Consider the following 71,586-nt stretch of genomic DNA (forward strand, 5'->3'; position numbering starts at 1 on the left):
ACGAGAAAGAAGATTCAGCAAAACAGGCTTGAGAACACTGCTGAGTAGCATCGCTGTTACAGGGTTGGTTTGATTGTAATTTTCTTTGTTTTCACTTTTTAAAATATACGCTAATTTAGACAAGAACAGATACACTCAATTAGTATTCCCAAACATACTCAATAACTGGAATTAAAACACTGGTTTATCTTCAGCCTCAACATTCAGGATGAAGAATCAATGAGCAGTACTGCATTTATACTGCCTGAGAAGTCAAAATCGTGGCAAGTGTTCATATGCTGAGCAGTTACACAGAGCTTTACTCTTTATTTCCTAAGGCTTTTTAAAGATGTTTGTGGATACACACTTTTTCAACTCAAAATTAACATGTCTAATGTACTCTGACATTTTACATTGAACTAGATATATACATGTGTAAAAGGCAGTATTTCATAGTTTTGGGGTTTTTTTTTTCTTCAAAGTAGAGGAAAAAAAAGTTAAAGTACATAGATTGTCTTTAGCAATTATTCCCACTGAGAACAACTATAAATACGGATCTCTTCAATTCTTTCCCCCAAAAGCTTTTCTAGTTTACTAAAGGAAGAGTAATGACTTTGGCACACCTTTTCAGAGTTCTTACAATAGTAGGGAGCCAAAAATTGGAAAGCACCTGACAGTTATTTGAAAGAATTATTTTCTGCTACTATCAGAAGTCAAAATAATTTCCACTTAACCTGAAGTGTATAGAGAATTCTGTCAAGAAATGTTGTCAAATCTAATTCATCACCTTAAAGGGAAAGAAAGAAGCAAAACAGCGTTCCCAGGTTTCACCTCTCAGTATTTCATGTTTTACCCAAGAGTTCTAACATCTTTAGGTAGATAAGTCATATAGAAAACAAACAACAACAAAACCCAACAAGTAAGAACTGGGATTCTCCCAGTCTCTAGTCCTCAGCTGTAGGGAAGGACTGAATAATTGAACTCTAAGCAGCCAAAGTAAATAAAACCACCTGAATCAGATTCTGAGATCTCAGTACTTAAGTTTAAAGCATAAAATATGACATTAAACAGATACTAATGCAAGTCTTTTAAACCTAGAAGTTATATAGAAAGGAGATCACACTAGCACAATCCACCTTTTTCCAGTTATAAGCTTTTGCACCTATGTTAACTTACAGCACACTAAATGCAGACCACAAAAGTCATGAGTACCGATAGTGATTTTGGTACTATATTAGACCTTTCTAAATTAAGATGTACTTCCACTTGCCTTACTTAAGAGCCCTTCAACACAACTTTTATAGCAATAAGAAACAAAGATTCTACTACGAAACATGAACAAGCGAAATACTAAGCCCCAGTGACTTTTACACTTTGGTCACAATCAAAAGTGAAGGAAACTCAATTCACAGGAATATTGTTGAACACATCTTTAAATAAGGCATTTATGGATACATGTGTGTGGCAAAGCTTGGTTCTTCAGGAGCAAAAGGTACAAATGTTTTCAGAACTGAGATCATATTAGAAAGTAAACAGTAAGAACCAAGTTCTTTCTCAGCCTCACTAAACCAATTTGGCTCAAATCCAGAACAAAAAGAGGAAGGTCCAGTGAGATCCCACTCAAGCATAAAAAGATGGATAAACATCTTTGCTAGAGACAAAAACATCCAGGCAGAGATAAACATTGGGTACAAATAGTACATGGCACACAGACCAAAATGAGCCATACAGCTCTACCCCTCCTCAACCAACTCAGTATTCCACAGGTGCACGAACACTAAGCCCATATGGTTTAGGCATAAAGCATTTAGCTCTTAGTGACAGAAACCTCATTGCCAAATTCCTTTCTTCCTCCTGCCAAATGCTGCCACACTTTCTGTGTTTACTCATACACCAACTTCAAAAGAAAAGCCCTGCTTTTTAATAAAGGAAAAGTCAGCTTGTTTATGCAGAAAGTTTGGTTTGTTCATAAATAGTTACGCTTCATAGCTACAACTTCAATACCAATTAGTCAGGAACATCAGTAAACCCGAAACATTCATCACATAGAATTTACTTCTAATAACAAACCAGCAAAAGCTAATCTCCAAAATGCCTGTAATCCTTAAATACCCACATGAAACTAAGAGTCACAGAAAAACAGTCTTACCTTTTCTGTCAGAGGAAAATAATCTGATGCACGAAACAACTGCCACAGAAGTTCCTTGTTCCATAGGGTATGAAGGATCATCACTAGTAGTGAACTCTTAAATAAAACCTGAATCTAGCCTGTACAGCATAACTGCATGAGGCACCACAGGGTATGAACCATGTATCAGTAAGTACATTTATAAAGCTTAACTGCAACTGCCTGTAGCACCTTCTCCACAGAGAACACTGCAGCACGTGACTGGAGCTGTAAAAGCAGTAAATCAGTTTCCTGCTTCTTTAACTGATTGACTAATTAAGACTGTCATCAGTAAAACTACTTACACATGGAGACAAGAACAGCTGAATTTTCTGAGTTTTCACACTCATTTCATGAGCTAAATTTAAAGCAAATACAAACTGTATGGCACTTTGAATTTTAAGCAGTATTTTCAGTAACACCATGTAACAAACACATTCAAGAATTAGTTTTTTTCTCTTTTCAGAGAGGGAAGGCACACAGAAATTCATAAGTCATTCAATGAAGATTCCTTACACCATTGTCTAAGATTCTTTTTTCTCTTCTTCTGGATTCATATAAAAAACACCCCACATGGGCATATACCCTGCTATTTATTTATCTAGATTCTCATACTGATCTTGCAGAGTTGACATGCAAGTACAACAACGTAAGTAAAATTGAACTGTTCCTTTGCACCACATGGAATTTTATAAAATTCTAATATTAAAAAGCAGCTTTCCACACCAGTTTATCAGGCAGAACAGTCTTACCATTTGACAATCAGGAGGATCACCATTACCAGACAATCTGAACTTCTTCGAGAAAGTTAGTTAAAACTTTTTCTTCCTACTCCAACATACACAATGTTGTCAACTCTTCCAATACAAGTACACAAGAAAAATCATGAAAGACATTGGAAGCAATTTTCAAATGGACCACATTTTCTGGAAGGCTGAGCAGCTGACTTCAAGATATTTAAAAGATACCAAAATTGAGAACTCTTTTTTCCTTTCTAGATTTCTTCCATCTCCTCATTAGTAACATTCTCTCACTAAGAAGTAGAAATCAGTTTACAAATATTTAATTATAATTGGAAAAATATTACAAAATGCAAAGTTTTATTGCACTTGGGACTACAGAAATGCATTACTTTAGATTTTCCATTTCCTTCAGATTTGAGAAAAAGTAACAAGCAAAACAAATGACAATGAAAACCAACAGAGGTATGAACCAGTTTCACCAATTAAGCTCAAAAGTTCAGAAATGATTTTGCCAAATATTCAAATTTCAAAGGCTGAATCTGGCAAATGCCATTCCCCACATAAGTGCTGCATTCCTAGAATGAACTAATGCCCTCCAGTAATACAGAAAGTCGGTCACTCAGGCAAGGCGGGACTTATAAGAGACCAAGAATTAGCATCTCCGAACACTGGAGTAAGCTGAAGCATTTTGGATCCTCTGTCAATTCAGAGCTCATCGTGTTTTGCAGGGTCCATACTGGGTTTGATGAAGACGCCTTCCATTGCTTTCCAATAGTTGTGATGATTAGCAGTAGGCATGCCATGAACTTCCCGTTGGCCTCTAATGGGATGGCCATACTGTTCCCCAGTTATTGAAAGGAACACTTCAGTTCCTACGTGCTTGAAGCGCACCGCATCCTCCCGCTCCCAGTAAGTCCCACTGCATTGCACAATCCATATATCGAGGTCATCTCCTTCGCCATCATCACCAAAGGCACTTACTTCCTGTTAGAGACACAAACTTCCTGAAGTGAAAATGTAAGCAAACACCTCCAATACACACACAAAAATATCAACCACAGAGTCAGCAGAGTTTCAAGGCAAGAATGGAGGGAAAAGAAAAAGTGTTGTTGCGCTGCTTTACAACAGTTATCAAAGCCAGAAGCAGTGACTTTCTACCGCTACAGTCTGAATACAAAGTGCCAACAAACACTAACATGTAACCTGAGCCAACAAACCTCAACGCACATTACAAACAAAATAAAAGACGACTTGAGCACAGAGATCAGAACTATCCTTCTGAGAAAAAAATCGAAAGAAGCAATGCTAATGCTGAAGCAAACTTTCTCCACTCAAAAACATTTATAACTGTAGACATTTAATTTTGTAGTATGAACATCTTCACAGTTACCATTGCAGCACTTTTTTTTCAGCATGTGTTTTTATTACAATACCCGAATTTAGCTTATTAAGTCATCGTATTCCTTTTTCACTTAATTACACCAAGCTTTCAATTGGGTCAACAACTATCCTGGTTTATACTATTTCTTCGGATACACTGCTGAATAGCTCTTAAAAAAATAAGGAAGGCGATTAAAGCAAATAAATCCTGCTAAAACAAAACAGACGAGATTAGATTTCATTAGGCATTAAAAAAAAATAAAAAAAAAATCCAAGCATTTCCAGAAACTGGATAGGCCAAAACTCCAACTTTAGGACTCTTGACAGCCTTTAATTCTTAAAAATCTAATAACTAGAAGTGATGAACAACTTCAAAACTGAACTGCAATAGTTTGTACCTAGCAACCTAAAATTTTAGGGTCATGTTAATCCAAGTTTCCATAGTCCAAAAAGTGTGAAAGATACCATACTAACTGAAAATCCAACTTCTGTTAAGAATATGAAATTAAAGTTTGTGTTCATAGCTACATATTTCAACAATTCATTCAAGGCCTGTCAATCTCTGGGAAGTCATGCAAATTTTCCTTGCTCTTAGATACTGTGCAAACACATAGCGAAACCAAAGAAACATAATGACAGTTGCTGAACATTTTTGCATAAATGACAATGTTACTCAAATTGTCTAAACTGAGAAATGAACACTGGGAGAAGGTTTTAGAGTCAATCTGTTCTTTAAGTCATTTTTCTGAAATGCCATTTTCCACTCACTTCTTTTGTTTTCACAATCAGTCCACAAAACTGGACTTTATTGTTTCACCCACGTTACTCTTAGTAAAAGACAAACCTTTTTCACAAAGAGTCAAATCTTGCAACTTTGAATGCAATGGCCTATCTACATAGGCTGAAGGAAAACTAAAGTGACTATTACTGACAAACTTTCACCAAGTTCGCATTATCTATTTTAAGAGAGATTTTCAATGTTGGAGAAGCATTTGTTCTAGGGTAAAACTTGAACCTAATTACATTTAGAAATTATTCTCTCCTAGATATGTACAAAATGACAAATAATTACAATTGTCACAGCAGATTCATTTTTCCTGTAGAAGGACGACATATAAATAAGAATAATGAACTGAAACAGGAACAGCAAGAAGATGACTAATAGATTGGATCACCAAGAAACTTGGATCTACGAATGCCTAGTGCTGTAACCTGATTAGCTGCCTTGCTCTAGAGCCATCTTCATAACATCAAGAGAGGTGCTCAGTCTCCTACAACTTGAAAGTGCTGAACATTTCACAACAGTCTCCCCAGTAGCAATGGTGCATCATCATCATCATAATAATAGCAGATGTTAAAACTTCTGTGAAATACTGATACTGGTACATACTAAATTTTGCCTCTGTCAAGAACTTAAATACCGTATTCCAAGATGCAGAAAAACATATACTTGAACTCTGGATGTACATAGACCTATTGTTTCTGTCAGTTGGTATCCAAGCCTGACTCTTCAGACACATGAGAAACTGGAGAGACTATTGTCAACAGCATGCACCATTTATACAAAAGCTTAAAATTTAAAACAACTTACTTGGTTATTGGAGAGTGGTGATGGGAAGTGATGAGTGTGTAAATTTTTTCCTGTGTTAACATGGGTGAGCCGTATGGCTTGCCCACATTTCACCGGTGTCCCGCGCTGGCAATTGCTATCACTCTTCCCACGAATCCGCCAGTAACTGTTAGCATCATCTGAAGCTTCAACTCCTGTCACTGACTGTTGCCCACTTCCTATTTGAATAGAATTAAATAGCAGGAGACTTAACCGACTTCCCCAGTTCAAAAAGTCCCGAAAGAACTAAAGAAATTTGCTTTAATGTTCTCATGCCTTCATGTTTAAGAGATGTTTAATTCTCACAGTCTGTTTACTAACTGCAATGGGCATACAGGTACCAAATAATATTTCAGATTGAAGAAGTTAAACACAGCATGTGTTGGTGGATGCAAACTACATCCATTCACATTCGTTTCTCAAGAATACTACCAAGTCCTTTAGGTCCCCAAACAAACCAGCACCCTTGTTGCCACAACAGATGCTGGCAAGGTAACGTCAAGGCCCTAGAAACACAACAGGGATCACTTCAAGGATGAGGGCAAAGCATCCCTGCCACATCCCAGCTCCAGAACCTGCAGAGTACAGCTGCAACATCTTCCTGTACCCCAGGCCTCAGCATCTGCCTCTCCCCATTGGGCTGCCATGTCTCCAGTGCACCCCACAGCCCCATCCCTGGCCTGCTGCTCCCTCTGCACCAGGGACATAGACCTCAGTAACCTCAACCTCCTCCTTCTTCCCCACTCCCCTCACAGGCTGCCCCCCGTCCATTTTCCTGCCTCTTCACAGGCTGCCCCCCCCCGCCATTTTCCTGCCCCCTCACAGGCTGCCCCCCCGCCATTTCCTGCCTCCTCACAGCCTGCCCCCCCCCGCCATTTTCCTGCCCCCTCACAGCCTGTCCCCCCGCCATTTTCCTGCCCCTCTCACTGCCTGTCCTCCCAACTCTGCCCAGCTCCTGCCATTTCCCAGCCCGCCCCCCTCACGGCTCCCCGCCTTGCCCCTCAGCGCGGCGCGGTCCAACCCGGCCCTGCTCACCGGATCCGTACTTGACCTCATGCGAGTGGAGCCGCACGCTGTGGCGGGTGTTGAGCAGCTTCAGCACCGAGCCGCAGGTGACAGCGCTCGGCGCCGCTTCCCTGCCGTGACACAGCCCGCGCAGCAGCGCGAGGAGCAGCAGCGGGAAGAGGCGGCAGCCGGCCCGCATCGCTCCGCAGCCCGGCCGGCACCGCCGCCCTCAGCGGAGCGCGCTTCCGCACCCCTCTCTACGGGCACAACCAATCACCCCGCGCCAGCACCGTGGCCGGCCAACCCCCGCCCGTCTTCTGCTCAACCTCGCCTCCGCATTGGGCCACGGCTTAGTGACCTCACCGCCGCGAGCCCCATAGCAGTAGTAACTCATTGGGCCAAGGCAAAAAGGTGACCAATCAGAGCAAGCGGCGTGGCACCTCCCAGGGAAGGACGCAGAGGAGGACCGCGGTGCTTTCACCTCAGCGGTGCCTCAGGCCGACCGCAGGTTTCGGTAGGGCCCGCGGCGCCGGGGACGGGCCCTGTCGGCCGGGTCAGCGCCCAGGGGGGCCCGCGGCGCCTCCACCCGCGGGTGGCTTTGCAGTCATCCCTGCAGCGGTAGCGCTGAACACCCCGGGCTGCGCTGACAGGACTCCTCGCGCTTCTCTTGCTGAGAATTGGCGCATGTCGGAGCAGAGCAGGCCAGGTTAGTTACAGCAGCCTCTCGTCTGACAGGTAGTCCAGGCTGTGAGAAAAGTAGCAGCAGGGTCACTGGACTGATTGCTAAGGACCTTGGGAGAAAACGTGCTGCAAATAGGACTGGTCAGTGGATTGTCATCGGAGCAAGGAGAGAATAAATGTCTTCGCAGTGAAAGCACCGTCCAACACAAAGCAGCTCTATGGTTACTAGCTCAGGTACAAGTAATGGTCTAGATACAGCCTCAGGGAGTCAGAACTGGCACAGATGGGTCAGTCAACCTATGTTGCTACATTCAGGCCACTTCTAGCTGAGAGCCAAAACATTCAGATCTGCTCCTCCCTGCTGTTCTGGCTCGTACAGTTGTGTAGATGTGTACCCATCTGGAGATTTACAGACAAATGTGACATAATGCTGAAAACCAAAGGAAATTCATGGTAGTGAACTGTGTTGTATGATAATAGAGTAATAGAGTACTGGTCCAGTCATTTCTGGATTATATTAGAGCTTCTGATGATGAGGCATAAATACTACACAAAGAAGAGCGATTACTGTATCACTGTAATTAGTGATACATTAGCTGTAGTGATCACATCTTTGCTTTTGGATCTGGAAGTTTACCTTCTGTGATTCAGTCTCTTGTGAAGTTTTTCTAACAAAAAGATATTATTAAGCTCTATTCAGTATTAAAGACAGCTGCATAAATTTACATATCTACTGTCCTCATTGCATAGTTTTGCAGACTGAATCAATCTCGCCACCCAAAAAAGGTCTCCTTTATCTGTAGGCAGCAACCATGGACAAAAGACACAGGAACTCCTACATGGTCCATTAGCTTTTGCCTCTGCAACCGCTTGTTGGATTGACCCATGTATCGCATCACAGTCTGGTGTGAGTCTCATGTAACTCTCTGAGGAATACAAAGTAATTTAACAGAGCAAAAGCTTTTGACCTTCTGAGCAGCAAAGAAACAGGTAGAAGGGCACCTGCTTGGGACTTAAGGTTTTGTAACGATGGTATTCTGCATGTCCAACAGCAAAGAACTGCAACACTGCAGTCTCTATTATAGGATGATTTAGAAAGCACATTAATGTTGCTGGCTAGCAGAAACATCACACGATGCTCAGCTGACTCTCTCTTTTCCACCAGTCCTGGATCTGTGAGGTTTTTCTCCCGCCCATGTGATACCAGTCAATTGAATGGCTAGTTTCTTTATGCTGGTTTTGACTCATTTTATATAGTTATATCTGTAATCTAAGAAAAATCTCTGACTTAAATGTCAGGCCTGCATTAAAAACAAGCCCAAGTACTAAACTCAGTCATGTAAACACACAGAGCCTCATTTTTTCTGAGGACTAAAACCTCATTTCCTAGTGCCGGAAGTATAAATGTTTGCTCACAGAAAAGCAAAAGATCATCCATTGATAGTCAAATGCCATATTTCTGTGTCATTCTAAAAAGCCTTGCTGTTCTAAGACAACAGCTCACATTTGCTGCTCCTGTTATAAATGGGGCAAAACCAGATGTCTGTGGTTGCCATCCTAGCCGTGGAAAATCAATCATATGGGGCTTTAGCTGGCACCTGTCTATCTTTCTGGGAGGTCGCTCAGTCTCTGTGCATTTAGTGCCATTTACATGGTGCTTCCTACAATGCTTTTCAGTCCTACTTTAGAAACATAATTGGGTTTGAACGGTTGCCAACAAAGAACCTCCTCAATGCCAAACACCCGTAGCAATTAACAGCCACCTTATTGCTACAGGGCCCACTATTGTTTCTAGTAGATTGCTGTAAGCTACAGGTAAAATTGCCTCAGAAATTCAGTGACAGTGCACATTGGTAATGGCAACATCAGCTTTTTTGATAGGAATTATTATGATTCTTGTTTATGGATATGAAATAATTTAACAGTGCTGTAAAAGGGGAGAATGTAAAATGTAAGTAGAATGTTTTCTGCCTTCACTTAACTCTGCAGTCCTTCTGCATGCTCTATTTTCAAGGATTTTGAAAATACCTACCCTTTCCACGCAGATGCACCTGTAGTTATAACCTGGCCTTCCCTGAGAAACAGGTTTTAGTGGGATTTGGCAGTGCCAAATGCTTTTAGAATTCAGGAATGAGAAATCTGGGGCACAAGAAAACTTCAGAGGGTGTATCCTGACCCAAAGCAACATATTACAGAAAAGGGTTTTTCCTTCTTTTTATATTGGCCTTGTTAAACATGCTGTAAGCTTTCTGATTGCTTTGCATGACAAAGCAGTGACTGGCAACCAAGGCAGCATAGCAGGCATCTCGTGGTCTGGATCTACACCCCAAAAAGCACTGGTGCATCTTTTGGTATCAAATCTCTTTGATTGATGGAGAACACTATAGTAACGTCATCCAGGTTCTTTCTCAGACTATCACTAACCTTAGGCAAAACAGATCAGGCACGGTTCTGAATGTATTAGTACCTGATACAAAAACAAGTCCACATGAGCTCTTCCATAGACTTTTCTCTGCAGCTGGTCCTTTCTCCGATATCAATAAGGATGAACTATACTAAAATTAAGAGAGTAACAGTAGAGAATCAGGTGTGTAACCATTCTGTAATTTTTTTTTCTGTCACCTTCTTTCACCCCACACTGATGAACTGGTGGTTATAAACCTCACTTCGGATCAAACATTTGTATCCATTGGCATGCCTTACAACAGAGCTCTTCTGTGACTCCTAAGGATAATACAAAGAGTAAACAGTAGTAATAACAATAAAATGCTGAGAAATTAAAAGGACAAAAAAGATAGCTTGCAAAAAACTTACAGAATTACAGAGTTTCTTTTCACTCGGCCCAAGTTGTTTAAGGACTAAAGACCCAAAATCAGCTATTCAGATTTTGGCATTCAGTAGAGATAAACAGAGTAAGCAGAGTTAGTAAAGAAGACGACATTTGACAAAAAAGTATTGACATACACATATTTAAATTGAAGAATTTTTCACCTGGGAGAGAAGAGTTGATTAATTTTTTTATTGCTGTCTTCTGTTCTTAGTCTTTGAGGAAGAAAGGACTTCCTTGAAAGTGCCACAGAGTCCTGGTGATCTGTGTCCAGTAACATTGCCAGCATCTTTCAACTCTTCTCTGGGCTGATGCCAGTCCTTCAAGATGGGATCTCTCCTCAGAACTCCGAAAGAATTACCGTGCATTTCCACTCAACCAGCTGAGATTTTCCAGGTGCTTTCAGTGATACTGGAAGATGACAACAATCGCTGTAAGTGATCTGCCAGAGTAACTTACATGCATAGTAACATTGCTGAGGAATTCCTGATTTCTCGATGGTAACAGTAGCTTTTTTGTAGAAGGAACTCTTTTGAGATGGCATTGAATACTCATGGTTCCACAGCTGTCTCTTCTTCCATGTCTGATAAAATACGTAATCCTCCCTGACTATCATTTGTACTAGTAAATTTTTTAGATTGTTTCCCTTAAAGTCAAGTCCAGCAGTAGCCTGCTTTAGTGAGTCTTCCACCTCTTGTGGTAGACTTTCAGGGAATTTTGGAGGCAGTATTTCTGTCATATTTGGTAGAGGAGTGGTATTTTGGCTAATGGGTTTCTTGGTTAGTTCTACTTTGCTGACACTCATTTTCTGTTTATGCAAAATCTTTTTGTTTCCCTCTTCTGATGTAAGCTTTTGAGATTTACAAGAACTCTTCGGATTTCCTTGCTTCAGCCCTATCAATTTGTGCTGGCAGCCTTATGCCATTACCCTTCACTTTTTTTAAGCCAAACATTCTCTCAAGGTGTACCTTTGTAACAGGAACAAACATAAATCCAAGCTATTCTGGAAGTATTTTTCCACAGTTAGATAAAAGTGTATCTGACTGCATTTTCAATAGGACACTTGCCAATCTCCCTGTGCCTTCTGAAAAGCTTGTATCCTCCTAACTTTACTTTTTTTGCTTCCCCACTCCACCCCTTTAGGAAGTGACCTGCTCCTTGTATCTTTTATTAACTTTAATGGCTTCTAATCAACATTCATCAAAATCAGATTCAGGCTTAATTCTGTTCTTGTTTAGACAGAGTAAATTGAAACTGAGGAAGTTATTTTGAATTTGATTGGTATTGTAGTTTTGATCCATAACTTTCTATTTCAGTGTAAGAAAGTAAAAATGTTACATCATTTCAGGCAGCTTTTTAAGTAATTTTGTGCTTAATGGGATTTGAAAAACTTCTGGATTTTTTTATCTGATTCAATGGTAGATAAATATTCATGTAATTCTGAAAATTCCACTAAGGATCTATTTTATATAGGGGTCTTTTATAAAATCTTCAGCTTTCTGATCTCAATGAATGGGTTATTCTGCCTAGAGATAATTTCCTCTAGGTACTTATATCATAAATACAAAAAAATGAGCTTCAGATGCTATAATAACTTCCAGAGAGGGCAAACTTAAGTACTGAGTTTTGATGCAATCAAACAGTTAATGGAATCAGGTAGTCTAGGTTAAGCTATTAATCCCCGCAGTTAAACAGTACCCATTTCATTTAATTGTCTAGTTGAAGGATTCCCTGTTCCAACTCTTTTTTTTGACCAGGCATCTTGCATATTTAAAAGATCTCAACATTGGGAAAAGCAGCATCCGGAATAGGAATGGACAGGCTTTACATCACCTCAAACCCAGTCAGAAATCACAGATGCTGTAGCTTAAATTCAAATTTAAATACTAATCTTTACTCCATGAGACATTCTGAAGGAAATACAGTGGAGAGAAAGTAACCCTCTGAAAAATGAGAAGGTGGATTAAAATGAGCAATACATAATCTCTCTAAAGACCAGAGGAGGAGGAGGAGAATTTGAGTTTGGTACTTTAACAGTATGCCATAATGTAATGCAAGTGCCAAGTTAATAATAAGGTCACAATGGTAATTTTGCCTTTCATTTTAAGCCACCTTGATAGTGCCATGCACCTTGTCAGGTATTGACATTATTTTGTGCTGGTGTGAATTCAGATGGTTTCAGTAAGGGGAGAGGGAAGGTGACAGGTATACTGCCTAGCACATGGTGTGCGGGGAAGCCATTCAGCTCTTGACAGAGGTACCCTAGATTTTGTCAACTTCAGCCCTTTTGGATGCAAGAGGGAGGCAGCTGTTAAATGCAGCAGATTGCAAGTCACAAGTAAGGAGTCTAACCACAGGGCTTATCCAGCATTACAGTTAATTCTGAGTCAGCCTGGAGCAGCACTGTTTGCTGCTTCCGTCTGGAGTAGCAGCGCTTGTGCCCAGGATTTGCAAGAGCTACCTGTGGGCAGAACACACCCGCTGCGTCCCCTCCCTGCTGGGGATTTGGGCAACTAATCCAGCCGGCATGCCCTGCCATTGCGCACACCCAGATTTGCCCATGAACTCCTCCGCCCAGCCGCTAAGGTGGGTGCCACAGGAAGGGCTTGGCGCAGAAGTGCCCCTACTTCGTCCTACAGCTGCGCATCCTACTCTGAGCTCCAGCCCTGCAGAGGAGACCCTCCCAGGCACTGTCAAGCACAGCCGCGCAGGCAGGGAGGCCCGCACGGCTGGAGCACCGCTCAGCAGCTGGTGCAATGGGGATGCTTCTGTCCAGGCTTCGCTTCGCCGCTACCGACAGCTACACGAGCAAACACACCGCCCCCACTCGCCACAAAATGGCGCCCACGTGCCTGGCTGCGCAACCGCAACGGCCGCCTCCGCGCGCGGCATGCCGGGAGTTGTAGTGCGGGCGGGCACCCGCGGGAAGCTGTGCCCCGCAGCCAGCCTCGTACCCTCGCCCCAGGTCCGGTGCCCTCAGAGCACTGCCCCACACCCTCACCCCTGCCATGGCCCCACACAGCACCCGAATTGTCTGAAGTGCTGAGGAAACACTTTTCTGTCTCACCCTAGGCTGGGCAGGTCTGTGAATTTTGGGAAAACTGCAGTGCAGCTCTCCTCATGGTTACATTTCTTCACTTCTATTCAGGTTCACTCAGCTCAGATGCTGAAAAATTAACACATGCTAATGAACACATATCCCTACAGCATTCTTGCATGTCACCTACCTCAATCTCTGCAAAAGACCCCTTATTTTCTTCTCATTTCTGTGCTATGCCTTGCTACGGTGTCCTTCATCTCTTGCCCTGTTGCCTGACCAGACAGTTTTGTATCTGGGCTATAGATTATTCTGGGGACTGCAGCCTCAGAGACAGATACTGCACTAGCCTGTTGCATGATCTCCATCTCTTCTGCAAAGGAGATGATTGGAATGCAGCCCGCTACTAACTAAGAAGAGACTGAGACAGGTGCTGACAGCATGAGTATAAATGTCTTGTTTCCTCTGAAAACCAACCTTGCTAGAAGAATGAAAAGGCTTTAATTTAAGCATTTCTACAGAAGCCACTGAACTTCAAAGATTTGTAAATCTTTAAAGCTGGGGAAGAGAAGACAATGTTAACATCCTTTGATTTAATAAAAAATGGATTTTACTTTGTCTCATTCAAACATCTTTTAGAATTCACACTTTCAACAAAATTTCAAGCAAGGAAAATACAAACCAAGTCCTACTGTGCTACCATTGTAATCCCAAATGAACTAACTCACTGCGGCCAAAGGAACAATAAAAAGAAAATATATTCTTTATGTCAACATGTCAACAGACAGCTTGTTGGAAGCATTAACTGTTAGGAAATGCTTTTGTGAAATACAGGAAACCTCTAAATCTGCTACTGAATAACTCAAAGCGCAGGAAAAGAAATTCAAGCTCAAAACCAGTGAAGCACTTGAGGATGGAGAGAGCTCCTGCTGGTTTCTGCAACTAAAATAAGGTAGGGCTGTATTTTGTTTCAGTTAAGCTGGAAGATGCAGCCTGTGCTTAGTACATGTCCTGGCTTATGGGGCTTTGCCAGAAATGCTGGCCAATACTCTCATTCATGTCTTCATTGAAGAGGAGAGATTAGCCAGGGGAAGCCTGCCTTGCCATTCAGCTCCGGGCTGAATTTGTAAGAGACTTTCCTCTGGACTGTGCGGGGTTGGCTGCAAGGGCTATTTTGGCAGCCAGCTAGGGTATGTGGAGGAAACATTGTGCTGGGATCCAGGGGGTCGTGGCACAGTGGCAAGATTTGCTTGCTGGGGAGATTTTGCTTCCAGTCATGGGAAGAAAAGCTGGGTAAACAGGCAGGAAACTGGAAAAGAAAAGTCTCCAGGAACTGCATTCAGTATTTAAGAAGGATGTTACCATTAATAGCATTAAATGCATACTAAGGTTAAGAAGCCTGAGAAGCTTTGTCCAAGATTCTTAAGTAGTGCCTCTCACCTGTGCAGAGGCAAGCACCACTGGTAGTACTAGAAAGAGGCAGGGAGGTGCTTGGGTTTGGTTCATGACATTGCTTCAGAGTTGTGCTGACTTCATCTGCTACAGTACAAGCCCTCATCAGTAAGGGAAGCCTTGGGGGTAGGTGGGCTGGCTGAGAGGTTCATCTCCCAGAAGGGGAAGCAAGTACCAGTTGCAGAAATATCCAGTCTGAAATGGCAAGAGCACTGGAAACTCTTACAGAGCATCAAACACTTCTCTGTAACAGAGACATACAACTATTAAATGATGGAAATGCTCACAGGAATTGCTAGAATGAAGATTTAGCAACTCCTCTACAGCATTTTAGCAGAGTTTGTTGGAAATTTCATTCCATCTAAGTTTTCCATGAGAAAAGGAGTCACTTAAGGGCAGAAGGCTGTCTCCAGCGCTCACCATGATTTCTTGTAGTCAGTGTTCATTTCCTTGTCAGGGAAGAGTAAGCTCTAGAAGTGACAGACAGCTGATATCCACTCTAGATTCAGCAGAAGTCCCCACGCTGCCCATTTCAGTGCCTATGGGGAGAGCACAGCCTAGGAACCAAATTCTTCCAGGACTAACATTGCCACCCCCCATTCTACTTTTATTTTCCTTCCTCAAAATATCAAAATGTGCTTGCAAACAATCATCCAAATCTTAGCTGCCCCTCAAAGTGCCCTCAGACTATGGAAAAACACTTTTTCTGCTGCAGAGCCATCCAAGGTGGGAGGCAGAGGCTTTCCCCTTCCAGAGTCCTATAGCAATTTGCTACATGGGCTGCAATCGATGACAGCCTAAAGGTCAACAGGGCTCCAACGTACCCAATTCACTGATTCCAAATTCCTTGTGAGGAAACAGAAATGTAGAACTGCAGAGGTGCTCATGACCACACATATCTTATACCTCAGCTCTGGGTGTGAAAGCAGTGGGATTCCTTCCGCTGAACTGTTCTGCTTTGTCTCCACGAACTGATGGTTCTTCCTTTGCTGGGAAGGACAGTCAGTCTCTGGCTGTGCCTGCACATCATCTCCTTGACCTGGGGGCTTGAGTATGCTGTCTGTCTTTCAGGAATTGGATTCTGCAGAAACAGGGAACACCCGGAGGCTTTGGTTTCTTTAAGCAAGGAATGCCCAGACCTGAGAACAGGGTTGCAGTTGTAATGAAAGAGCCAAGTTAACCTAAATGACTTTGCCTTAGTCATGAATTAAGTAACAGGATGGTCTGCCCATTCCCACAGAAACAACCCTTGAAGCCTTTTCCAGCTGGTTCCACCCCAGCTGCTCTTCCAAGAAGCTTGTGCTTGGCCTGATGGCTGCTGCTTCTCTTCTTCAGCCCTCTTACCTGCACATTGGCACAGATCCAGATGTGGAAATCGTCATAACCCACGCAAGGGTCCCAGTCCCAGTGTGATCCCTGCTTCCTGGGACAGGTTAACAGGACATGCTACCCTAGTGCGTTCTGAACTGTCACTCTTCTCCCTGCCCCAAACAGCAGTTTGTTGTTCCCCCTGCAATAGCAGGAGTGGGTGAATATCTTGGGGTAACATTACAGATCAAGAAGGGGTGTGTTCTACTTTGATAGAACTTCAGGTGGAAAATGAGGCTAAGTAAAGTGCTTTCACTTTCGTTCTGGTAGGTGAAGAATAGCTTTCCTGGAGTACGAAAAAGCAGCAGTTCAATGCCAGGACAAACAGGATTTTACACGCAGCCTGATGCAGAGCTGGCTTACACCCTTCTTTGTTCTTCCAGCCCTTCTCCGGCATCAGCAGCCGCATGGACTTCCCGACCAGGGTTTACTGACCTGCAGCTCTGAGCTCACACCGAGTTCACGCTGCCCGCAAACCGAGGGGCTACTGGCGGGGGAGCAGCGTGCGGGGCCGGTCGGCGGTGCCAGCCGCGGCCGCCAGGGGCCGCCCCGGTGCTCGCAGCACTGCGGAGGCGCCGGGCTCTGCGGCGGGGCCGCCGCTCGCCGCCGGTGAGCTCCCAACTGGGGCTACGCGGCAGCACTGGGAGACGGGGGGGGGGATGCGCGGCGGGACGGCGCGGGCAGAGCTCCGCCGCCGGGGCCAGCATCCTCACCCACCCCGGGGCAGCAGCGACCGGGACCGTTGAGCGAGCGGCGGCGGCCCTGGGCACGGGAGCGGGCAGGAACGGAGGTACGCACCGCCCCGGGGAGGGGCCTGGCGGAGCCCCCTCTGTCCCCGCTGCGGCGGGAGGGGAGGGTCCGAGCCGCACCGCGGGACGCTGCTCCTTTCCGGTTCTCCCTGGGGGCACGCGTCTGCCGCGCCACGTCCCGCACCATCCCCCGGCCGCGCTGGATGCCGGGATCGGTGGCAGCGAGGTGTCGCGGCTGCGGGGCTGCCTCAGGTGCTTCGCACCGCTGCCATTTCCCCGGGCACCGAGGGCGAGGATGTGCAGCGGGGAAAAGAATTTGAAACCCCTCCCCCTGACGATTCAATCAATTCCCGAAGCCCCTGACCGTTTGCACATCCTCATCTACACCACCACAGAATGCAGGCAGGCCTGTGCTCCCGCAAAGAAAGGAAGACTCCGGTCCTCTCTCTGTGGGAGCAGGCAGGTACGGTGTGAGCCGGGCGGCCACGCCAAATCCGGCTACTGTGCAAGCTGTGAGACAGCGGCAGGCTGAGGTGGAGCAGGAGGAGTTAGGGGCTGAGTCACGCTTGGGTTCACCTCCGTTGAACCAGTCTTTTCCTGTTTGCCTGTGATCTGCAGACTGCCGATTGTTCAGATTTTCCCTCCTTTACTTTTTTGCTAGGGATGACCTCCAACGATGCTTCAGGTGAAGCTAATAGTCACTGGAGATGACTTTGGCTACTGTCCTAGGAGAAACCAAGGCATCGTGGACTGCTTCCTGGCAGGTGCGGTATCCAACGTGTCCCTTCTAGTCAACGGAAGCGCTGCAGCAGATGCAGCCGAGCTGGCAAGGAGGTAAGCTACTTTCTCTAGCTCCTTTGTGGACAGCCTCCAGAGGCTATCAAAAGCATAGTCTGTAAAATTTGGTCTTTTGTAACCCCAGTATAAACACTGTATCACAGCCCAGGGTGGTATAAGAAAACCATATTCCAGGCATATTTACTAAGACTCTTCATAGTAAAACCAGTTACCTGCCAACCATACCCATAATGGCTCTTTCTCTAGTATTAGCCACTACACCTTTTTTCCTCTGGATAGAAAGCCACTTACACGATTCGACTAGCAGACTTTGGGTGGACTTTGTTTTCCCACACTTCTAAAAGATGCACCATCAGAATGAAAGCCCACACTATATGCCCAGATCAAGCTGCTACCTCTAAAACTAGTAGAGCATAGAAGCACAAATCTTTAAATCTCACTTAAGTTAGTGCATTTCAGCAAGGCTGAACACGGGGTCACCCAGGTTCATTGCAGAATCAGGGAAAGGTGTGATTCTGCAAGGGCTTAGTTACAAATCTAGACAGTGGAAAACCAGATTTTTTCCACCCCAGAAGCCTTTTAAACAAGTACCCCAATATTTTTATTAATTCTAGGCTTGATAAATCCATCTGTAAAAACTGCATACACAAAAAGAGGAACAATACCTTGTACTTGGCACCTTTACTCCTTCATGAACTTCTCAGAGGCTGCTGGCATAGTTGGCTCTGTAGCAAGTCAAATGCTGTGTTGGTCTCATGGACTAGCTCAGCAAATCCTTTAATAGGAAGCATTACTTGTATTTAGAAGGTAAAACGCAGCTAATGCTTCAGCTCCAGTGTGGGCAGGCACTTGGAAGCAGGAATACATCCTGGAAGAGAGAGCAGCAGGATTGAGAAACAATTTAGAAAAGCAGAAGAGGAAAGGAGCTGTGCTGGTACTAAGAGAGCTAAGCCCTTATGCTTCAAATATAGCTGCTGCAGGGGACAGTTTAATGAGAGTCATGCTGTCCTTGTTCTCCTTGAGCATCTTTCTCCAATTTGTCTGTGATTTTAGGAGTACTTGGAAATTGCTTGCAGCTTGTAGCTTTGGTGTTGGGTGGTATAGGAAAACCAGGGTGTGGTGTTAGTGGCAAACTAGTCTTCTGTTAAAAAGGTTAGAAATTACACACAAACATTGAGAGAGGAACTGCCTCTGGGATGATAAGGGGAGACACTGTTGAGACGCCTAAAATCCTGCTAGTAAATGAAAAGAATGAAATGTAAAACATGAAGATAAAGCCAGCGCTTCTCTCAGACACAGAGGCACCATGGAAGGCTTTAAGCCTCAATGCTCTGGTAATGTTGTCAGCTATTTTAGCCATGGTCTTTAGCAGGCTTTTAAATATAGAATCCACCTGGCCTCATTTCCATAGCCAGAAAATAGGCCATGGAGGTTTAAAAACCATCTTTGACTCCAGCTCATGACACTTGTGCTGACAGCTGATACAGGTGTGAAAAGCCAGGTTGGAGGGGAGGGGACAGCAGAAGATGCAACCTGCTGCTGCTTCATTCTTTTGGGGGATAGTTTTGAATTGTAAGTGTGAATGTAAATGGATTTAAATCTATTTCTGAAGATATAAGCAGGGTGACTTTGGGGACACCTGTCAGCAGTGAAGATCAACAGCCCAGGTTCTTCAATTCCTCATTTGTGTAACTGTGCAGCTGTATTCAGCCCTACTCACCCACAGGTTTGGCAAAAAGGGTTGGTCATGTTCTAATTCAGGTGCTGGTAGTACACCTTGATTGGTACCTGTGCATGCAAACACCCCTAAGATAATTGTTCCTCTATTGCAGAGGTTCACACAAACTCTTTTTAGACACAGATGTCCAATAAGTCAGACTTACTGGAAATGTCATTGAATCCTACTCATCTTGTGGTGCAAAAATGGGAAGGTATCACTGTTGCTTGACTGCCTTGCCACTGTTGTTCCCTCTTCCCCCCTGCTTGGTGGTGTCTCCCATCCCACTGTGAATATTGAGGCTTTGCAGCATTTTATGTTTATGGGATGAAAGTCTGCCCTGGTTTTTTCTCCACTTTTATCCTTCTTCACAGCTTCACAGAGCCCAACTAAGCAAATATTATGTATATACACACATGCATATATGCTTGACTCCATAGCAGACGTTTCAGCCTTGACCAGTGGTATAAGCAGAGACTGGATCTATCACCTATCAGGACAGTAATTCTTAAGCAACTCATGCTGCCCTGCAATATTAGGGCTCGGTATCCTTCAGAAAGGAACACAGTTCCTCTGGAATTCCACTCCTCCCTTCATTTCACAATAGTTCGGTAGGCTTCTGGGTATATTAGAAGCCTTGGCAGAAATGTGATGGTAGTCCGCAGATCTTTATACCAGCTTTAACACAACCTAATTGCAAACCAGCAGAACCAAGCAGTAAATAATATACCTTCCCTAACATCTAGGTTCTGGATCTTGGGGACCCCACTTGAGGCAAAAGAAAAGTTTCAGCAGAGGCCTGATCCATCACCAAATGACAAACCTGTCGATAGCAACTGCTGGAGCAGTACATAACCAGAGCAGCAGGCAGGGAACAGACTGCCATTGTGGGGGTTTTACTTCAGTAACTCAGCATTTTTCTTCATGGGGCATAGACTGACTGCGACTTCCTGGTTATCCATATAATATAGTCTCAATTTTCTACTTATCAAGCCTCACCTTGAAGTCAGCCAGTCTTCCTAGTGATTATTCCCTAGCCTTTCCCAGAGATTGGAAGGGTTATTTTGTACCTGAAATTAATGGGTTCATTTTTCCTTAGAAACATGGAAAAAGCACAAATAGACCTAAGATTGTTTCCTGCCATATTTTCCCCTTTTTATAAACCAGCTCAGTCGTGACCGAGTATTAGGACCCTTTTCCATATGATTATATCAAAAAACCTTGATGAAGAGTGACATATTTTAGAACACAACTTCAGTCTTCCTGCCTCTTTTTTGCACTTTAAATGCTGAACATCAGCTACACAAAAGCTGAAGCCCCCACAACATCTGGGTACATTTAACAGAAGAATCTAACAAAACCACATTTAATTGCTGTCTATGTTTTCACTTCCTTTCCCATCAACACTAATTGCAAAATGTGTGTGTAAATTGTGACTTAATTCTGACCCTCCCAAGTCAACATCTGACTAATCCAGAAATCTCTCATGCTTTCTCATCACCCTTTTATCTGACTGTTTATCACCTGGCAGACAGTTCCACAGCTGAACTGTGTTTGATTTAGAGGTGGGATCCCAGCTGAGGCCTTAAACTAGAATGTGAGATCAGAATAACTTCACTGGCAACAGCACTTTCTGCTGATGTAAGGTCACGGACACAGGAGCTTCAGTTGATACAAAGATGTAATTAAAAAGAAAGTCACATCCTTAAGCTATGTTACAGTACCAGTTCTTAACACTACAGAGGCTTTGGAGTGTTTCTTCCAGCAGAAATCAGCCCTTAGCAGTAGTGGAGCAAGACAAGATGCTATTTGATGAAAGACAGTTAGATTTGCTGAAGAGTGAAAGTGGGGTGGGAGGGAAGCATGCAAATGCCAACATGGGGAAACTGAGAGGTGTACTTCTTCTGCACAAAGCACAGCCCGGCTTTGTCTGGCTTGAGATACTTGGATGTTTGCTGGAGCAGGATGTCTAGATACAGATATTTACATGAGGTTCTTCATTGCGTCACACTTGGGCTGAAACCCGATGAACCAGTAATTTCCTGGATAAGGATACAAACAGGACGTTGAAGGTGGATCTGTTTACCCATGAAGGAAAAGGGTAAGTGCCCTGCTTATGCCGCAGTCTTCAGCAAGACAATTGGGCCTGTGCTCAGCGAATTGCATGATTCCCACAGCCACTGCTCCCAGGAATGCAGGGGCTGCACAGAGTCCCTGCTGTGGCCAGGCAGGACCCAGGGCACTGTTACTCATCCACCAAGCTCAGGAACGTGCAAAGCCGGTGGGCACTTTAAAGAATGACTCAGTATAGTAACAGTTTCCAGAGACCCTTTCCTGCTAAGGGTATGAATGAATAGGGATTGCAACTGCACAAAAGCCCATTGCCTTAGCAGAGACATTTGTTCAGAGCACTCGTGTGGCAAAACAAGCAACTACTTGAAAAGGAAGCAGTTTAGCTGATTGCCATTTCCTCTCCACTTGATGACTGGGCTGGGTTTGCTGTCTCAGAAATCTTTCCAGACTGAACTCTGTTGCCCTTTGTAGCATTTGTTGTAAGAGACTATCCTTTCCAAGATATTCCCATATCTTGAGTTTTCTCCCTGCCTTTTTTTTACAATATAGCATACCTTGGCATTGCTGTTTGGTTGCAGAAGCTACATTTCAGCGGTGAGAGGCACTATGGAGCAAGAGTTAGTCCAAAGTGTGTAAACAGTCAGGGAAAAAAGACTGAACTGTTGGTTCAGTCTTAAAGCCCAAGCCTTTGTTCAGGACAGAGCATGACTGGAGCCCTGTCTCCCAAGGTACAGCCTGGCTAATTACTGTAATGCTTGAAGTTTTGCTCATGCTTTCATCTCGTTGCACGTAGAACATCAGGTACTCATGCAGCGCCAGGACTATTAGGAATGAACACCAGGCACAGGACATTTGGTGCTGAATCAGAGCATCATCTGGCTCACTGCATCCAGAGGAAAAGCACATATTTAGGTACAGGAAAATGCTAGCTAGCCACAGAATCCTGCTGCGCCCTCTGTGTTGTCCTTCCCATATCCTTACAGCCTTCCCAGCATGCCTGCTTCTGTGCATCTCCCACAGGGGAATATTTCTGATCAAGTTCCTCACGTGCTGTGTTTTGAGTTTTGGTTTCAGTCTCTGCATTCCAGAGCCTTTAAACACTGGCAGTTCCTCTTTAGATGCCTCAGCACAGACAGTCTGTCAAACCAGCCAGGACTCACTCTAAGAGAAAACTATTAAGATATTCAGCTGGTGTTAGCCAAAGCTCCGAAACATGCTCTAATGTTACAGTCAGAGTCTCCCCTTACAGCAAGAACAAGGGCAGCTCTCTCTGCACTTCCACATTCTGTGCATTGCCCAGCTCTGGGGCTGGTTCCAGCGCAGGCAGAGGAGCAGCTCTAATGTTCCGCAGTGCAGTGCTTGGCTCCTTGGTGTCCCACACCTGTCAGAAGGGCTTGCCTTTCCTGGAAATAGCTTCCCTGACAGCATTTGAGGCATTGCACAATTGGAGGTAGTTCATCTGATGCTCCTGGGAGACAACGCTGAAAGGCTCAGCTGTTCATTTCTTGCCCTCCCACAACACATGAGGAGGAGAGTGCTCAACAAAAAAATCTCCCATCTGCTGATTCATGGTAACACATGAATCCTTTTTCTTGTAGACAGCAGTGGCTGTGGTACAAACAATGCTATCAGCTGATGCAGCTACAGCTTCCCAGAGACATGATGAAGAACCTGGGGTGGACTTCCAAAACAGAACCACAGGCTCCCCTTCTGCCTTTGGGCTCATGCAGAGTACAAAGCAGGTCAAAGGATGAAGAAGTCCTCCTGCCACAGCACTCCTTCTGTACTGTGGCTGTCTCCTGCCCTGCCATCAGCCACCTGCTGAAGAGTCCCCACTCCCAATGACAGCATCTTTCAGTTCTTGTATTAGCAAGGAGTTAGTGTGCATATGTCATGTGCTCAGGCCCCATATATGAAAATGAGATGAACATTATCATCAACTATACAGTCAGGCCCTGCTGCAGAAAAGCCAAATCAGAAAAGCCAGAGAGGACCTTTCTCTCCACAAGCTGTTTTGCTCCATTAAGCAAACGTTCAAGCTCCCTAATTGCAGAGTGGACTGAAAAGACATGGACTCATTTTGTTTCACAGAGCTGTCCATACAATTTGACTCATAACATTTATGCCTTTGAGAAGGAGCAGTATCTAGCAACAGACTACATCGTCCACCTGCGGCACAAGAGATGGAGGAGCCAGGAGAAAAGACTTTCAGTTCTGCAAGGGCCAAAGCCTTAGAATTGGAAGAAGCTAAATGACTAAATTGGTCCAATCCATCCACAGACCTGTCCCAAGTAACTTGGCACTTTACTAGTCAGCTTCAGAGCAGCAGACAGAAGGGGAAAATGCTTTTTGCACACTTTGCCTAAGTGGGGATTGCTTTTGTTTTCCCACCTATTGTACGAGGGCTGTAACAGGAACAGGCCATGCCCAATTTTAACAGCTCCATGCAGAAGTTCCAGGAAGGATTTAAAGCACCACAGACTTGGTGCCTTGAAATTAACTCTGCACCATGACTCAAGACTGGGCAGCAGAGGAACATTGCAGTTCTGTCATTTACTTACTGGGTCAGCCAGAGGCCAGGGGTTGTCTTGGAAAAAGTTTCAAAGCATCATTCTGGCCACTGATTCTGAGGATTTCCAGAAGCACTAATGAGACTCAGCACAAGCCTGAGCACTCACAGGCCCTGTTTTTATTGTAGGGGAATCCACAGCATGGACTAAGAAAGAAAACCAGCACTTTTACAAGACCCTGTTGCTGAGAGGAGCTCTGCAAATACACTGCATTGTTTCTTTTTCTTTTTAAAAATATTGCAGGGTGCAACTAGTAAATAAATTGTATCCTTGTACAATTAATAAATAGTAAACTAGTAAATAAATTGTACCCTTGATCCCTTAGCAAGGCTCTACTCTTACACTGGGCCTCCCTGCAGTAATTCTTCGTCTGTGCCAGAGGGATGCACAGCTCAGCCTTGTCACTCAGTGAGTGAACATCTGCACCAGTAGACAGAAAGCCGGACACTGCGGGCAATTCCAGCTGCAGCCTCTTGGACCCTTTAAGGAAACCCTTAAAGTCAGACAGTATTTACACTTATAGCCTATGCTGTTGCCATAACAGCTGCCTTGGGCACTGCTTATATACAGCTAGATTCTACTTAGGGGAAGCTTTAGAAGCTGTCAAGTAAAACTCAAATGTCTCATAAATGTAGCATTTTTAATAGGGTGAACAACTCGAGGGAATACCTAGCAGGGGCTAATGAAGTGCTTTAGAAAGGGTTTCAAGGTCCACATTTCTCTGCCAGTTACTAGTAGCATGCAGTTACAGCATTTAGTCTCCAACACGTCGTGGCTGCTCTCCCCATGAGTCAGGGTGGGAACAGAGCTGGGAGTCTCACAGACTGGCCCTTGGCAGACTGCACAGGGTTTCTAGCTGGAGATACTCTGCTCTGGTTAGTGTCGTTCTGCTTTCCTTTCTAGAAGGGCAGAGATATGAAGATGTACTCCAGTGAGCACACAACCACCTTTTGGATCAGTCTAAATCTTTCACTGCTATGTTCTGCCTTTGGGCACAGTAAAGGAGGTAGAGGTGCAAAGCTTAACAGGTACTTCATTCCTGCTACAGATACAACATCCCAATAGGCCTGCATGCCAACCTCTCCGAGGGCTCTCCTGCGTGTGAGGTACTCAAAACAAACTCTTCGCTACTCAACCAAGATGGATTCTTCCATGGGAAAAGGGGATTCAGAACAGCACTATCAAAAGGTCTCCTGAATATGTCAGAGGTAGGAGAAAGCCATATACAATCATGCAACTTGCTTTCCTGGCACAGATCAGCCTGCACTTATCCCAGCACATAACAGCTGAAGATCTTCCCTAGGTCCCAGCTGTGAGTAAGCTTAGAGATGAATCTGGGCAGCTGGAACTGGTTTTCTGGGTCCTGAGCCTAATTCTGCCAAAGGCTCTGCAGCCTTTGAGAACTCATTTCTCCCTGCTTCAGTGCCTGCATACAGTAGTGTCCTGTCAACCACTTATCTGAGGGGACAGAGGAGGCATTGGAACAGATATTTACAAAGAACCTAGAGATAAGTAAAGGGAAAATGACAGAGAAGTGCTAAGTAGGCAGTAAGCCTTTCATCACCTCGTCAGAGGCTTTTGTTCTCTAGGGAGATGGCTGGTTTTGCCCCATGAGCAAGGATGCATGAGTTGGGTGATCAAAACTGCCTATGGGATATGAGCAGCCATTTCCCCATTCATTCTAAAGGGAAATGGGTATTCAAATATCCAATATTTCCAAAACAGAAAATCCCAGTGTCACACCATCCACATAACCAGTACCATAGAGACCCATGCCTAGGGAACATTTTGGGCACTGCAAATCCATTTATACATCATAGCACTTTATGCCTCCCAGAGCCATGTCCCAGGTAGAGGCCAGCAGGTCTCCAGTAGCCCCCTTGTGCCCTTCTGACAGGTCTTACTCTGACCCTTCTCTGCTGTGCAGGTGAAGCAGGAGCTAAAGGCCCAAGTGGAGCTGTTCCATGAGCTGACAGGTCACCTACCTCCTCACATGGATGGGCACCAGCATGTCCATGTCCTCCCAGGTAAGAAAGGAGTCCTCTTCTTCCCAACTACAGAGGTGAGAGCCAACTCAGATGAGATTCCCCTTGCCATAGCTCCCTGGTTGGCCAGTAAACCTCACTGCATGATACTAAATCTTCAATTGCAATTAAAATGTTCCCACCTGGGCCCCAGTTGGCTGCTTGGTGATCTGGGTCCTCCTGTAACATTACAAGGGGATTAATGGCACAAATGGCGCAGGTTACACCTCTTCCTCCAAGGACTGATAATTCACCTCAGCATCCTAATTGCATACTCCTGCCCACATCAAAGGAGGCAGACCCAGGCCGGTAGCAGACTGGCCAGTTTAAACTGGAAAGCCTGAGCTTGCAAAAGCTAGTAGGTCTTTCAGGTGCTACAAGAACTCTATCCTGTCAGTTGTGTTTCCACACTGATCTCTGTCTGCAGGTCTCAGCATGCTTTACAGAGATAGGCAAGTATTTTTTGTCCCTGTTCTCCAAATAAGGCAATTGTGGTACAGAGATGGAAAACAGAGAGCCAAGCCACCCAGATTTCCCCACTCCAGCACTCAGCTGCCTGTGGATGACATTGCTCATACCCTCACAGCAAACCTGGCTGTGCAGGGACTTGATGAAGAACTTGTTCCTGACAGTGCAGTCACCTCCGATGCACTTGAGGACCAGAGTTGCTAAGGCAGAAGGGGTTGCTGGACCAAATGCTCAGTCCTAAAGGGAAAAACAAGGCACCTACACAGATGTTGAGGGAGTAATGTTTCCAGTACAGAAAGTGACTCCCACCCAGATGAAGAAAATCATTTCAGCAGAAGATAAGACAAATAGGATTATATTTTCTTTAACATGGAACGGAAAGATGTCTCTGTGCTAACAGCCTGCAAGGACCTGATGAGCTGGTTATCCAGTTCGTGACCATAGTTTCTGTGTTTTCACTCCCAGAGGTCAGGCACGTATTTGCAGAGGTGTTAGAGGAATATGGGATTAAACACACACGTGTCCCAATAGAGCCAGGCCTCCATAAATGTGACTGGATTCCACCATCCCTGATGGACTTTTACCTGGGAGTGGAAGAGGATTCTTTTAACACAGTGGATGTGTTTACAAGTCATGGAATAAGGTAAGACAGGCATTACTCATGCTTTTTGTAGTAAAGCCTTAAGATCTTATCACCTCCTGATAGCATCTTTCCAGAACTGAACACCACCTTTCTTTCCACTATGGGGCTTACAAGAAGGTTCAAGAGGAGAACGGAAGTGCTGGGGGTACTAGGGCTCAGTAAGAAGTTTTGTTTGCACAGAGATGACTCACTTCTCATCTTAAAGGGAATCTTTTCAGGGCATGTTTCTCAGGCATTCTGGTGAAGCTGGCACCTGGCATGGCAGGAGGCTGAGTGCTGCATTGACACTGCACCAGACTGTAACTCTGAAAGTACAATCTAGAGAAAGTTTTCAAGAAGTAACTTTTCATCTCCCTGCAGTAGGGGACAAAGGGTTTTAAGTAGCAGGAAAAAGACTAATTAGAAAGAAGTGTTTGCTGTTAAGGGGAGGCAAGTCTAGTGTTTTGCCGTTATTATGGCTCTTTGATACACTCTAGCAGAATGCTCTGCTAGCAGTTGGTTTCTGTTTTATTTCAGTCACTTTTTTTGCTTCTCCTTAGCCAAGGGTTATTAACTAGAGATGGCTATTGTTCAGGTTTTAATTGGCTGGGTAAGTTATTTTGATAGCTTAGAATTGCTCAGTTTAGTTCTGCTCTTCCCTCTTGTGCCAAAAAAATGCACCTGTAAGCTCACAGATGCCAAACCACCCTTGTGCTGTCACACAGCACACGTAAATACAGTAATAATGGCAGTGCTGGGGTTTTGCTGGGCCTGTCTGTCAGACTGACACACCCCCCCCCTTTCCTGTCTGAAGTTTTAGGTTAATTTTGATTCCCAACCCACAGGATGTAACACGCTTTTTCTAACCACCTTGTTAGCATTAATATCAGTGTTCCCTCCTCTGGCTACAGGTGGCCAGACATTTACATAGGGTTGACCACGATGGGCAAGAACATGTCTGTCAGTAACATCTGGAGTGCCATCGACAGCGCAATCACTGAGTTCCTGTCCAAGGCGCCCTCGCCCACAGACCCAACGCCACAGAGCAGGACCGTAACGATTGAACTGATGGTGCATCCCGGGTACCCCAGTGTCCCACCTGTCGGCGGCTGTGGGGAAGGACCGGACGACTTCTCACAGTCCTGGGAGCGCCTCCATGAACTCCAGACATTAATCAATCCAGAGCTGCAGAGCCATTACAAAGCCAGGAACATTCAGCTTTGTTCCTTCAAAGATCTTTAGGCAAGCAAGCATACATGCCTTTGTTCAGACTCACAAGACAGTTACCAGTGTAATACCTCCTGGTGCAGCTGACAGGAGAATGAACAGCCTGGGGACGCCAGTAAAGTGTTCATGGAAGACCACCACCTACAGGTAGCACCCCGGAGCCCTGACCAGAAGATTTTAGGTCACAGCCCCTGCTCTGAAGGTGACAGACCTCTCCTGCACCCCATACCTGTGCACCCTTCCAGCACAGCTTGGCAGCCAAGGCCCAGCCCTCCTCCCAGGGCCCAGCTCCTACGACTCGATGGTGAGCAGCAGGAAGACACGCTTTACTGCAAGACCAAGGAGCACACAGGCACCACCTCGCTTGTACCTGGCGCGACGCACATGAAGGTGCACGCTGCCTTTAGAGCATCTCTGGTCAGAACAGTCAGATCACACCTTCAGCATGATGGCACCTGCAGCTACATCCCATGTACAGCCTCAGTCAGCAGTGATTACAGCTCTTACCATTGCCTTTTGGCATTAAGCCACTGCAGGACAGTAACATCGGGCACAGCCCCTTCAGAGAGGCTTTCCTTCTTTTCCTTTCTGGATGACTTTGCAAGAACAGCAACTGTTGACCCATCTGCTATTTCAGTCACTGTTGCACATGAGAGCTCCCCAGCAACTGTCCACTGCCTCTCAGGGAAAACGCATGGGACGGCTGTGGACCAACCACGAGCGAGTTTCCAAATGGAGAAGGTCCATGTGTTTGTCCATCTTTACTCGTGTCATCAAAGTGTTCAAACTTAAACAAGTCCCAGTAGTCTCGATAGGTCTAACTGCAGCCCTGCTGCTGGCATGTCACTTTCCCAGAGGAAGAAATATTTTTGATTGTTTATGCTCATTTTCTGCCCAAAAGTGATCTATTTAATGTAATCATTATTGGCTAAACATTTTTTTTTCCTTTAAATACTAAAAATGTCAATATGATCATCATTCTTTTAAGTACAAAATAAACTCAGGTCTTTTTCTACTGTAATGCTGCAGGAGGGTTTTGGTTTTAGTTATAGCTGGAGAGCAAAGTAAACCCACTCACCTGCTGCTGCGGCTGCTGGCGGGGTGCTGAGACGCCTTGTTCTGTTCATAATGGACCCGTCTGACCCCCCTGCAAAACAGCTGAGGAAGGCTTTGTTCTGTACAAACATCAAAGATAACAGCAAGGCTGCTTTAAAAAAGTTATCATCACAGAATTGATTTGATACACGTTTGGTTTTAACACCCCATCTGCTGCACCAAAGAGCCGAGCCTTTGGGGGTGACGCAATGGCTGAAGCTGGTCCCGCCGGTGTCCGACGGTGAAGCTCCTGCTCTGTGGTAGCAGAGAACGAATAAAAAACCTCAGGAGGGAGCAGACCTGCTGAGAGCGGCCGCGGGTACGGGCACAGCGAGGCCCGTGAGGGCCATCTAGTGACTGACGGTATTTTGCTCGCGTGCAGGGATAAGCCCCAGTTATTTAACACCAGAGCCCGGCTTCTCACATTCTGGGACAGTATTTTGATGGACATTTGTTAACATTTAAGCGGCTCCATATTCTAACCGATGCATGTGCTCTGATCACAGCCATCAGGACTTTACCCACCCATCCAGCTTTGTTAGCTGAACACTGAAACACGACAGCAGACTTACCTCGGGTCTGTGTTACAAACAAAATACATTTTGCAAATTCCATATTTTTAAATCAACAGCATTAAACCAAGAGTGTTCTCTTAAATGCAAGGGAGTTTTAAATAGGGAAACTAATAAAGAGCTACTCAAAGACTTTGAAATAAGGAACCTTTCAATTGCGTAAAATGCATGGAGATAAGGGAGGAAGTTCCTCAGGGGTTCTAGAGCATCATTGTACCAGGATACTTAAAAAAACAAGTCTAAACCCCCCCATCTCTGAAAAGAAAACCATGCCACAAAGCCTTTGAGAGCAAATTTTTATTAGGGTAGCAGAATGGAATTGCAGGAAGCCTATACCAGTACTCCGGGGTGTAGTTTCACCAGCATGTTGTTTGTATTTTGGGTATTAAACTGCACGTTTAGAATTCAGCATGGCTTAGGGAACCGGAGAGAACAAGAGCTTGATTTCCTGAGTTAACATAGGACTTCATACTGTGATTTATTTTCCTCAGACTTCAAGCATACAGCACAGTATCTGATCTGTCTTTTTCCAGAGGGCTGCCTACAAACAAAAGCCATCACTTGGGTTACACATCTCGTAGTTTAGAAATTGAACTATGCCGAACACACCCAGAGAACTGATGGCAATATCTGTCTTCTATGTGACCTTTGCAGATGAAATCGGAATAGCTGGTGTAGCGCTGCTGTAGGCCTGCAGGGATCGACTGGAGCTCCTCGCATTACACAGCCCTTCCAGCTCCCTTCAACGGCATCCGAGTCACACCGGTTCAGAGAAACGCAGTCTTTGACCTGAGAGGCTCACAACCAGAAAGTATGCGATTGAGTAGTAACGAGGGCAGCCAACTAGTGCTACAGTCTTGTTTTAAATAAAATCTCGAGGATGGCGAGTTTCCATGCCCACAGACATGATCAAAAGGTACAGTGACTCACGTGATGCAGAAGTTACACACTTCAGCTTGACAGATAATTTGGCATTGTTTTATTATGAATCCGAGTGAGCGTGAATGAAACAAAATCAGTACCAACTTTCTGCAAATGAAGACACAGAGATGTGAAAATTTGGTAATTGACAGTGCTCTCACAAGCCTGAAAACGCTCAGGAAATGCAAGTTTCTGTAAATAAGGTGAATGTGGTTTAACTTTATTTACCTGCCAAAGAATCTGTCTAAGAACACTTAAAACATAAAATGTCTTAGCTCCCTAACTTATAAAAACAAAGTACTTTCAGAGGTGAGGTACTGGGCTGTCATTGTTTACACTAAATCGAAATGAAAGCCGGATGAGAGGGATGAATGAAGAAATAGCAAATATACAAGACATTAAAACCAAAAGAGACCTACCGCTTGACACACTAGTTCTGAAAGGTTGCAAAGGCAGAGGCTGTATTAAATCTGAATTTAGGAGTGCAGACAACCACCTGGGTACGAGGGATTTTCTAACTCAACTTTCTGCACATCACAATGATATGTGCTCCCCAATCCCTGTGGATTTGTGGAGATAAACCTGTTTGCTTAGTAACCTACCCAAGCTCAAGAGGCGGGAGGAGGCAGCAGTTTGACTGTATGGCAGTTTGACTGGAGCTACGGTCACGCTTTAGGCTGGGGAAGGGGGGCAGGCAGAAAGCAACAGGCGCAGTAAAGGACGCGCAGTTCTGACCAGAAAGGGCTTCCTCCTTCAGCATGTGCAGGGGGCCCGGCAGCAGCAGGAACACAGCTCTGCCTGATGAGGTTAGTATGACAGAATGAGACCTGACGCACTCATTACATCATCTAACCTGTGTGGTTTCACAACGTAGGAGCAGCAGCAGCAAAGCGCACTCCCTTACAGGTTAGGGCTCAGCACTGCTCTCCTCCCATTCTCAGTCAGAGCTGTGCAGCAACAGGGCTGGGACGTGGCACAAGTGCCATCCCATAATACGTGGATATTTGTTACGCATTCTGATGGAAAAATGTTCCAAGATGGGCAGCAGTGCTGCCAGATTTAGTACCTGAATTCAAAATTAGTATTTCCAAATGACCAATTTTTAACTCAAAACACAGGTTATCGCTTTGGTACCTCTTGGTCCCCAGTTTCTGAAACTCCTCTGAACTGGTTGGGCTGTTCTGTGTGTGTGCGTCCCCAGCTGCTCTGCAGAGGTGTTAGGAACAGAGTGAAAGAAGTTTGTAATCACATTCCACTACTCACTTGCTATAGAATTTTTTTCCCCAAAGTTTTCCAAAAGCAGGACATGAGCCATATTTTAATTCAATGACGCACACAAAAACTTGGGTTTCCCCGTTTAATAAACATTTGGTGGTAACATCAGCCAGATTTACATAAGACCTGGACATTATTTCTGATTGGTTTTGTGGGGTTTGTTGGTTTATTATGTTACAAACTGAAGTTAAGGGGAACTTGCAGCAAGTCCCACAAAGCACAGTGCAACATTGGAAGGAAAAGTAAACAAAACTGCCAAACACTCAATCATTTTCTGCCAGAACTGGGATATTTTTTTCTAAGACATCGGCTTGGGAAGGGGGATAAAATCCAATGAAGAACTGAGTGAACTCAAGATAGTGGGAACTGCAGAAAAAATACGAAGTGACAGCCGCAACCTTTTCAATTTAAGGGCAGAATATAAGTCTAAGATATTTTTGATAAATTCTGACAAGAAAAAGAAAACAGCATACTTTAAAGTATATTGAAGCAGTGATTTTTAAACAAAGAAAGCAGAACTAGAACATCTTAAATTTTAATCCTTTCTTTACAGGTTACCTAGCCCACTTTTGATTAAGAAAACTGTAGAAAGTTAGTAACAGCCACAAGTTAACACCGAAAGGTGGCACTTGTCAATTTTCCATAGAGTCCTGCTTTACGGGGTGTCTCAAATGCACTGCTCCGATCTTCTATCATACGTTGCTGACACCAACTGTGTCAGGTTTTAGTCCACTGGTCGCTTTTCACCATATTTCTTTGTAAACTCTTCAGCGTTCTTACAGAATTTTTTACGGTCCTTAGAGTATTCTTCAGCTAGGTCAGCCCGAAGGGGGTGCTCGGGCTGTGGATCATTCACCAGTGCTATGAGGGACTGGATTACTGTCAAAAGAAGTATAAACACCGTCAGAGACCAAGATGGTTCATTTTGAAAAAAATCCAAGTGTATGCAAAATTCCCCAGTAAGAAAAGAGCTTTAGCTGCCTTTAAATACATCCCATAAATCTGGGTGTGAATGAGCCACAGCAATATGCCAAGATTTAGTTCAATGACTGTGAATGAACGCCAGAAAATCATATTTGTAAACAAAACTTGAACAGAGACCAAAACACACTACAAACTATTTCCCATGTAACTGGCATCCCATCCAAAATACTCTCCTATGGCTAAAGAAGAGCCTGTGTTTCATGGACAAATCCATCTAAAAGGGGTTGGGTGACGAGGGGATTTCCATTGTGAAGCATTTTTCCCATCACCTGTCACAGTCAGTAACGCAGATATAACCAGACATTTGGAAACCATTTCTCAGCTTTCTTTATCTACAATTCTTACTTACAGGGCACAACTCCTCCCTTTATTCTGAACTGCCAAATGCATCCACTAGCAGAGATACCCTCGGCAAACAGATGGGTAAGAACTACAGGATGCCTTTCACCCCTCTGTGTACAGCCATTTCATCGACATTCCCCATCACTTTCAAAGGAAATGTCATTCTTAAAGTAACTGAGCTGTACTCGACACTCAGGCAGTGAACCTCACACCACAGTGACATTTATTGCTACATTTTCCCCATATACATTCTCCCAACGAATTAAAGCCAGACAGCTCACAGTGGGCAGGAGCTCTCATGTCCATCCGCTAAAAGGTGTGCATGTAACTGGGCAAGTCTACAGAAAGCGGGGACATGGGAAATGCGCTTTGCTGTGCAACAATATTAATATTCCATTTGAGGTAAGTTTGGGCTACCCAGAGTAACACAAAGCGGCACCCTAAGAGTCTCCAAAGCAACTGGAACAGAACTGTGATCTTTGTGCATCACGCACTAGAGCCAGCTGCCTCCTCCTGAGCTCACCCAACAAACCAACCCCTCAAAGCCGCAGGGAGCTCCACAATTCAGCTACACATCAAAGCCCATCGCTTGTTCCGAAGCTGCCACTTGGCAGTTCAACTGGATCCTCCCTAGTTTTGCAGTGTCAGTTCCTACAATACTTGTCACTCCAGTAGATGCCAGGATACCAGAGTGGCTTCTTTAAGAGCACTGATTTTTTCATGCTCATACTCTTTTCCACCCTGATCTGACAGGACTGGAGGAGACACCTCAAAACAAATACTCAAAATCCAGAGAAGCACACCCATCACTATAGTGCTGAACAAAACCAGTTCTTACCACAAACCAGAACTTAAACTGCAACAAACTACCTAATGAACGTATAAATGATATTAGCTCACTTGGCAGGAACTCGCCGGTCCTGGACTTCTGACAACTGTCATTATGTTGATCTCTACTTATGAAATCAGCATCAATACCGCATGCAACAATCCCTTCTCACTGAGAAAAAACTTGCTAAAGCACTATAGAGAAAGTGTTACTGTGTTATTAAGGTTAACACACAAGCTGTTGAGGAGCTGCCTCAATACCCACAGCATTTTAAAACGGTACCATCACAATGGTCTGTATTAATAGTAAGCATAAATTAATAGAAAGTAAAGCAATAAGATGCACGTTTAGTCTATGAAAGACAAATCAGTGACTTATGCTGAACCTAATCTCTCCCTGTTCTTGACACCTGACTATCAAAACCAATCAACTGGATGCTGCACTAATCACGTTGCATTACTGGAGTTCGTTTTTCAGGGCAGAAGAGAGAAAAAGGAACAGGCACTTAAGCAGGGCTGTAATAACATTGTTGCAGGTTCATACAACCATGTAGTAACAACAGATGCTGACACTAAAACAACTTCTTGAAGAAAGAGTTAAAAGACAGATGGAAGACCAGAAAACAGCAGAAATTGAGAGATCTGCAGTATTTTGGTACCCAGGGTTTGTTCCAGATTCTGATTTTAGCATAGCTTTTATTCACTCAGTTAAAAAGGGAATTGCTCTTTCTCAGGGAGACACTGACTACTTCCTGCATGCAAACAACTGTTTCAATAGATCCACAACTAACGCCACTTGCATTTCAAGCTAGGCAGACATATGGTTCCTTTACTTCACTAGAGAAGACTCCTAAGATTAATCCAAGTGCCAAGGTGTTAACAGAAACCTGCTACATACTGTTTTCATTTCATGCCTCCCAAGGATTAATCAACCACAAATGGTAAGATCCTCAACTGACCTGTTTCACAGGTTCTTTCTGCTGCCCCTTTGGCTTTCCCCAACATTCAACTACTTGGTCTTTACTGAAACAATTACAGAAACTTTCTTATTTTATCTTTGGGGCAAAATCACGCAAACTGTGAGTAGTTTTATTAGACACAGAAAAAAGCAATCTTACGTACAGCATTGCTTACTATCAGGAACACAGTTCAAGTGAAAACAACCTTACAGAGGACTCTGAAAGAAGAAACTACCTTTTCCTACAGAGCAAAACACTTCTGTGTCACTGCAGCTCTTGCGCTGAACTGCTACTCATTTGAATTAGTATTATTAAAAAATACACAGTTCAAGCATGTTTGTTCTTTCTATAGGTACAATAATAAATGCTTAATATCAAACCAATCACTATCTGACAGAAAACATGAAATTCTCACCCCAACAACTAAAGGGAAGCAACAACACAAAAAAACCCCCAACTCAGATCACACTCTCAGTCTGCCACAGGACCTGATGAAACCTTTTTCCTTAAAGTGTTTAAATTTTTATCCAAAGGCACTCTACACAGCAAACCTCACAGCAGTGATCTTTTAAGATCTAAGAGTTTATTTGTATTATGATACCAGGTTTTGCTTATGACTCCCTAGATATTTCAAACCTTCTGTTCAAATCACTGAGCCACATGGCAGAGAATATAAACTACACAAAGCCTTGAGGTTTTAGGTCCTTAGGTCATGAACACTTCTGAACTATAAAGTTACTGTTTAAAAAGAAACAGGAAATAACTCCCTGACAAAACACCAGCAGAGTTTTTAGGTACACCGAGCACATAACTGTGACAAAGTCAGTCATGAAGAGTGTTGTGGTTTCCTGGAGGAGGCAGTGCCACACGTCAGTGTCATCACCTTACATTCCAACAACAAAACAAGATTCCACAAGAGTTGCTCACAGCACCTGACTCATGACACAAATCTTATGACAATGAATATTCCGTAAGAGCAGTGACCAGCTGACAAGCTTTACATTTAAACACAATACAAGGATTTTGATATCCAGTTCTTTCTCCACATGGAGTCCTACCTTGGTCAGTTTTGGTTGCTGGCTTCCAGTTTTCAGCACTAATTACTGGCAGACAAACCTGCCCCTTTTCGTCGATGTTAGGGTGATAGATCTTTGTTTTAAATGTAATCTTAGGAGGTTTGAATGGATATTCTGCTGGGAAGTTGATTTCAATTCTGAAGGCTCCTTTATCATACGGAGGATTGTCCTGCAACAGGAAGGCAGAATGTCAAGAATCTGGCATATTCTAATGGATACAATTAAGTAAAAGCATGTTCCAGACTTCTATCTATCAAATGACCTCTTCTAAAGGCACTTTCTTCCAACACATACTGCTGTATGTGTGTGTCAGGAAACATCAAAACCTATTTGGTGAGAGAAAGGCACAACAGCCTCTACCTTTGTGTTCACCCTGGAAAAACAGTTTACCATAGTTCTGAAGTGAGCTGACATTTCTACTGGCAACAAAGCACCCAGTCCCATTTACTCCAAACTCGCAGTCCTATCTAATAGGTAGCTGCACTCCCAACTTTGTGTTCCAAAAACCAGCGTAAACCCTTTGAGATACAAACAGGAAGCCTGACAAAGAATATTGCTCTCTCTAAACCTAGTGATTTTACGTGTCTCACAACACAGCAATTTCATTTGTCAGATTTCCCTGTATGTTCCGAGAACATTTTTGTGCTGACTACACAGAAATGTGCTGAGTATTCATCAGCACTAAAGATAGATATTCACTGCGTCTGCTGATGAGAACATTCTGAATTTGTATGCAGTTTTAGCACCCACTCTTATCAGATCATTGTTGAAGGAGCATGATGAGAGAAGTGTGAAGTAAGCCAAGTAGTTCTTCATGCTGCAACAGAAAAAACAATGCCCAGAATCTCATTTAGAAAACCTGTGAGACTATTGATACTGCTTCAGAGGCTAACTGCAGAAGAAAAATACACCATTGCTACATGTAAAGCTTACAAAAACACCACTCTGCACTGAAAACAGTAACTATGGCATGAAGCCTTTCCAAACTCTCTGGGAACAAGAATCAAAGGATGAGAGTTTCCAGTTAGCGTGAAGTACAACCACACACATTCTTCATCAGCAACCAAACCACTCCCTGCAATAAAACACCCCCAGGAGTTAAAAAAGGTTTACTAATATTTGGGCGTGGTGAGTGTTCTATTAAAATACTATTCAACAGAATAGATTTTAGTTTCATCCACATGGAGACGCCTGGCTGTGTGTTTCTAAGTACAGCAACAATGATTTCTGTGGTCAAGGAAAGAGGTAACTGAAGTGGCTTGAAAATCACTTTTTACCCAAGCAACCCTAAAAGCTTTGGAAGTTTAACAAGTAACTTGGGGTGGTGGTGACAATTTAAGCAGTTAGTGCCCTCTCCCCCTGCAGCTCACTTGCCCTTGTCTCCATCACTTGGTGTAGTTTGTGAGGATGTTCAGTGAACTAATATGGGAACCAACCTGGCATAAATGGCTTAAAAATGTCCATTTTATGCTTGACTCTCAGTCAGAATAGTCCTTCACTATAACTCACCAATAAATTGAACCAAAAATGTATGTAAAGAGCTGCTCATGTTTTAAATAGACAAAACAGAATATTCAAGCAATTAAGTTCCAATTATTTGTTTTATTTGTTTTGACACTGACAAGGGAGAAAACCAGAATTATAAATACCAAAACACAAGTGACAAACATAACTAACATTCACTTGGAGTATTCTTGCTCTGCAAAAGTTTGTCCATAGCAAGCAGCTTTGCTTAAGTGACATGAAACTCACAGTACACCAACTGTACTTGACAAGAACAAGGAGCCTGGGGCAGATAGACTTGTTTTGATGTTGAAATCAAACAGTGTACCTTTACCATGCACAGTACAAACTACATAAACTACCTTATTCTACGGAATAGGAAAAGGAGTTGACAAGCTGTCTTCAATTTGCCTCTCAACTGAGCAAACACCCTTAAGAACTAACAGTGGTTCAGAAGAACAAAGTATGTTGCACACAACAAAAACTTTTAAAGCAGTATTGTTCACAGTAATTCTGCATGAGCACTGGTAAAAATATCAACCTTTGCATCTCTCACACCTTCATTAAGCAGCTGACCAAAGTAATGCCTAGTTATAGTATAATAATCGGTAACTGGTTAGTCCTGCTAAAGTAGGAGGGATAAGTCTTTAAACCCAAAGCAAGAACATTTGCTAAAATGGAAACAGCATGTAAATCTTCAAAAGCAAAAACTCAGCAAAAATTAAACCCACAACCAGCTTGTGCATTACAGCATGAAGCCATCAACTCCAGCATTGCAATAGCTACAAAACTGTGCTAAGACTAAACTAAGTGTATCCTCAAAATAATAAACTATGCTACTCTTTGAACATACAACACAACAATTAATTACTATAGGAATTGTAATTTCATGACAAAATTCCCTCTTAACTTTAGTAATCATTAGTAAATTTAAGGCTATTTCCTCTGTAACAGGGCCTGTTATAAACCACAAGGCAGGTATGAAGCACAGTTTGCTGCATCTAAACACTTAGAATGTTGTGAACCTTTGCAAAACAAACAGTAAGCTTATCCTCTGGTGAGCAGAAACTGTTAAAATAGATGCTGTACACCACATATTGAGGATTTTAACAGGAATAAGTATTTTGATGTTTTGCTTTATTAGTCATATTTACCAGTCTTATACTGTTTCACAGTTTTATCAAAGCAGCAAACTGTTACACATGAACCACAAATATCTGGGTGGCTTATTAAAGATCTGTCACATTTTAATGTCAAATCCTGCTTGCTTTATTTGCAAGCGTAGCCTCAACCACTCAAAAGAATTCCTTCAGGAATATAAGTATGCAGTAAACTAAAGGTATTCTACAGTATTTAAAGTGCAAAGGCCTAGCTATTACCTCAGCCTGCGTGACCTGAATTCAGGAATGGCCTCTAACTAACAAAGCAGCAGCACTGCTAAAGAGATGTCTCAAGGTCTTATAATACAAAACCAGATTGCCACTTGGTTGTGGTTTTGGTGTGACCGTTCAGGCAGCCTCCAAGGAAAAGCAGAATCGATGCCCAGTAGTGGCACGGCCTCTACTGCTGCAGGCTTACAAGTAGCTCATGTAACGAAGGGAGCATGGGCCATGACAGCAGAAATTACAAGAGGTGAGAATCCAAGTGACTTTCAACCAGTGAATTCAACATACTAGATCTCCTGCTTTCCCCTTAATAAAAAATCCCTCTCTGTTTGACTGATACAGCAGTTATCTACTTTTATCAAACGTTCTCTTAGCAGATTGCAGTGCTTTTAAAAAAAACTGAAGTGAGTTGTTTTGGCATTAATTAATGCCTAAATAAAGAGACTTCCTTTTAAAAGCTCACTTCTGAAAACCTATGCCTATTCCTGGCATCAAACTTTTTCCAATACTCCATTTTATCCTAGAAATACAGCCAGTCGATTAAAAAAATCTATTAAGGAGTAAACAAAATATTTCTTATCTTTTTTCCTTTTTTTCACAGATATTGTACTTTAAGCTTAATGTAATAAACTACAAACTTCATTTGCCCCACTTCCAACACCTCTCCCAAGCAACCCAGTGCCAGCAGAGTCCACAGCCCTTGCCAGCTGCAGCCCTGTGTTGGACCAGACCTACAATCAGGAAGCATCCAAGTAGGTATTGACCACAGACCTTTCAATTACGTATGGATTTTTCTTCAGGCTAGTTGTAAGAAACACCTCCTAACATTATCAGTCTGGGATAAAACCAAACACAGAAGACACTCAAATAAAATCAGACAGGAAGATCACACAAGAGGTCTGAAAAAGACAAGAATTAAATCCAAGAGCACATTTCACTGCCCAGAGTATGTTTAAGATGCTGCTGAATAAACTTATGCTGTATTTATGAACAACCAGCTTCTGCACAACCCCAGAGCTGTGAAAGCCAAGGTTTATAATAATCAAAGAGATTGTCAGAGTGCAAACATTATCTAATGGTCACCAGCAGCACTACTGAGCTATGGATTTATGAGGTAGAAATGATCCTCATTTCATTTTAAAGCTCATTGGAATAAGGAGTGATCTGTACTCACAGGAACAATAAGCCCTTGCCAGGTCAATAAATTAGCTTCATCAACCTGGATATTACGGAAGTTTTTCATTCCACATTTGCGGATTTCTTCAAGCTCCTGAAAAAACAAAGTGTAAGTTAGTGACAGTATTAAGCAAGATGCTCGTGTTTACTTCTCAAAACACTTAGGAGTCAACGTGGGTTTCTTTAATATTGAGGATTTGGAGGTTTCAGTGGTGCAGCCCACACAGACAACGAATAAAATTATGCACTGTGAGAAGTAAAATTCTGAGACAAGAGATTAAAAAAACACTGGGTTTTTTTTTTTTGGTGTGTGTCATGAAAATACAAAACCACATTGTTATTAACATCATTACAAGACAAAACAAAGTAAAATGCATTCAAAAGTGTTTTTATATCTCAAATGCCTTTGGTAACAGACTACCGATAACTGCGAGGGTCAGAAATAAAGTGTATCTTAGGGCTATCTGAAGGAAAGCAGTGATTTGGAAGAATTATTTCATAACAGTTTTAAACACAGATAAAGCCACTGAACAGGCCAATTATTTCACCTGAAAACTAGCAAATTCCTGCATGATCAGCTTAAATCGATACAAACTCAGAAAAATATCAATCTAAGCCAAACTAGCCTTATTTAGACCAGTAACTTTAGAAATCACAGCTTTATCTTTGTTGTGTACTATAACAGTATATATAAAGACAGCTGTTCACTCTTGAACAAGGTACCTTTCTGCTCCAGTCAAACCACTTTTCATCAGCTGGTGATCCAGGTATCACCAAAACAAGTATGTAGGCATTTCGTATTTAAAATTACGTATAAGCCCTACTGTAGCAACTGATTCATGGGGTATTTCATGAGACCTAAAAAGAAACACCTCAAGGTTTCACTTCTCCCCGCCCCCAAACAACAACTATAGCCCTTTGCTGTTGAATTCAGCAGTTTTCTCTTTAATTTAACTGAATTCAAATTCAGAAGTCCTCCACAGTTAAATATAAAGCTTTCCCAGTGCTTTCAAAACTGAAGCACATGCCTGCATGTCCACATGGGCTAGGAAAAATGTTGCTTATACAGCAACACTGGAGCACGCCGCAGCACACAGCTCCTCACTGGGCACTAGTGCGTTTGCAGAACTAAACTGTGTATCACTGATAAAACACCAACTACAGCAAAGGAACTGTGCACTGAAACCCATGAAAGATCAGTTTTCCTGCTATGAGTGCTCTACTGTCCAGGTTTTTTTTCCTAAAACAGCTCTGTTCATCTTCGCTCAAACCTTTCTGCATCTGACTGGCAGAGATTTAATACTTGCAGTAATCTCTTGCATAAACTTAGCATCATGATAAAAACCCAAAGGGAAAAATGAGATTTCCAAATGCACATGAAAAAAAAAATAAAAATCACATGACAGCCACGCATCAGATGAACATTTACATTCCCACACACTGCACCTACAAAAGCAAGAGCATACTCAGAACACTGAAGCTTAAGCTTGGAGTCTTGGACACTGAACGGATGCCCAACACAATCTTCATAACACTACGCCCAACTATTTAGTCTAGACCTGTGGACTAATCCCCAGATTCCACTGCCGCTAGATTTACACAACATCACACACAGTTTGGGTGGTTTGTTGTGTTTTTTTTTTAGAAAAGGGTAAGAGGATTATCCTACTTCCTTAAAGCAGGAAAACGTATTAAAACCACCCAATGATCCCATGAAGCACATTTACAGGGATACAGAGCAACCCAAAATATTCAGAAGAAAATAACCTTTATTATCACAGCTATAGGAGATCCTTTCTGCCCACTGAAACTGCAAATCCAGCCTCATGGTAGTGCTGAGTGCTCAGAGCAGCAGCTCAGGCAGCATCTGGCTGAACCAGACCATCTCTTCCCGTCAGGGTCAGGACAGTAACTCAGTTGTGAGCAGTTCAGTTCCTACACATACAGAACTGTGAAGTCCTGGCAAACCACTACTGCACAGCATGTAGAAGGGATAAATCCCATTCCACACTAGATGTAACACATCAAACACTGGGAACAAAATAAGCTAATTAACCAGTAGGTATTTAAGCATAAACAAACATGCATCACAAATGCCTTCACTCTAAAACAGAGAAAGAAAAATGGGTTTGGACAATTTTCTAGTTACTACATTAAAAACATTATACCCAGGGCAGAGATGTCCCCCAGAATGCCCCAGTGGGAGTGCAGCTTCCATGCAGAACAGGTTCAGATGATAGCATTAATACTGCTTCTGGCCCAGAGAACTATTGCCCAGACACAGAAAAAGGAAATACTGTGATCACACAATTCAGGTGTGTTATTAAGCTAATAGAACAAATTGGAAAAGCATGGCTTCACGTTACTGGAGAATTAAACACCTGAATTTCATAATTAGATTCAGGTTAAAAAATTGGATGCAGAATTAAGAAATGCAAGAATCCAGCACAGAGATCATTCCAAATTGTAAAGCTTTGTATGAAATTAAAGAAAAGTTTAGAACAAATATGAAAATTGCTCCCCATTTTCCCTCAAGTCCACCACATGAGAGAGGGAAATAAACAGCCTAAAGGACACTAAAGAACTAGCTGAAAACAATTCAGGACATCTTCCTCTTTTAAACTGACCTGTGAAGCCTTTGCAGGAATTAATTTTCAGAATCAAAAAAGTGATAAATTACTTCAGTGTATCAGGACTATATCCTGTGCTTCTCCTGCTGCTGCCTTAGGTCCCCAAAACAGGAATAGATGGGGATAAATGAGGCAATTCTTTTCCTCCCACACAGGCAGGACTGCAAAGGTCATGGAGAATCAAACTTACCTTGGCAGAGGACTTCCCTGAACTACAGGCTTAAGACAGACTCCAATTCATTTATAAGAGAAATTACTTATACCCAAAGTGTTTAAGATTTTATGTCACTCCAAACTAATCAATTCTATGTTAGACTTGCTTACAAATAGCTTGGTTTTCATACTACTAACCCCACAAATACAATGCAATACTATACTCACAAGTCATGCTTTTAGGGGTTTTGTGTCTAGTGCTCCATGAGATTCACCACTCCCAATTTAAGGGTGTGAGGGGAGGCGTTTTGGTTTTTTCTTCTGGCAAGTACCAAACCCCATAATAAAGCTCTAACTGCCTCCAAGCTCCAGAGGCAGACACAACTACAGTATAAATTTACTGCAAAAAAAGTGAATAAGCTACTAAATACTTTCAAACTGCACAGATTAAAAGTGAATACTGCATTTAACATGGGCTTGAGCAAGTCCAAAGGGACAAGAATTAGTTTATGTGGTAAAAGGATACAGTCCAGATATTTAATTCAAAATGATACTTAAGAGTCTAGGCAGACAGTAAATAGATTAATTCCTTTTCTTGTCCTCCACCCCTTCATTTTGTCAAGCAACGTAATTAAAGGAGCAGAGGAGGAGCATAACTAAAGGTTGAAGGACTGCAATAAGGACTTCAGTCAGGCCTCATGCCCACTGTTATCAACCTTGCACGTGACCTTGCTGCATTGGTTTCCCCATTTGTGAAATAGAAAAGTCTTATTGCACAGGCTCTCTTGAGAGGGGCTGTTTGTAGTTTGGCTGTATTTAGAGTGTTACACACAGCTCATGAAATGGAGAAAACGTTGTTTCAGAGGTGGTGCCTGATCTCCAAGTATAATGCTGAAGATGGTCATAAAAGTCCACACTACCTCTCATATAATAAGGATTTAAAAATTTGATTTTCAGTATTGTGTAATCGTTTGTGTTGTTCAGAACAAAATTAAGTTTTTGAAATTAAACAGGAAAGTTACATCAGCTTAAAATGCAGTTAAGTCATTTGAAATCCTGCAACTGTTTTGCCCATCCATCTTTCAAGTTTTGGACTTCTCTAACAAACCAAACCAGATAGGAAAATGCACACAGGCACTTGTAGGATTGCAATCCAGGAATATGGGAATACTCATAAAAACTCACACTGACTTCAGTAAGCTCTGCATCAAGCCCAAAATTAAATGCCAAAGAAAAACAAAAGTCTCCTGAAATACCTCCAAAACATGATTCTCTACTGCTTACAATTTCTGTTTCCCTATTTATAAACACACTCTCTAAAAGAAGCATGACAAAGATAAACAGGCTCCAAAACACTAATAAGGAACAGTTTTACCTTCTGAATCTCATACAGATAAGTGCTAAAACACCTTAAAATAAAACATGGCTTTATCAAAACAAACCCACAAAACCAACCAAAAACCAAACCAAATCCTAGCTCTTACAAGAACTATTAGTAAGTTACCCCTGCAACATTACAACTCTGCATACTCACGTCTTCTATTTACTGAGTAATTCTGGTTTTTGGCAACATATTTTCATTTGATTAAAAATCCTTTTGCCAATTCTCAGTTTCAAAAAGGGAAAATGAATCAGTATTCTCACTTCTGCATAAGGACAACCATACACAGCTCAAAACCACATTTCCCTTGTTACTGAGAACTGGTGTTTGGGTCAATTTAGAATTGTTTTTCAAATATAAAAGTTGTTGAAAGCCTCTTTCTTTGGGAGGGCTATGGTGTGTACCAGCCCACAGCACACTGGAGATCACAGGCCATCCACAGCAGGTACCCGGATGTGGCCTCGTGTTCCTGGTTTTTTCACAGAGTTCACCAGCTGCATAAATGTTTGTGCAATTGTGGAAGCAGAATGAACACAATAAGATTAAAATAATTGTCAGCATACCTCACTACATACGTGAAGTGTTATTTACTCTTCAAATCTATTTTCAATACTAAAGATACTTTTTAACAACTAAACCCAAGAAAACAGTAGTGTGGACTTTAGACACCTCAGCTCGATCGCATCACAGATCACACAGAAGGGAGTGGCTGCACACATGGGACGGGACAGCCTCCTCCAAGCACAACAGTTGAAGGTGCATCTCAGTACCTACACACTAGTACACCATCAAGTAAGTACTCCAACTATCCAGCACCGAAATAGCCTTCCCTTCACAACTACCCACCACCTCTCCACATAGCTTTTGGCTACTGATCTCAGCGGGAGAATGGCTTGTTTTACATTAGCGGGTGGCATCTGTGAAAAGCATTTCAATGAAATCTCTGGCATATCTCTTGGAGATCTATGATCCCAATCATACATGTTTGGAGACAATTTGCTTTTTACGAGAAAGGGTCGTGAAGCAAAGTAGCTCCCTTCAAAGAAGCAGCCTTAGATCCTTTCCTAAATATAATTACTCCACATTGGTCTGTTTTTACCCTGAGAGATCATCCATAACATATCCCTGACAAAGACTGCTTTATTCCCACCTCTCACATTTCATGAGGAGTCAAGATCTGACAACTGTGGCTCTTTGAAGAGGTGTAATGGTGGCTCACAGATCAAAACTCCACCTCAGATGTCACTGGAATATGATTCATTAGCTATGTTTATTGCACATTTTGCTAACCTAGGAGTGCTCCTGGGAAGGGCACACCTCCACTGATTTTTGTGAATCAGCACAGAGAACTTCAGTTAGACTATTTGATGGTACAAAGCTCTGCAAAAATAGGCCATAAATAAGGTATTTGGCTTAGGAAAGGCAATTTGCTCACACAGATCCTGAGATAACAAGACAATCTTATTCTTGTTATAACTTGACTTTATGTTTAAAAGTGAACTGTACAATAGCAAAATTGTGCTGCTTCTTTCACAAGGAGGTTTGCAAACTGAAGATACAAATGGCTTTCACAAGCTGAAAAGGAATCCCATTTCCACACGGAAGGCGGAAGCTATACTCATAGTCCCAGTTTTCTATAGGCAGACAGCGTGTTATTATGAGCTCAGTACATGCAGCCTCTCTGAGCCACTGTGATTAACACCAATAGCTATGCTGCATGACACGAGACCAAAAAAAAAAAAATGTAGCACTTCAAAATGTTGGCAAGACCTGAAGGAAATGGTAATTATTTTATGTGACCTATAAAAGGTTCAAAGTTTATTCTCACTTACTGAAGACGAACTTGATATTTAGCTCAACGAGAAGACAGTTAATGCTTATCCTAAACATAATTGAGTGTCACACTGAAAACCTCTATTTCCTTTAGTTATAAACACTCGTTCTACAACCCTGAGAAAGACACACCACAGACTCTTCCATAGTGCAAAACTCCACAGTGAAAGACTTTTTAAAGCAGGTCTGTGAATTTGGAACTTAAACGACGATACTGGGTTGATACACATGCGAGTTTGGTCCTTCAAAACACCACGCTGCAGCAATCCAGATTACATCATCTGTACGAGAGCTCTACCGTGTTCCTACCGAGGTGAATGGCAAAACTCAAAGCCATCTGGGTTGCGACTTGATTCTCCAAAAGGCATGAAGGTGGCTGCTTACTGAACAGCCTTTACAAGTCATGGGACGCAGCACGCCACCGCTCTTGAAGTGGCACACACACACACCACACACAACCCACAAACATCAGGCAATAAAAATGAAAGTAAAAATGTAAGAGGGAAGCAACTGATGTCTCCTTCCTTCCTACACCACTCCCTCTGAGCAGCAACTGCCACACAGCTTTCCTAGAAAAGGAGGAGGTCACGTTGTCAAAATCCATTTTTACAGCATTTTAGTGAAACATTAAAGTACTAACTAGCATTTCAGAAGTACAGGGAATTGAGGAGCAGGGCTGAAGAGCAAGAGGCTCTACAGATATTAAGAACAATTTTTCTTGACTTTAATGTCAAGATTTTAATGTTCTATTTTAAATTTCAAAAGAAGGAATGATTGGAAATATATTTTTTCCCTACCAGAGTAGTAGTGATGTGCTTTTGGAGAATTAACACATTTGTTTCAAAACAGGCAGAAAAGCTGGCTTGCAAACATACAGAATGGTTGTTTACTATCAGAAACTAAGGGAAACCTTATTTCAATATAAAGCAACAGGCACACTGATGACAGAACTAAAGCTGTGACAAAACATAACAGCTATCAAAAATTAAATACAAAAATGAATGCCCTCTCATCAGGATCTTTAAGGACAATTAAATTGTTACTAATTTAATACATATGAATGACTCTGCACACATCTACCATTTAATTTTTAATCATGCCATAGCCCATTTTAAACAACAAAACTAGCTTTGTGAAAGCACTGCTGAGCTATCAGTTTCTTCAAAAATAACCAGGTTACAATCGTTAATTATGTATCTGCACAATTAAGGAAATGCAACTTCAACCCATCATCTACACATCCTAGAGAAATCTCAGCCCCATCAGGGGCCCACATTCTGAAAGCCAGCTGTAAAACTGATAATAAAATATTAAATTTAATGAAATCGCCCCAATATCTGTCAAATCCTAACGCATGGGTAAACTGCACCCCACAGGAACAGGGTTTTTAATAAGGCTAAAACACCACCCGACAGTTGCAGGGTCTTTCCCCTACATTTCACAGGGCCAGCCTGTAAAGTTCATTGATTTACACTACAGGCACTTTGCATGCAAATATTGTAGGGTATTGCCACAGCATTTTACAGATGACTAAATTTAACACCACTATGTATGCACATCCTGGGCAAACCCCACTGCATACAGTTTGTGATGTTAATTGGCAATTATATACAACACATACACTAAACTCGTAGGCTTTGGGGTCAGTGGTCACCATTTTCTAATAAGTACTTACTCCTCAAGCTAAATAAGGAGAAACACAATCCCAAGCAGTATTTTACAATAAACTATACGTGCTCCCGGTTAAAGCCCAGCTGAGGCCGAGTTTACATTTACAAGTATCATCCACACTTCCGAACAAATAGAGCGAAAACAAAAACATTACCGCGTCTGCAGTGAATAAGGAAACTTCTGAACCAAGGTCCACATTTCAGTGCGATAAACCTCTTACTCATACAAGGAAGAGATCACCCTCCGAAACAACGAAAACGAAATTATCTCACCCCCGAGCGCCCGGGGAAGGCTCCTCAGCAAGGGGCGAGCGGGGGCAGCGGCGAACCCCCACCCGCAGGGCGGGAGGACAGGGCGCTGCCCCGCGCCCGGCCGAGCCCTCCCGCGGGCAGGGCCGGGGACCGCGCCGCGCCTGCGGCACCACCGCCGGCGGGGCGACCCCTCACACTGCCCCGGGGAGTGCCCCGGCCCCGGGAGGGGGCCGAGACGTCCCGGCAGCGCCGTTTCCTTCCCCCCCAGCCCTTCCTCTTTGCTTAGTCACCGCAGGAGCCCCCCGAGGGATAGGGACGGGGCGGCCCGCTGCGGTCCGCGGCAGCCGCTGAGTACCCCCACCCAGCGCCGGGCGGCGGCCGGGGGCCGCGGAGCGCCGCCGGAGCCCCGGGCGGTGGCGGGGGAGACAGCGCGGCCCCTCACGGCCGCGGCCTAGGAGCCGGCTGCTCCCGTTCCCGTCGCTCCAGCCCGGGGTACCACCGAGGGGACGGGAGGAGGCCGCCCCGCCGGGCCGCGGCAGGGGAGGCGACCCCCCGCACCTGGAGGGGCACCGGGGTAGAGAAGGGTGCCCGCTGCCACCCGCCCGCCGGCCCTGCCCGGCGCGGCGCTGGCTGTTACCTTCATCAGCCTCCTGCTGGCCGCCATCTTGGCTCTACTGCTGCCGCCCCACAATGCATGGCGGCGGCGGGCCGGGCGCTACAGCCCTGCGCTTCCTGGGGCGGCGGCGGGGGCGGGCTGACGGGGCTGCGCTCCCCGCGGGCCGCGCCGGTCACCGCCCCGCACCGCCGGCCGCAGCGCTGCCCACAGAGCCGGGCCCGGCAGCGCCCCTGCGGGAACGCGGCTCCGTCCCGCGGGCAGGGGAGCGCGCCGGACCGGGGCCCGCCTGCAGCCTGCTGCCCCGGGGCTCCTGTGGCAGCCCCTCGCTGGAGGCCGGTTGCCGCCTGCCTCCAGTCCTCGGTGATGTCTTTTGTCCCGGTGTGGTTTCAATCCTCGACCAATGCGTCGAAATGCTGGTGTGCCTTATTTTATTTACGGGACAGCACCCCAAATTCAGAATCATTGTGGGGAAAAAGACACCAACCTGTAGTTGCAGGTTTTATCAAATAACACACAACCTGTATTTCTTAGTTTCTTAAAATACCCTGAAGAAAGGCGAGGGAGGTTCCAGAAGAGGCACTTGACCCACAGAAACCCCCCCAGACCTGCTAGTCTCTGACTACCCCAGGTACATCCCTGCCCTTACCTTAGCATGGCCAGTTCAGCCCAGCCTCACCCTGGCACTTCCAGCCAGCTGTGCCCTTCTGCAATCTCCTCGAGGCAAGCAAGCTGTGGAAGAGGACATAATGTCACTGTCAGTGTTAATCAAGGCTGTTAAATGGCCATGTGCTTTTCAGCTCTTTAATGGAGCTCTAATTGTAACTGCTCTTCAGCTCTGATCCTTCCCAGCTGGCCTCTAGCAATGGCTGCAGGAGCAGTTCAGATGCCTAACCATAAGCACCCAGTATCATTTCAGGTGCCCTAGGGCATCCAAGACCCAGGGCTAGCAGATACAGCATGGGACACAAGTTACTATACTATATGACACCTAAAATGCCACCAGACATCTGTGTCCAGACACCTGACTTGCTCCTTAAAACATTCTCTGCGTACTCAGGAATTACTCCAAAATCTGCTCTGCTGATGCGTGGCCTTATTTTCCCTTTCCCCCTCCTTCATGTCACTTAATCGTGTCCTCAATCTAACACTTGTTCTGTGAAAAAGTCATGTGAAAAAGTTCTAAGCTCTAAAATAAGCTTTACAGACTCAGACAACCCAAAAAGGAAGTGTTATGGTTATTACAAGAGGCTTTCAAAAACTTGTAAAAATGCAACAGAAGTTGTTAATTGTAGAGCACAGGATTCTAGTATGTTATCTTCAAATTATTCCCTGAAATATCGATAGGATTTGATAATCAATATTTTGCATTAATATAGTACTTATTGCTCCAAAACTTAATTAACATTTGTTAATGAAGGAAGCTATACAGCACTTACAGGAACCAAGTTAATACTCCACCTACTTCATATAGGTATTAAATAATTTGTAAGTAATTATAATATTAAACATATTTGGAGATAATGAGAACTTTATTAAATATCTAAAGATTAATGCATCCATTTTACTCAAGAAAAATGCAGTCAGAGGAAACTGAAAATGAAAGAGGCAGAGAGCATCCTGGTGAAGTAGCAGAGAGCTGTAAAGCAAGCATGAGTGCTGACTGGCTGCAGAAGTTACACACTATGTACCCGTGGCGGGTACACGCTGTGTGCAAACAGAAGGCGTAGACTCTAATGAGGATTCTCAATGTGCTGCTGAAATGGGATGCTGGTGGTGAAGATTTAAAAAAGCCAACATCTGATAAAAGGGCTAGTTCTGATTGTATGATTTTGAAACACAGAAACACCTAAATCTGATACCATGGTAACTTGGAAGAACAGTTCTCACAACTTATTTTCCAGATGTCTACAAATATGAAAACCAAACTGCTTCAGATACTATATTGATTTTATTTGCCAAAACTCTATTCATATCTTCTTCTCATCTTCATTTGACTGCATAATTTTCCAAGACCATCATATGTCTCCAAGTATTCTCTGAACTATTTTTCCCCCAACAGACAGTTATTCAGGCCTACACCTGCACTGAGACACACTGCCACCACACGCAAGAGGCAGAATTAGAAGCACCACAGGGAATTCCAAATTGATTATATGTCATTTTAATCCACGAATTTATAGCTTGTAAGAGAGCGTCAGAAGTATCTGGGATAATTATAAATTAATCCACATTTCCTTCGACAAGAACAAAAATACCACCCACACTACAACTAACAATAGGCCAGCCAGTTCTTAAGAAATCATTGTTGAGTGTAGCTGTCCTCACAAATTGCCACTTCATGTTGAAATTCTTTATTACAGCAAGGTATTTGAGAAGTTTACACAGAACTAGGCATGTTTCACATACCTGCTGCCAGTATGTGCATCCTTTCAGTATCTAGTTTCAGACTGATCCAGAGTAGATCCTGTGGCGCTAACGCTGGTGCATCTCCTGGTTTTGAACAAGGGCTGTGCAACCATATTGCTGGATCTCGCCTGGATGCGGGTTGCTGGCAGTCATGACATGCTGTCGTACAGTCTTGAAGCAGCAGCAGGAATTTCCTTTCAGACAGAATTTCAATATACCTCTTACTTTGCTGTAAGCACCAAGACCCAGGTATTAGTTACACTGAGTTTTGTAGATGGTTTTGCATTTCTTAACATTTTTTAATGTGGTTTCCAGGCTCTATCCAGTTTTTTACTTGACTTTTAAGTGTCCAGAATACAGGTTTTAGTGCTTATTCTGCGATACCTTCAAGGGACTGGACACGACATTTATGCCTGCTCACTCCCAAAGATAATTTTCTACCACATTTCCACTGTTTTAGGGAACATAAAACAGTTCAGCTTCAAAAAAAAGAAATTGTGTGAGCAGACTTTCTGAACAGGCAAGCCACAACAGAGCCCAACACCTGAAAACTTTAGAAAAATTTCTCCTTGCTTCTTTACTGTTATAAAATGGCCATCTGAAAGAAAACAAGATTTGTGAAAACTGAAGGGGAGGAGGAAAGAGTAAGAATAATTTTGTTGCTGTATGAAACCTTGGTACCCTCACTTCTTGCTTACAAGAGGGACAAATCTATATACCTGAAGAATACAGAAGAATTAGGGAAGGTAAAGAAAAGGGCAGACACAATGATCAAGAGGGTGAGGTAGTGCCATAGTAAGAGAGACTAAAATGGCTGGTGCTCTTCTACCTATAGAGGACAAGGCTGAGAACAGATACGATTAATATGGTCAAGGCTTATGAAATCATAAAGGCAATGGCTAAGGTGAATACAAAGTTGTTAGTTATCACATCTTGCAATACTAGAATGAAGGTGCACACAGTGAGACCCATGAGGCACCACTCACATCCAGAAGACAGTGCCTTTTCTCACAGCAGGTAATTAATGTCTGGAACTCTCTACCACAGGCTGCAGTAAAGTCAATAGTCAGCAGGTTCGAAAAGAAACTAGGCAAACAGGGTAACGGGTCTATAAACAGATTAAAATAGAATAGGTATGGAATCATCATTTAACTTCTCTAATTGATGCCTGGTCATAATTATGGATGCTTGGGAGTACAAGATGAGCAGACCAGGGACTTACCTGCTGGTCACTCAACAGAGCATCCTCTACTGCCATGGACAGGGAGAGAGTAGTGGGTGGGATGGACCTCTCTGCTGGTCCAACAGGCCACTCCTTATACTCAGGATTCCTTGGATATGCTGGTTTGCAGAATATAGACAATTCAGAATTCAAATGGATTCTAATTAATTTAAAACATGTTAAAAGGATCTACCAGTAACCCACAAGGGCAAAGTTCATCTCCAGGAGCAACTGAAATAAAAAATTATAAAAGTAATTAATGCCTTAAATCATTAGGTGCCTCTCCATTGGAATTAAAGATAAAATGCATTTAAAAAAGTGCAGATATACTTGCTTTATTTTTTGATGACAATCCTCCATCCTATATTCCTGTAAAACTGCCAACAAATTGAAGTTTTTATATAGGTTTTCTTGTTCCTTCAGGTTTTAAGATCTCTAATGACAAGCATCTTAAAGCAATTAATTATGTATGATGATTGGTATTTGACATTTGATCTGTAAGCAGAACTGCTTCCATTACCCAGCAGCTGGAACAAAGATCCAGGCAACTATACGAGACCACTTTCAGGGCAATCAGGTCTTGACATCTTTTAGACGATGAGACTAAATGAGACCCAGGAATAAGTAACAGACAAATGTTCCTTAATCCTAGAGTCTTCAAGACAACAACCTGCAAGATGTAAAGTATTCTTAGCTTGATATAGCTATGACCCTTCTGATGGTCCTAATAAGCGCCCTAAAGTAGAGCTTCCTGTAACTGCTGGAGAATAAGGTTTATATCTTTTGAGACATGGGTGAGGATGGTTTCTTTGAGGAAGAGCTGATGGCAGAGGAGGACGGTTCCCCTCTAATGTGATAGAAGTTTCAAAGGATGACATGACAACAGCTGAGCCTCCAGAGCCAAGTGAGCTCTTGCAGAATGCAGATCACAAAGTGAGGTTTTGCAGCAGAAGCATTAGCAATGGAGGAAAAAAGGATGATCTTGACAAAGGAATCTGTGTCATTGTGTTGGCTGATAGACTAGGAGACAAAGAGATTCCTCTTAATCACGCAGCAGTACCTTATCCAAGAAATCTCACTCTGATCAAACAGTTTGCAAGAAGTAGCATTATTGGCTGGGAGGCCTCTACTTCTGCTAGCTGTGCAAATATTAAATGTGGTTTTATAGCCAGAATATGAGACTCACCTCAGAGACTCAATCAGCCAACAAATATTTGGCTTTAAAAAAAAAAAAAAAAAAACAGACATACTAAATTCTAGTTCGAACTATAACAAAAACACAAAACTCAGGTAAGCAGCAGCATTCTCTCCTAGTAGGGAAAGGCTTCCAAATAGCTCCAAAAACGTTTGAAAATTAGGAGCACCATTCCTATTTCAGAGGTCATTTGGATGCCAAGCAACACTTCTTTGCATGCTGTGTACCCTAGTGAAAGGGACTATGTGGCAAAGGCAGAGGGAACTGGTCTACTTTCGAAAGCTTGCTGCCCAAGAAGCAAAAGTGAAAGCGTAGCCTAAAGACATGAAATGGCAGATTAACCAAGGGAAACAGGAGCAAAATTCAGCAACATTCAGTGACATTTGTTACTCCATCCCCTCAACTACCTCATGCTCCACTTAATGTCCAGTGGATGTTTTGCTTACCAGCTGACAATCGGGGCCAGTCCATGCTGGAGGATCTTCCAAAGGAATACAAGTGTGTTTATCAGTGAAAGTTGCATCTCCAACACTGCAAGCGCCCTGGTGGTTTATCTCAGAGTTTAATATTACGGAAGACATTTCTTTCTTCAACCAGTAGAGGAAAAACCTCACATGGTTGTTCTCACTAAATTTCATATTATCCAGACAAAACTTAGGAAATCCGTATTTCTTAAAAAAAAAAAACAAACCAAAAACCCAACAAAAAAACCAATCCAACCCAACCAAACCAAAACCCAAAACTAAACTGACTTTAATGGTTAACACACAAATGTTTCTTCCCCCATTAGGTGTGTGCATGGTGTATATCTCTATTTAGAAAACAAAAAAAGTGCACCATTTCCTGTACCAATTGAATTCAGGAGTTTTTTCATTGACTTCTAAAGTGTAGGATTAATGTACCCATTCTTTTCTATCTCTTGATCTAAATACAGATATTTGTACCATAAATACATATGTTTTAATTGAAACTGCACAGAGGAGTGACTGCCAAAACCACTCTTCTGCTAAGACATGAATTAAATAACTTTACACACTATAAGGACTATTTATACTCAAGAAAAAGTTTTCTTTAGCACAGATTTTAAAAGAAAGGATTCTGCTCAGCTAGGACTAAGGAACCAATTTCGCAGCAATTCCACCTATACGTGGAAATCCCCTACCCAAGTTACATCCAGCATCAGAGTCCCACTTTGTGCACTTGATTATAATTTTTTTCTGTAACTGTTTAAAGAATTTTCCTTGTATAGATTTGTTTTCTTGAAATATTACACTGTTTTATTTGTTAACTTTATTTTTGTTCCATACCTAAATGCCTGCCTTTTTTCTAGGGTGATTGGCTCTGACTGTAAGTGCTGTAAAGGGTGGCTCACAGCTAAATTATATGTGGAGTATTTTTAAATGAGTGAATAGTCAAATATTTAAATATCATTCTTTAAGATCGTTATTTGTTTATACCAGTGGAAATTTTACTAGTTTCTAAAGCATTGTTGGTTTCTGTACCTAGCTCATTGTTTAAGATACAAATTTAGTTAGGTTTTGGTTATTGAAAACATGGATGTTGGAGACTGCTTTACTGTAATAAAGGCTTACTTAAAACAGGCTATTTCTTGTAGTTTTTTTAGCATTTGCTTTTAAAGCCACCATTTAGTGAAGGATAAACTTGTAAAAACTTATTAAAGTTATTTTGCCCTTGCATTGTATTTAGTTCCACAGTTAATTCATAAATGAATCTTTTTGCTGAGAAGGCGATTTTGCAGAGGTAAGGTGACAAGTCTAGAGTGGGTTCTACCAATTTCTGCGGAGAAACCAACCTGTAACTCCCAGGTGCTGGGGCAGCTGTGGGCTGAACACATTGCATACGTGCACACTGTCCCAGTGACTGTTCTGACTTTTGTCAGACCTAAAGACCCATCAGTAATTTAGAATATGCTTTTTCAGTCTTTTCCATTTGTAAGCCACAGATAGTTTTACAGGGAGGTACAGAAAACTTGAGCCTACTACTGGCATAAGATTGCTTTTCTGTTTTAAAAGTAGCCTGTAACCCCCCGCTCTAGTATAAATGAGCTGCTCTGTGATTAGAAGAAACAGAATTTCTTTCTAACACTCAGTCATTTCCTAGACTTCTTTAACGAGAGAGGGGAAAAAGGAGCGAAAAAACCCCAGAAAACCAAAACCCAAAACCGTCACTGCTTGCTGTTGAAGTGGTGCTGCTCCCGCAGAGCGAGCTATTTCAAGTGACTGACTTCAGAAATGTCGATGGAACCATGAGATGGCAGCAGAGCCCATGGAACGAGCGCCGGGACCCAACGCTGTCCTTGCCCGAGTACCACTTCTGTCCTAAAGGGCTCTAGTGTTGCCCTCTGTGTGTTTGAAAAAGAACTCTAATCAAAACACTTCCTGTTCATCCCTGTGTTACATTGCAGCTGTGAGAAATGCAGACAGGAATAATGTGCACAGCAATCAGATCTCCGTTTTAGAAGTGATTTTTCTTTCTCTTTTAGTTTATGCTCATCTTTCTATCTGTCCCTTGTTTGGAAAAGCTTGTCTTAAAAGCAAGCCTCAAATTTGAGCCAAACTTGACTTTCTAATGTTCCTCAGACAAGTATATGCAGGAAAGGAATACTTCATTATAGAAATGTTACTGTACTTAAAAGCTTGTGTTTGGAACCAGAAGGAACCAGATTCCAAGACTCCAGGCACTTAAAAGCAGAAGTGAAGCTTTTTTTACAGCAAATAAACTCTAGAGAGATTGTTTCCAACCCTTAAAATAGCTTGATATTTCCCACTGCTACTATAAAGTATGTTTCATTGTGACTGAAAAAGTTTAAATCTCACTGAAAAGGTGTAGAAACATCATCTTTTACAACAATAAATTTTACTAAATATAGTATGAGCTCAAGCTCTATAGAAAGGGCTGAGGGAGCTATCAAAAGGCTGTTTCTCTAGCTGTATAGCTAGAAGTTCAGGAAACAACAAATACAGGAATAATCTAGTGGTCTAGAGCTGGCACGGGTCCTGAAGATGGGCTTAGTGAAGTCAGGGATGAAGAAAAAGGGGGGCAGTATCAGGGATGGCTTGGAGGTGGCTTCTGTGTCATTTGAGGGGAAACAATGGGGAAGGTTGGAGCTGACGTGGTTAGCAGCACCTGCCAGGAAGGAGGGAGGGCATTGTAGAGCTGCTGAGAGCCTGGACCAGCCATAACCTTACAGATCATCAGCCGCAAATCAGGTTAGATACCTGCTTGCAGCAGCTGGGCTCTAGTCGTGCATTAGCTATGAACTGGGCTGCCTGCCACTGCAGAGGACACATCCTGGCTCATTACATAAAGTCACACACAGCAGTGCTGAGCCAGGCTGAAACAGAAAGTAATATAGAAATAGATGTAACACTGGAGTTTTTGTGGCATCATAAATATCACTCAGTACAGTGGTCTTGGATATCACCATCCACATTTAACCTGCAAGTTCACCGAAAGATGAGGCAGATGAAGGACAAAGATGAAATCATTTGGCAATGGACTTCAAGGGTACTGAAAGGATAACTGGCAGGTCTTGCACACCAGGAGGTATTGCTTTTAATTAAAACAACTGAAATTGTCTCGAGATGCACAAAGCCAGACTAGCCAAAACGACTCATAATACTACAAAAGCATGTTCACAGGGAGATGGCATTAGATGACTGATTATTATTTTCATGTCTAATTTCTATGTTTAAAGAGGCCTATAAATCCCCAATTTTATATTAAAGTTGTATTTCATTCACAGCCAGGTTTTAACTTGAAGAACTATTGAGGGGTAACAGAACAAACTAGAATGCTGAATGTAGTTTTTAGTAAATCAGCTTTGAAGAAAGCATCATCTCTCAGGAACCACATTTCTTGCACAAATAGCAGAGAAAATGGTCCGGGCTCCTAACTTGAGCCTTTGCCTATACCTTGGCCCTTAAAACCAGATCCCCTTACTGTACAGGCTGCGAGCTTCCAAGCGTGAGTAAAATTCAGTCCTTTGAGCATGCAGGTATGAGAAATGACTGATGGATAAGTGGCTCTGCCAGACATCAGAGCAATCCACAAGGTAACCCCATAAAATGGAGCCAGAACACTCATGCTTCCCTTACTGCAAGAAATACTCTTTTAGAGCAAAGCTGACACTGGCTGAAGATGCACCAATAGGTGCCCTTCCCAAGCAATGCTTGCAATACTCCTCTATTCCTAGCTCAGTAACCTCTGTACACATCCAGTGGAGCAGACCCTGTGGAATGACAAGAACATCAAGCCAAGTCTAGATTTATCATGTTTCAGTATATCAAAAACCTTAATATTATTCTAACCAATAAAACAGGAGTGCCATCCACTTGAAGGGGATATATTTTGCTATGGTTCTTACCCCAACCTTTCCTGCATAGCACATTTCATTCTTGTGACCCAAGCATAACTGGTGCTTGCTATTCAAGCTGTCACATCCGTGTAGAAGGAGGAAGTAGAGCTGGCATTAGTAATTTGCTGCTTACTCATACTCTTCTTGTCAGGCCTGTGACAAGAAGACAGATCCCGAAAGGAGGATCCAGCCCTTGAGCCTGGCACATTTAGAGCATGCTGGTGGACAGAAAGATTCTTGCGTATTAGGCATACATCTTCTTCATGGTATTCTATGGATACATCTTCATCTCTTATTGCCCATAGGTGAAGATCTGATGAACATGGTTTGACAGAGAAGGTTTAGATTGAGATCTTCTTATGTCAAATAACTACAGAAAATCATTCCTTATGTCACTTATTGCCCCATCATATGACCAAAACCATTTCCCCCTGCCTGCTGGCATCTTCCATTATACAATGGGTTCACTTCTGACTACATGGTAGTGGACAAATGCCTTCAGCCCATGCCTCCATGGGTGCCTGTCCAGCCACAGGAGAGCCCATCCTTTCATATATTGAGAGATTAACAGATATGACAGTTGAACCACAAAGGGACTTTTTTTTACACAATGGAAAAACCAGTAGAATGAGCCAGAGGAATTGCTTTGCTACCTTGCATCTGGCTCCCAGCTTGTGGGTCTTCACTTTACTGAAAGGATTTTTTCCAAAATAGGTGGAATAACAATGTTTCTCACACAGCTGTTGACTGTCCCTGCTGCATTCCCCAATTCAGCTGCCCTTCAGAAAAACAGAGAAGTGGCAGGAAAATTGCTAGTACAAGAGATGGCTGTCAACTTCTGCTGTCACTTCTCTTAATTCACAGAAATTCAATTATTAAAAATCTAAGAATACCCTGTATTTTAGGTCACCTTCCTTTCTGGTTCTTCATCACTAAATGTCACCATAGTTTTGTTTTAGATCACACTAGTAACCTAGTTCAGAAAGCTCCAGCACAATGTGGTTTATAACTGACCTGTGAAACAAGAGGACCAAAAAGTTGTCTTTGTTTTTTGACTAATGCTGTTCATCCCAAGGTAAGAGCACATGAAGAAAGTTCTTATTGCTTTAAATAATCAAATCACCAAGTAGGAAACCCATCCGAGTTTTAAAACAAACTCACCACACATTACTGATGCACTCTGAAGGGGATGCCAGGTGAGAAGAAACATGGTAAAGGCAAAAAAAAATCTTTTCAGAAGCTTTTATATTCTGTACTGCAAAATAGCCCTCTAAATCCTAACAGAAATCACCATTACTTACCTTACACTAGTAAAGAAAGGAGAACAGAGCTTCCATGGCTTGTGGGCTTTAGAAATTACCTGTCAAGTGTGTAATTTTAAAGTGATTGTCTTCCATTAGGGCTACAATAAACAGCATGGTGGAAAATTCAATCTGATTAGCTTTTCTAATGAGCTGCAGGAGGTTGTGGAGGCCAGAGCAGAAGAATCTTAAACATTTCACCACTGATTACAAACCTGTCTCTGAATTAATCAGATAATGAAGTGCATAGATTTAATGAACCTAATGCTGATCAACAAATTATCGGTGATCCTTGTAGATTTTTGGCAGGCTAAATACCTTTTTTCTAAGACTTCCTAAAGCAGGAAGGTTACAAAAAGTATGTGCTCCTGATGTATTTTTTTAATGCAATAACCAGTAGTTGTAAACTTTATAATTTACACAATTATTTAATTTACTCACAATGTGTTCAAGTTCCTATTGGGTCTCCAGGAGGGCTGTTGTTATCACAGATGCAGTTTAATTGAGACAGCAGCAATTAAAAAGATGAGCTAAATCCTGAGGACTTTTACTACAATCCCACTGGAACAAATGGAGCTCTTACTCTGGAAATGAGAGTGCAACAGGTTTTAGATATTGCCAGTGTACTATGTGCAAGCCCAAATTGCTAAACCCAAACTATCCCTTTTGGTAGAGTTTAATTACCTACTTCTATTTTGCAACAGAAAAACTGTCCATAGTATCTCAAAGCAGTTGTATCTAGCTGGGTGTAGAACAAAACAGATAAATGCTTTTGGTACTCAACATTATGTTTAAGTTTCAGCAATCCCAGTGCTCCCTATGAGGGAGCACTAATCTGATCAGCCCGATACCTATTTCTTCTGAGACACAGACCTTTAAGGCACAGGGAGAAATGGTTTCACTTGCTGTTTCTTCTGTTTTGGAATGCTCTGCTCTTGGGATTTCTTTTCATTTTCTGCTTAGTCACCAACTTAATACTCACTGAAAGATCAAAGCCATTACTGTTAAAATCTAATATACTGCTCCTGGCTACTGACAGAATCAGGGTATGGATTAGACAGACCTTTGCTCTGATCCAGTATGGCAGGTCTTATGTTCTTATTATGACTTAAAATTTACTTTCCCCACAGGGATGTGCTTGTAGAAGTCCATCTGTCAAGCGACTCATGAGAAGTGGACATAAAAGAGAACTGAATATGACTAACTGAATACATTAAAAAAATTAAACAAGTATTCGTGACAAATGAATACTTGAAAGATCTTAAATAAAACACAAAGAACTTGGATTTGTCACCTCTCTAGTGTCTGTTTTGCATTTTAAGTAGTTGCACCTTTGATGAAACATTTTTTTAACATTATGTATTGCCCTTTTCTTATAAAAACATATGTGGCTTTTCCTTTCTATCTCAGTTGTTTTGGATTAAAGAAGAAGAGGCAATTACAGCAATATCAAAGAAAGAGACAGAAGCAATCGCATGGATCAAATTATCTCATTGAAATCCAGGGGCCTGTTACTTGCGAGTTCAGTCAGACCAGGATTCATCCCCAGTGCCTGGAACAGTGGCAAATTGGTTTTAAATCTCGTGCATTACCCATCTGTGCCCAATATGATTTATCCTGCAATGTTAGGTTTTTGGAATTTGTCTGAATGGCTTTCAATAAAGATAGCTCTGGAAATCAAAAATACTCTGAATAAAAGAGCCAAACTTCTTTTGTAAAGTAAATTTTGTTAGAAATTTCATTTTTATTTCAGTTACTGATGCCAAATGTTCAGAGTCACTGTGAAGGCGGAGCTGATTGATAGACTATTTGCAACGTTTGTTACTGAGGAGGGGGAATAAGCTGAATTTTATGGCAATAACCATTTCATACATTATTCCCAACATCACTGTGTATGCTTCAAGTGGTGGCATGCACGTGTTGTAAATATGGTATCTTTCTGATTCTGATATGGGATAATCATAATAGATCAGCCAAACCAATTGGTATGTGATTGCATACAGGGGTTGAATAGCATAACACCGACACTCATAAAATAATAACATAATCTCATTTTCCTGCCAACTGCAGGCAAAGCATTGCTCACTGTGGTTTTGAGGATGAAATGTGTCTTTAAAATGTCTTCTTCTAAGTACAATTTTGAACATTAACTGTCTCATTGCTTTGGAGTTTTCATGACAGGCTTAGTTTATAATGCTAGAAAACAGGATGTTGGAGCATCAGCAAGCTTTTCAAAACCCCTAAAAGAATAGGAATTCTGCTGGATGCCATCTTAAGTGAAATCTTAAGCTTCTACATATCTAACTGAAAATAACCTAGAGAACCAAACTAATAAACCTGGGGTTCAAAAAAGTAAAAATTAGTTTAACTGTGTTATTCATGTTAGATTCACAGTATTACTATTTGTTAACCAAAGAGAAACTAACCTAAAACATTTCTCACTGGAATTTGGACACTTTAGAATTGTTTCTTGCTGTGCTGACTTACCTGTTCTCCCCCACATCTCTTCATGGGAATTCTATAATGGATGTGAAAGAGCTTTAAACCCCTCCACAATGAATTGGTTATTTCTCAAGATGAAATACTTAAAAAAGGTTTGTGGTGGGTGATGTCTACTTTCGGAACCTCTGAATTTCCAAAGTATTTTTAATATTGAAACTATGACTAATATTTTTATCTTTTGTGTCTGATGCCAGTTGTTCTTATTCTAGATCAGTTGGGGATACTTGATTAACTCATTCCTAGTTATTTTGGAGTAGCCCATGCAGGCCGAGGCCACTTTCAGGAAGCCCATTAATAAGCCATCAAGACCTCACAAGTTTCAGGAGGCAAAAATATACACAGAAATAGGAGATCATGCTTATCTTCCACAAATCATAGAAAGGATTGTGTCTAAATTCAGGCTCAAGGTGGTAGTTTGGGTCTGTTTATTTGTTTTTGCTTTTTCTCTTCTTTCTTGAGAGGAAAACCAATGGCAGCTATATGTATTCATATCTTAGTCTCACTGAACTTTTGCTTTTATTTCAGAGGGGTTAGATTTGGTCATGAAACTTCAGTCTTCCCAACAGTGTGACTTAAATAACTATTCTGGTACTAAACAACCAGCATTTTTTCTGTGGACCTCTGCTGGTTCTTCCACATATCCCATCCTGTGAATCACAAGTACTTCTGTCTGGCCATTTTTCAGATACTTCTGAAAACACAGGGCTGGAAAGATCCTCAGCATGTACCAATGACCTGAGCTCTCTGGAAGCTGCAATCGGTGGTGATTCTTGAGACACAAGAAGGTGTTTTCCATATCCCACCCACCTGTACAGAGAGTAGGTAAAAAGAATAATAAAAATAATAGCTCAAACCTGGAAAACACCGCTTGATCTAAAATTTTTCCCTCTCTGGGATTCCACATCCTTCCCTGACAACCTGTTCCACTGCTCAAGTGTACTATCCACACACCCAGAAATGATGCACTACTATTTAACTTAATACCCCTTGGTGTAAACTAGCCGACTCTCTCTTATTGTGTGTTAGGGAACCTAAGGGGTGACAACTGACATTTTAAAAAACACCATTATAATTTTGGGAGACTTGTAGCTTCCCTCATTACTCTTCTAAATTTAATGAAGACAGTTGTTTCAACCTTTCCTCCCAGGCCAGGTTTCCTAAATCTCTTAGTGCTTTAGCTCTCCCTCTCCTTCTCCCTCCCGTCCTCTCTTCCCAGTTTTGCTCTGTTCAAACTGCAGAGTCCAGAACTAGATGCAGTAATCTGGCTCAAGTCTTACAAGTGCCAAACTGTGCAGACCAATCACCCTCTATTTCTATATGTGCTTTTTGCAGACACATTCAGTCGGTGATAGATGACAACTCTTCATGCCGTCCAGCTACTCATCCACTACATTCCTGTGCATTTATCTCACGGAGAACACAAGTATTGCCACAAGTAACCAAGAGGAAAAATCATTCTTGATTTTAAAGCTAATTAAATGGCTGAGAGTTAGCAAATTTCTATGTGCCCCAACCCTGAGCAGGCTCAGCATCATTCCAGCTGTGTGCTAGGGTAAGTGTAAGAAGGCAGTCCAGACAAGTCTGTTTACTAGAGCATTATGATGGGTCAAAGAAAGTTCTTGGCAGGCTACACAAGCTCATGGGTCAGATGTTATGCAGTCCTGGTTTACGTCTTGTCTTTTATATCTTAAATTCTTGGGAAGTTGGAAGAGGAAAGGAGAGAAGAGGAGAGGAGAAGAGAGAGGAGAGGAGAAGAGAGGAGAGGAGAGGTGAGGAGAGGTGAGGAGAGGAGAGGAGAGGAGAGATGTTCTTTGCACAATGTAATGTTTGTAATAATAAATGCATGGAGAAGACTAAATTGACTGCTGTCATCAGCTGCTCTGACTCTCAATTTAAATGAATTTCTGTCCTTTTACTCCAACCTGACCAGATCTCCTCGCAAATACTTTTGAAAGCTTCCAGAGTATCTAGTCACAGAACTGGGGACTTGCTAGATTAACTGCTTGTACAAATTTGAGTGACCCAACTGTCACATGCTCACTAATCACTCGGGCCTGCTGGCACCCTGGACCTGTGGCTGCTTTCTCGGTCCTGCAGAACTCTGCAGGCTGCAAGTCAAATTCACTTTAGCTGAGCAAAGCGGCTCGTGTGCCATTTTTTGAATATACAGCTCTATAAATCTCAGTATGGCCTTTTGAACTGTATATTACTACAGAACTGTGGGAAACCCCTTTTGAGAGGGAAGTGGCACAGTTGATATTTAATCACTACAAAGTCTATTGCAACACACTGTCTCTTTCCTTTGAAATAAAAGCTTTTGAATTACAGATGATCAAATATATTCACACCCCAAGCGAAACCAGAATATTTCTGGCTTTTTGCCAGTATCGGCTTGGGTGTGAAATATTTGACATTTTGCATTAATTTTTTACAGTAATAAAAGCAGTTTCTCAGCTAAAATCTCCTTTGCCATCCAGCAAATGCCACTGGGCTTGCAGCTAGATTAGCTGCATACAAGTAAATCTGTAAGTCTTATGACTGGAGAGAACACCGGTCCTGGGCATTGTGCTACATGACTGCTTATAGGTGTCACCACGGTACAGTCATCGACCACATCTAGAATTTGACAGATTAGCAACAAGCAATGCTTTGGGATATATTTTAATAAAGGTAATTACATTAATCTATGCATGTGACCAGTGAAACTAGGCTGCTATACTGTGTGCAATGTGGCTGAGTTAGCACTGATACAGGCATCTTACCTCAGCATTTCCAAAATCTCTAGCTCTGCAACCTGAATGTTGCATTAACTTATCTTCTTCTTTCATGTATTGACATTTCTTTCCTTTGGGGAAGGAGGCACAAGATTTTAACGAACTGAGAAAGATGATGTTAACCTTGTAAGAGGGATCAGTCACAGAGTGAGTTCTGAGTTCATCTCTAACACCCGTTGTCATTGCAGTGTTGCTGCTAACACGGTAAGTGTTCCTCTTTCCAGGAAACAAGGAGTCACCCCATTAAACCCTGCTCTTGTACAGTGAGGGGAACAGGGTTTGGCAAATCTGTGAGGACCTGCAGAGCATAGGCTGACAGATATCAGCTCTCTGAGCTTCCCAGCTCCTGCTGAGGCACAATGAGGGAACAGATCACACCATCTCTGCAGGACCTCGGAGACATTTGCTTTCTCTTTTCTTCCTGAGAAAGTAGAGCTGTCAGCCCTACTTCCAATCTCTCAACCAAATTGTCTTAGCTGTAATTAAACAGACATAGAGAGGGAGAAGGAATATTTCCTTTCCCGCTACAACAGTCACATCTAGCATTCAATTTATCTCTGAGCAAAGATTCATCACTTGGAACTTGGGACACATGGGACAGAAAGGATGCTGCTACTTGTGGGTCTGCATTTTTAAAAAGGAACATTTCTGGGTATGAGGTTTAGACTCTCACTTCTGGCTCATTTGAAGACAGCCACCCTGGGCCCGATTTGCAAAGGTGACAAGGCCCCTCATGGTGCAGACAGGAATCCAAGACCCTGAGTCATGTAAGTCTAAAGCCATGATCTGAACAGGAGTTTTGTGCTCAAACTGCCTAGAAAATTTTAAAAATCACATCGGGACTTCTATCCTCTTCCCACAGGTACTTAAATGCCATTGTGAATCAGGAATGGTTTCATTCTTCAAATGTTCTCTTTCTTGAAAGGAGTAAATAACTGCTGTTGCCTCTTTACATATGAAAAATTGCACCATGACACCCAGATCTACAAGCTCTCCAAATTATGAGAACTTCCCTCATGGTCAGCGGACACTGTGAACAACAGGACTGCAGTCTGCAAAAGTTTTGTGTTTGGAAGCTACCTAACTTCCACCTAACCCTGTTTTACAAATATATTTCTACTGAAAAAACCCCCCAATCCAACAAACCAAAAAAACAACAAAAAACCCAGAAGAAAGAAAACAAAAGGGTAAAAAAAAAAATAAATAAATCCCTAGACCTTAAAAGTGTTTAATTATTTGTGAATGGATCTACATAGGCATCTGTTGGCCAGCAGACTTTCCTGCTCATTTATGATGTTAAGGGTTGGGATACATGACCTAGTGGGCAGGAAATTAGGCACACACACAAGCTTCCCTCTTTCTGGCTCACATAGAAACAGGATAAAGAAAACGTGGGGGGGGAAGGGGATGGAGTAAGAGGGAATGAGAGACAGAACAATCACAGTTGTTCCAGCTCTCCAGCACAGTTTTTACCAGCTGCCACCTCCAGCCGCGGATGTTTTGCCTGGGCTGAGGATGCTTTGGGAGAGCTCTGGCCCGTGGGAACAGCCATGTGCATGCGATGCGCAGATGAGAACAAAAGGCCCTGTGAAGCCCATACATGTTCCACACTGCCTGAAATGCTGAAAGCCACTTTTAGGAGACAATTTACAGAAAAATAAAGAAGTTTACAAACTGGTTTATGAGACAGTTAAATGGTTCTTGAGGGGGGGTCTTTATAATTGAATTATAAGAACAAAAGAAATCTGAGGAGCAGGCAGAGGCCTTAAGGCCCAACATGCTTGACCTCATTTGGTTTAATTGCACTGCTGGCTCTCTCAGTATAACCTTCACTTGGAGAACAGTCTCTGGAAATCATTTAAACTCCTTGCTTCAGTTGCCTTTGTTAGTGATTTAGTCAATAATTTTATTACCTCTTTGGTAAGATAGCTCTGAGTGCCTCAGTCTTTAATTAAAAGCCTCTTAGGTTTGAATCTTTTAGCAATATGGATGTATCTATCCAAGATCATTATCAGAACCTTCTACACATTTTATAACTTCCTCCTAGTCATCTTGGAGATGCTGTTTTCCACTGTGAATAAACCCAGCTGCATTTGCATTGTCAATCTGTCAGAAGCATGGTGCAGAGCTGACGGCAAGCTGAGCTCTGCAGATCTTCCCAACCCACAGCGAGGTGCCAGCGGGAGGGTGGCCAGGGCTGTGGACGTCACTGGGCAGGGACATCGAAGAAGTGTCTGCAACCAGGGCCAGGAGGGGCCAACAGAGGTACTGCAGCACTGTTGAACCAGGATTCGGTCCTACCGTGTCATCTTTAGTACTGTAGCCTGGGGATAATGGAGCGCAGGTTTTGCCTTCCTCTGTGCTATTGGTTAAAGCAACTTCGATGCCACAGTCCCCAAGATTTTTCCCTCTCCTAGACATAACAAATGTTAAATTTTTAGCAAGTCCTTCCTGGAAGTCTTAGCTTCAGGCTGACTTTTTTTATATCTGCCCTCCAATAACTTCTTTATATTTAATATTTAGGTAATTTCTTTTGAAATCAGCTCCTGTTTTTTCAGGAGGGTTTCTTCAGTCAGTGATCTCCCAGAATCACAAATTCAGTGCATCATTTTCAACTCCAAGCAATATCTGAAGTGAATGCTTGCAAAGCTGGAAACAGTCATTACCCCTCTGAATATGGCTGTAGTGTTCAGTTTTCTGGGAGCAGAGCAAGGGGTGGTAACAAAATGGGCACCATAAAATTCCTGGTAAGCTGATTCCATCAGGGCTCAGTCCTGCTGTGAGAGGGCTGTGGAGGATGGCCTCCTTGGGAGCACATTTTGGAAGCATTTGGGTCTGATCTTACTCTGTCTCATGTTCTGAATCCCTGTGCAAAGTCAGTCCACTGTGCTCGCTAATCGGATCTGCTCACCCTAACTATGAGGATGGAGTTAGGTAAAGGTTCAGGCAGTGTTAAGTGGGTCCACTCTGATGGTCTCCAGCAAGGCTGACAAGGAAGCTCAAATTGCAGGACAGTTTACTAGGAGGTGGCACTTCCTTCACATGTGCAGAGCACTTTCAGTCTGCCCCCAGCACAGCATCCACCCAGGCAGACCCGCAGAGGAACTCACACGGGCTGCAGCACCCAACAGCAGGCTGCAGCACCCAACAGCAGGCTGCTTTGGCTCCTGACTGCCTGTAGGCAATGGGAACGCTCAGCAGAGCATTCTCCAGGGCTGGAGGAAGCTCCTTGCACCTCTAACCCCACATCGAATTTGAGAACTATCTGCTTCCTAGCATCAGAAGTTCAGCCAGCTCTCCCATAAAGAAGCACAGGAGCGTTACTGCCAGCTGTAACACTGTCCTCCAGCCCCAGGCTAAGTCACAACCTTCCTGCCTCAGTTTCCCTTTCTTCAAAATTAGGATAATTGTGCTGCACACCTCAGGTGGGGGGTACGCAGAGAGATTAATGAGCTCTTTGTAAAGTGCTTTGACTATGAATACTGCTATCGATAGTAAGCGTTAACTATCAATTATTAAGTGGGACTCAGGTTTCAGGAGCTTTATAACAGGGAAAGGTTAAGCAAGTGTAATAGCAGAAGACATGTAATGAAGCTCAGTACTGCCCTGTAGCACTGGCTATGAAAAGCTAATATCCACAGTAAAAATTCCAGCTCTGTGGCCTATGCAGAGTATTTTGCTCTGCTGCTATAATGATGACACTTAGAATTAGACCGACATAACCTAGAGAGCTCTGGGGACTCATCATCTCTGAGATTTCACTTAATTATTGGCAAACTCTGTCATTTAGTATCCCGAGCAGACTGCGCTATGTATAACCAACACATCTAATTTGATTTCATCTTGAATTGCTCCTATGAGTGGTCTTGAATGGAACCGCATCTGGTATCTTGGCAACGTCTCTTCTTCTCTTGGAGAGAGCTGTCCTTGAATCTATAAAATGGATCTCTTACGGCGGGGGGCGAGTATGTGTGCATGCGTTGGGGGGGGGAAACCTTCTGAGAGCACACAAAGGGAGGTTTTGCTTCATGCACATTTGATGTGTTTAGGGTTTTAATATTTTTTCCAGATAAATTATATCCATGAATCTTGGTGTAAATCTTTTTTGAACTAGGGCAGTGGATTTAAGAAGCACGCAGGTTACTTTGTCCTTAATTGGAATTTTCAAGAGGGAATTGGTTGCTGGTTTGTGTGGGCAAAACATTATTGCTTTCTCCTCTCTGTGATATACAATTATATATAATTGTATATAGGGCAGGGTGGGGGGGATCAAGTGTATATTTCAAGGAGAAGAAATAGTGATCATAAAAGTATAGTCAGAAACTGATTTTTCTGGGTAACTTGGCACATGGGGATCTCTCAGCTTCCCACTAACTCAGGACTTCTCTGTCCAGCCGTCTTTCCCTCCTGGCAGCTGGCTTGTGGAGAAGAAAACTCACCCCAGCTTTCATGCACAGCATAGAAATGGGAGATGATTCACAACCCATCACCTTTTTCAGGGTTTTGGATCTTGTACTTCACATGAGGAGAAGCCCAGGTACATAAATGAGTAGATTCCACAGAGAAGATATGCCTTCCACTGTTTATATGGGGAAATATGAGGGAGATGTGCAGATAGAGCATATACATTCATGTGTGACACGATTTCAGTAACTTCTCTCAGTTTCTATTAGTCCTAGATAAAATGACATTTTCTGAATTATAGGAACTTCATCTGCCACTTAAGACTTGTCATTCCCTTTTACTATAGAAAACTTAAATCACTGGACTTATTCCAGGTACTGCAATAACTTACTTGTCAATAAGACTCAATCCTGCAAAGCCAAAAGCACAATTACTCTTCTATTTGTTTCTAGACATGCAGTATCTTGTGACATTTGTAATATAAACAGCTACAGAGAATACTCTCCCTTTACACCAGAAATGGAATGTATTTAGGAGTCACATTTTGGAAGTAATATGTGTCAGCTATGAAAAACAGAGGTACATCAGGGAAGCTCAGGATAAAAATGAAGTAACAACTCAGGGGTTTTTTTATGCTCTATAACTCAAAACTATCCGGCATTTTTTCAGTTTTCTCTTATCATTCCCAGACTACCAAGTTAAAATTTTAGTGGGACTACAATATAGATTAGAATCCTGGCCATTATCAGCTACTTGGTAACTTGATTAACTACTTTTTCACTTGACAAATTGATATTCATAGAACTTTTTTTTTTTCCTTTTCCCCATGGGAGGATCCAGTCTTTTCCTACTCAAAAGAAAGCTGCAGTTATTTCTTGCTTTAAAGGCAGATCTTTTAACAAAATCAACAAGTTTGTGATGACACAACAGATACTGTCTATCTACGCCTTTACCTTTCTCAAATCTCTTAAGCAGAGTGAAACCACAGTAACGCGTGCATTTGTGACTATACTGTGTTTGAGTGGTCAATGTACATTCATCAGCTCTAATAAAATGCTCAGTGCTTCCTGGATGTACAGGATATGAATCAGTTAATGTGAAGAAGATGACCACATAGCATCATCATTACAAAATGGTGTCAGGGTTCTGCTGCCTGTGGAGCAGCTGTGGTGGTGTGTTGCTCTGCACATTTCAACAGACTGAGCCATAGAGAGGTAGATGAATGCAGTGCTCTGCTCTGGCACATAGGAGTTAATTATGAAAATGTGTGATCTTTGGGATTTTCTTCTGTAATTACATCCATCACTTAACAGGGCTTCTTTCTGACTGTTTCTCCCAATAACAATATGCTTTTAAGTGCCGAGCGATGATTGCTATTGTTATTTGCACTGCAGGTTTGGTCAGATGGAGGAACTTTGTATGACCTTTCAAATAAATGAAAAAAAAAATAAAAATGATGCTAACATCATGGCTGATTAGTAAGGGAAGCAATGTTTGGAATCAGGATGGAATTGGTAGTGTTGCTGGGAGATCTAAGTAACTCTGCTGAAATATGGTTCCTGCAGGCTGAGAGCTATGCAGCACATGGCACTTCCAGTTCATGCATTGATTCCACTGCACTTTAGTAAAGAAAATGTTTACAAGCATCTATGATGTTAGGATAATACTAATCAGAACAAAGGGACTTATGTCTATTTTAAGGAATAAGTAGATCTGGCTTTAATTTTTTTGCAAACTTTTGCCCTACATGCCTTTCTCCAATTTAAAGAATAAAATACAATTTTTGGTTACTTTTAGATTCAAACCATTGTGCTGGCACTGCGCAATGGAACATTTTCTTTAAATTCCAGGGCAGTACTTTGATTAAAAAACCTGATGACTGCCAGACTAGACAATCTCTCAAGGTCTCTGCCAGCCTTATGGTTCTATGATTTGTCATCGGTCTGGAAAAGTCTCTGCTCTCATTCCTATCCATGCAGTTGTACTGTCTGCATTTTACACAAAGGAGTGGTGCCACAGAGAAGCTGAAGCAGCTTGCCAAGAATAAAAAAGGGATCAGTGATCAAGTCTGTGCAGAAATCAGCCTTCTGGTTTTCCACTGTATAATCAAAGAGCACAGCCTCCGACAAAACTGGTCAGCTACCCCACAGAGGATTCTCTGCAGACCTTGGTGCCTGATACTTCCAGCCAAATGTCAAATCCACAAACAACTGTTTTCATGAATCTCTTTAACATTCTTTCACCCTCCTTCCTCCTT

General features: G+C 42.7%; 3 protein-coding genes across 5 annotated transcripts; 1 reads left to right on the plus strand and 2 right to left on the minus strand.

The window, feature by feature from the left end:
- Positions 1-800: 800 nt before the first annotated feature.
- On the minus strand, positions 801-7,142 carry SDF2L1 (stromal cell derived factor 2 like 1). Its single transcript, XM_030500833.1, has 3 exons — positions 6,914-7,142; positions 5,861-6,057; positions 801-3,873 (listed from the first exon to the last, which is right to left on the minus strand). Exons 1-3 carry the CDS (start codon positions 7,080-7,082, stop codon positions 3,595-3,597), a joined length of 645 nt encoding a protein of 214 aa, XP_030356693.1. The 5' UTR covers positions 7,083-7,142; the 3' UTR covers positions 801-3,594.
- A 9,648-nt stretch (positions 7,143-16,790) lies between these two features.
- Positions 16,791-32,467, plus strand: YDJC (YdjC chitooligosaccharide deacetylase homolog). 3 transcript variants are annotated; one of them, XM_030500834.1, is made up of 7 exons: positions 16,791-17,038; positions 17,659-17,831; positions 25,204-25,363; positions 26,083-26,182; positions 27,113-27,290; positions 28,181-29,910; positions 30,818-31,390. In XM_030500834.1, the coding sequence occupies exons 2-6, from the start codon at positions 17,674-17,676 to the stop codon at positions 28,509-28,511; spliced, it is 927 nt and encodes a 308-aa protein (XP_030356694.1). In that variant the 5' UTR covers positions 16,791-17,038; positions 17,659-17,673; the 3' UTR covers positions 28,512-29,910; positions 30,818-31,390. The 3 variants fall into 3 exon arrangements, with proteins under 3 accessions (XP_030356694.1, XP_030356698.1, XP_030356697.1); XM_030500837.1 differs by having other exon boundaries at positions 16,822-16,857; XM_030500838.1 differs by lacking the exon at positions 28,181-29,910 and having other exon boundaries at positions 16,809-17,038; positions 30,818-32,467.
- On the minus strand, positions 30,446-49,276 carry UBE2L3 (ubiquitin conjugating enzyme E2 L3). Its single transcript, XM_030500839.1, has 4 exons — positions 49,169-49,276; positions 40,611-40,706; positions 36,531-36,717; positions 30,446-33,238 (listed from the first exon to the last, which is right to left on the minus strand). Exons 1-4 carry the CDS (start codon positions 49,193-49,195, stop codon positions 33,084-33,086), a joined length of 465 nt encoding a protein of 154 aa, XP_030356699.1. The 5' UTR covers positions 49,196-49,276; the 3' UTR covers positions 30,446-33,083.
- Between the last annotated feature and the right edge of the window lie 22,310 nt (positions 49,277-71,586).

The sequence above is a fragment of the Strigops habroptila genome, chromosome 11 (assembly GCF_004027225.2).
Source record: "Strigops habroptila isolate Jane chromosome 11, bStrHab1.2.pri, whole genome shotgun sequence".
Lineage (NCBI taxonomy): Eukaryota > Metazoa > Chordata > Aves > Psittaciformes > Psittacidae > Strigops > Strigops habroptila.

Bases quoted from the DNA above. Each gene is read 5' to 3' on its own strand.
- UBE2L3 (XM_030500839.1), bottom strand. From the start codon at position 49,195: ATGGCGGCCAGCAGGAGGCTGATGAAG. The intron at 40,707-49,168 runs GTAACAGCCAGC...TTGTTTTTTCAG, and splicing joins CCAGCAGGAGGCTGATGAAG to GAGCTTGAAGAAATCCGCAA. The intron at 36,718-40,610 runs GTGAGTACAGAT...TTCCTGTTGCAG, and splicing joins GGCAAGGGCTTATTGTTCCT to GACAATCCTCCGTATGATAA.
- YDJC (XM_030500834.1), top strand. From the start codon at position 17,674: ATGCTTCAGGTGAAGCTAATAGTCACTGGAGATGACTTTGGCTACTGT. The intron at 17,832-25,203 runs GTAAGCTACTTT...TTCCTGCTACAG, and splicing joins GCAGCCGAGCTGGCAAGGAG to ATACAACATCCCAATAGGCC. The intron at 27,291-28,180 runs GTAAGACAGGCA...CTCTGGCTACAG, and splicing joins TTTACAAGTCATGGAATAAG to GTGGCCAGACATTTACATAG.
- SDF2L1 (XM_030500833.1), bottom strand. From the start codon at position 7,082: ATGCGGGCCGGCTGCCGCCTCTTCCCGCTGCTGCTCCTCGCGCTGCTG. The intron at 6,058-6,913 runs GTGAGCAGGGCC...CTATTCAAATAG, and splicing joins TGAGGTCAAGTACGGATCCG to GAAGTGGGCAACAGTCAGTG. The intron at 3,874-5,860 runs GTAAGTTGTTTT...TGTCTCTAACAG, and splicing joins CACCACTCTCCAATAACCAA to GAAGTAAGTGCCTTTGGTGA.